Source organism: Pezoporus occidentalis, unplaced genomic scaffold (genome assembly GCF_034315485.1).
Source record: "Pezoporus occidentalis ecotype Australia unplaced genomic scaffold, CSIRO_AGI_Poc_V1 ctg401, whole genome shotgun sequence".
NCBI lineage: Eukaryota > Metazoa > Chordata > Aves > Psittaciformes > Psittacidae > Pezoporus > Pezoporus occidentalis.
The window spans coordinates 1-70,452 of NW_026915727.1; the positions used below are offsets into that span (position 1 = coordinate 1).

The following is a 70,452-nucleotide window of genomic DNA, read 5'->3' on the forward strand; positions in this document are numbered from 1 at the left end:
TTACTTTTTATATGAGCAGCTTTTCTTTAATGAAACTGAAGCGTTTGTGTATCTTTAAAGTATATTTTTGACATTCAAATTCCATATCTCTAGGTTTCAGGGTTAGGGTAAACAGCTCTGTTTGCCAACTGTATAGTTTAAACACCTGCATAAGACATTAATATAAATCCTTATGTATGTAAACAGGTTGCATAGTACTGCAGTGTAGTGTTTAATGATCTGATGAGACATCAAGCAGAATGATGTGATTTGTATGGAGCTGCTAAATTTCAGAGCCTGTGAACACAGAATTCAGTGCTTATCACTGTGTTGTTTATTTTTCTTCCTGTACAGACTTTTAACACAACCAATGTCACTAAACTGTGTCCAGGTGCTCAGTGTACTTTTGCTTTTTATGGAGGAGAAAGCCTGTACCATAAGTACATCTTCATCTTCCAGTTAGCCAATGCCTTTGTCTTTCTCTGGCTGGTGAACTTTGCAATTGCATTGGGTCAGTGTACCCTTGCTGGTGCCTTTGCCTCCTATTACTGGGCCTCTCGAAAACCAGCTGATATTCCACTATGGCCACTCTTCTCTTCATTCGGACGAGCAATACGGTAAGACTGTGGGGCTGGATGTGAGCCCTCTCACATATCGAGCAAGTGCACGTTTTACATGTAGGAAAGCCAGACTTGGAACATCAAAGGAAAATGATGAGTCAGCACTGTGCTTTCCTCTCAGTGGGCAGCCACGTGCCACCTAACCGCTCACTCCCTCCACACAGTGAGACAGGGAAGAGAATCAGAAAGGTGAGAGTGTGAGAATACATGGGCTGAGATACGGAGCATTCAGTAGGTAAAGCAGAGCTGTGTGCCCAAGCAAAGCACAATGTGGAATCCATTCACCACTTTGCACTGGCAGGCAGGTGTTCAGCCATCCCCAGGGCAGCACGGCTCCAACACGTGTTCCAGTGACTTGGAGGACAAGCACCATCACTCCAAATGCGTGTGTCCCCCCCTTCCTTCTTCTTCCCCCAGCTGTTACTGTTGAGCATGCCATATGGTGTGGGATATCCCTTTGGTCAGCTGGGGTCAGCTGTCCTGACTGTGTCATAGAATCATGTAGAATCGCAGAATCATGGAACAGTTTGGGTTGGAAGGGACCTTAAAGCTCATCCAGCTCCACCCCCTGCCACAGGCAGGGACACCTTCCACTAGAGCAGCTTGCTCCAAGATGGCCTGGGGACACCGCCAGGGATGGGACATAGCAGGGGTGAGTTTGGCCCCTCCAAACTCCTCGTGCACCCCCAGTGCGCTTGCTGGGGTGAGGAGCAGGAAAGGCCTTGATACTGTGTAAGCGCTGCTCAGCAGTGGCTAAAGCATCCCTTTGTTATCGACACTTGTTTTCATCACAAGTCCAAAGCATAGTATTGTACAAGCTACTGTGAAGAAATCTAACTCTCTTCCATTCAAACCCAGTCCAGTCAGGAAAATGTAGTTGTTAGGGGGAAGCTGAATCCTGTAGCCCAACAGCAGCAAGGCTGCTGCAGCTCCATGCCCCTGGCTCCAGCCACGTAGAAGGCTGAGCAGGTATTCCCAGTAGGCACACACACCCAAATACATGTATGCAACACATGTATACACAGCTGGTCACACAGACAGACACAGCACTCAAACACCAAAAACACCGATGGCTTCATCCTGTTCCTCTCTCTTGTGGATCAGGGTAATTGTCCATTAGTATGTGTAATTCCCACTAATAGGCCTTCCTCCAGTTATAATTTTATTTCTACGTATACACATACACGCACATACATGTATAACTGTAAATATGTACATATGTGCAATGTAACAGTCATTTATTTTGTTTTAGATACCATACAGGTTCGCTGGCATTTGGAGCCTTAATTCTTGCAATTGTCCAGCTTATTCGAGTAATACTGGAGTACTTGGATCACAAACTGAAAGGTGAGATTTATGAATCTAGCCTAGCTTATCAAGGCCTCCTCTGGTAAATCCCTTCCTTCCTCTCCCAAGATGTTTTTCGTTAATGAAAAGAGAGCTTTAGCTGTTGTGGTTGCATTTGAAGCCAGTGAATATATGCTGATTTACTCAAATTGAGGCTGTGTCCTTGGGAACCTAATGCAAAGTTTGCATGGGGGATGTGGATCTGCTCTAATTGAAAGCTACTGAGTTAAATTTGGTCGAGAAAGAGAGTCCGTACCTAGAAGAAAAGAAGTAATGTTTCTGCTTTTGTCATAATGTAAGATTTTCTTATGAATACCTTTCCATGTTCTGAGAAAGACACTTCAGGAGCTCTGTGTATGAAGTACTCTCCTCTTTTCCAGGTACACAGAACTCCTTCACTAGATTCCTACTCTGCTGCCTCAAATGCTGTTTCTGGTGTTTGGAAAAATTCTTAAAATTTATAAACAGAAATGCCTACATCATGGTATGTGCTGTCTCTGCAGGTGGTCTCCCTGTCTGGGGCACTAAAATACCCTAGCCACTCCTAATGGCTCAGCAGCCAGTGGTACTAGAATCTGCTGGAAAAGTAATGGGATTTATAAGAGTTGTCAGGAATGCATGAGGTCCTACCATGGAAAAGATTTTTTGTTTTCCCTGAGTCTAAACTCAGCTTCTTTTGGTGCGTGTCCTCATCCATCACCCTCACCCCCAAAGTAAGTGGGAGGAGATGGCATATAACTGGTTAACTCCCATCTGAGTCAGCAATTGAAATCCTGATTTGAACAGGAATATGAGCTCATTTCATATGGCATGTTGATGACACTTCTGTTTGGAGGCAGTGTTTGTGTAAGGCATGTGGTATCTGTACTTCCTCCTGGAAGTTAAAAGCACAAATTCTACCAGCAGCAGTAGTGCTATTTCTCTAAAATAACCATTCTTAGCTTCCAGAAGAGAACTTCCAGATTTTCATCTAAATAAATACACACAGATGTCAGCCTAGGATGCTCTGACTGGAAGCAATTTCATTGTTTGAATGCTACAGTCCCGGCTTGTTATCTCAAAAGAGATGGCTGGAATGGGTCCATTATAACCCATGTTCATGCAATTGGTGTTAGAAATTAATGCCATCTGGAAGAGGAAGTATTCTTGTTGACTATCTTGTTTACAGTTGATGAACTGAATGCACTGAGAGCTGTTCTAGTATATCCCACCCTGGCAGATGCTATTCCAGGAAGAAGAAAAGGTTGTGTTCCTGAATAGCTTTAGCTGCTTTACTTTATGCTGATGTAAATCCACTTTGATACTGGTATTTCTGATTCTTATTAAGTGAGAGCAGCATCAGGCCCAAGGAGAGACCTACAAGGGTCGACTCACTTCTGCTCTACAAGTGCCTGTTCTTTCCACTGACTATAATCTAGTGCAGGTAGCAAGCGATGTGAGAATCCCTCAGCAAGTACCTTATTTGCTCGACTTGGCAAACTCAGTACTGTGTCTCCTGCCTGCCAGATCGCTGGGGTAGCACACTCATCACCAGGTCATTTGAAGGGGAAAGATGGATAATACTCTGTCCCAACCTGGTGGGAGCATTGAGAGGTAGTGGGTGACCGGGGGAAGTGCTTTATGTTCACCTGCATCCCAGTGCATGTACCAGAACCGTGCTTTGGAAGATGCTGGCACACGAGGGGGGATCCTCATTATTTGAATACTGAACAGCTGCCGCTTTTTGCAGATTGCCATCTACGGTAAAAACTTCTGCACCTCGGCGAAGGAAGCGTTCTTTCTGCTCATGCGGAACGTGGTGAGGTAAGGGGCCACCCTCCAGGACTTGGAATGTCAGGATTTCCTGCTGTCACGCTCTGAAGACAGACTTCTGTCCTCTCCCATTATTGGAAGATGCTTCTGTCCTCAGACATGGCCAGCAGGCTCTCCAGCACAGCAACCTGTGCAAAGCTGATGGAATCCAACAGTTTTGTTGTGATTTGCTCTTTCAAATTCATAAGCATCCAGTATAGATTCCTCCAAGGAACCAATGGAGCCCTTGATAGGAGACCTGCAGATATACAGGAATGGGGTGCTCATCATCTGCCATATGTGTGTTTCTTGAGCTTTGGCCCACTCACTGTCTGTGAAAAAGGAAAGCAGAATCTTCAGAGTGAACCAGAAAGCTTATGGGGTGTCAGGGAGTGGAAGAAAAGAAGAGAGTACTTTGCTTTCCAGACCAGTATCTGTAACATACCCACATATCCCCTAGTGCTGGGAACTCCCCTGGCCCTTTTCCCTACTGTGAAGACTGCTGCCAAGCTCCCTGTTCTCATCAGTACTTTTCCTCATCGCTCCCGGCTCTTCCTGTACTACTGTGAGATCAGAAAATAGTGGAAGAATAACTTAGGGGCAGGTAGTGTTGATACAATAGCAGGCAGCCTGATTGCCAGGCAAGAGACACAATAAAACTGGTTAGGTGATTCAAATTAAGTGAAGGACTGAGAGGTGGAGATGAATGGAGAGGGAGGCTGAAATAGGAAAATGAAAATGATGCTTAAGAAACTAGGGTGAAGAATTGGAGATGGGAGAATGGAGTGCATTCACTCCATTACCCCACAGTAATAGTGGCACGGGGTGCCCACGCTTGTGCAGTAAGGCAGAGAAGCTGCCTTCATGTGCTTTCCTAACATCACCTCACTCCCGTTTGTGGTTTTGCTCTTAATCATTAAAGCAATAGCTAAAAGCCAGGCATGTACTTTTCATTGTTTCAAACTGAGATGTTTTTGTCTTGTGTATATTGCTAATTCTGAATTCTGACAGGTTAATGATGATTTAATCTCTTTAATATTCCTTAATGTTCATCTTTCATAGTAGTCAGTGCTGTGCATTACCATATCCATAGCCTTCAGGCTGATGATACAAAGCTCATTTTCCATCCCATTATTTACCTGCAGTTTCTGGTAAGACAGGCTTGAAGTATTTCGAGCAGGAGCTCCCTGCTGTTGCTTTCAGTGAGGGCTGCAGATTTACTGTCAGTTCTGCTGTCTACCTTAATTCATCTTTCTGCTTTGAGGCCTCCTGCCTTCAGTGTTGTACCATATCTTAAAATAGTGGATTTGGCATGGTATGGGGTTGTGAAATGTGGCCAGATGGGACAAAGTAAGAAGAAGACCTACAAGCATTGCTCTCTTTTTTCGGTGTCTATTTTGCCTCTTCTAGCCTGGTTTATCTGTGACCCTAGAAGAAAGGCTGAAATAAACATAATTTGATGTTTTGTTTTGTTTTTTATCAAGAGCAGTGAATGGTCTTCAACTGCAGAATCAATATTGCTGTATTAACTCACCAAGAGGCTCAGTGCTGCTTTGCTTCCTAGGATCAGGCTGTGACAAAGCCCATCTCAGTGTTGCATTTCTGCATGGTTGTATTGTCAGCCCATGAAACCAGCAGAAGGCACCTTCTTGGTCATGTTTGTCAATTATCTGTAGATAAACTATAGATTTAAGGAGAAATAATACAAGTGTCTGGATGGTGATTGTGGGTCATTTGTTCTTTGCTGACAGAGTTGCAGTTCTGGACAAAGTTACAGACTTCCTTTTATTCCTGGGGAAAATCCTCGTTGCTGGTGGTGTAGGTAAGCTAATGGTTTCTTTCCAACATTCTGTGTTCTGGTACCTACAAGCACACCATGTTCATATGTGCTTAGTTAACAGCTGGAGGTTCTCATGGGTCTTACCAATTTGGAAGCTTTCCGATGTTTGTGGGGTTTACAGGATTGAACTAAAATGATTCTTTTCTTTTCCCCCCCTCTCCCTCTGCCCCGTGTGCTGTTAGGAGCATCTTTTCCATAACTGGAGGAAGTGGGGCAGGTCTGCAGGAAATGGGCCTGAAGCTCTTCTGTATTCAAACTCATTATAGAATCATAGAACAGTTAGGGTTGGAAGGGACCTTAAGATCATCCAGTTCCAACCCTCCTGCCATGAGCAAGAACACCTCACACTAAACCTTTATAGCTGTAAGCTATAAAGGGATGTCTTAATTATCAGTAAATATAAAAATATGTTATTCATGCTTTTCTGCAACAGAAAAGGGATTTTATTTCTTAAATGGAACACTCTCAGAAATGGGGTTGACATGTTCCCTCACCGCGTTTACAACTGTCACAGCTGCTTCAGTCATTAGTTTACAAATAACCACATTTTGTATTCTGTATACTAAAAAAGAAAAAATACTAACAAAGTCTGTTTTAATCAAAAACTGAAAATTAGTCCAAAGAGCAGGTCTGAGCTACTTTGTCATTGCTCTAGCCTGACTTTCAGCTGGGGTAGCAAATTTGATTTGAAACATGTTCTCCAAAATGTAAGCCATGGGATAGTGAAATTAATTAGTGCCTTTGTCGTCTTCAAGAATAAACTCTTTGGGTGGTCTCTGTTACAGGTACATTGGTCTGTTCTAAACCTCTCGTGCTTATCACTAACACTGCTGTTTCCCCATTTAATCTGAAGTAGCTCAGTATTTCTTCAAGCAGTAAAAGTTAAAGCAGCCAATTTTTCCTCAGTCTTTTTTATTTTACAAAAGATCCACCCATTGGCCCTTGTTATCCCATGTCATCGCCTTGTTTATCATCATGTATTAATTATGCTATTAAATCCAGTAGAATGATAAAACAATTCATTAAAATCTCTCTGGGCCCATGAATATCTTTATGGTAATTGATTCATTTACATATCTCTTCTGTCAGAATGCAGATCCAGGAGATAATTGGTGTTGAGGAATTTACTGGTTGCAAGCTCGTATTTAAACCCACCTTGGTTCTGGTGTCTGTTTTATCTCATCCACTCTTTAGGCTTAGAAAATCAGAGTCAGTACAGGAATCAGTGACCTTTTCTGCTTCTTGCAGGTGTTCTTGCGTTCTTTTTCTTCACACAGAAGATACCAGTCATTGCACAGGAAGCACCAGCGTTAAATTACTACTGGGTACCATTGTTGGTAAGGAAACTACCTACTCTCCCTGACCATTGAGAACAATTTGAAGTGTCCAGACTACTCGGGGAATAGTCTCGTAGTAGCTCCTGTTGTCACCCTCTCAGTGGCATACTGTCCACTGAGGTGAGCATTGAGCTGCAAAGGCTGGTGGTGAGGCACCAATGTCAGTGTGACTTCTAGTGGAAGGGACTTGTGATGCATCTCTTTCTCCTTTTGTAGCCACACTAGGCTCTGGGCCATCTCCAGGATGAGGGTTCTTTAGAATAAACTTGCAGGAGTTCAGAATATTCTTGGCATATATTCTCTTTGGGGATAGCAATGGCTGCAGTTTGGCAGCTGGAAAGCCAGCAGCTACTGCATGTTAGAATATAGTGTCTTGAGCCTGTGATCCCTTTCTGCAGAAGTAGTGACCTTTGGTAGAATTACAGTGGTGCCATTAAATCTTCCTAAATATGCTTAGCAGACTAGGCTTCTGACTTGTGTTACCACTGCCACACTGATGCTAAACTGAATTTGAGGGTTTATTGTGTTGGGTTTTTTTGTAGACAGTCATTATTGGCTCCTACCTAGTTGCACACGGGTTCTTCAGCGTCTATGCAATGTGTGTTGACACGCTTTTCCTCTGCTTTTGTAAGTACCATGGTTTCTTTCACTAATACCTGCAGGTGACAGGAAGAGTAGAAAACCACCTTATCCATTCCTTACAGAATTCTGGTGACATGCTATCAGACTGTGAAAAACAAACTGCTTTTCAGACTGGCTCCTTGATGTGCAGAAGTGTTTCAGTGTTCAGTTTTAATTAGTTTAAGTAATGGAAGGTAGCTGTCTGGCTCTTGGGGATATCTGGCTTTTGTTTTTCAGTCGTTCCGTAACTTTCATTAACGGGTTTTTTCTGGGTGCTTTGTAAAGAGCCCTGTACAGAAATGATTTACTTAAACCTTTTGTCAATAACAAAATTATTCTTTGGTATACATGTTTATAGAATCATAGAATAGTTAGGGTATATATGTTTCTTTTAACTTAACAGCCCTGAACAAAGTATTATGCTAAAATGTCTTCAAATTTGTGTAAAATACCATTTAACAAACTATCTGTCCCTTGGACCCACCAGTGGCAAGCCATCTTGGGCACTCTCAAAGGAACTGCTGCTGTTCAGTGTGTCCAGTCAGATAATACTGAAGTCACAAAAAAAATCTGTCTCAGATTAGGACGTGACTATAAGAAGAGGATGTACTTATTCCAAAATACATTCAATTTCCTAGATTTATAGAATTAAAGAAACAAAGATATAATTTTCCTATAATCAAAGTCATTCTGGTTGAAGTTGCATGGTAGTGATTGCTCTTGCAACTGGTGAATTACTTGATAATGCTAAGGTGATACTGATCCCCTTAGCATTAGTCATAGGCTTGACTATAGTCATAGGCTTAATCTAGCACATGCATAGTGGATCACTGAGGCACGGTAAACATGGCAATACTGATCCTCCTTTTACAATAGCATAAAGTCTTTCTTTCCTTTAAACACTCACCTTCCTAACCTTGCTTCCCAAGGAACTAAGGTTAGCAGTGATTCTGGAAATACTGGGTGACCAAAGAATCACAGGAACAAAATGAGTCAGAAAACGGAATGTTAATGTCTAGTTGAGAGCTATTTATCTTACGGACTTTGGTTCTAAACAAACATAATCACAGGCAGACATAGGACTAATAACACTCCATAAGTAAGTTACTACTGTTATTTAGAGTGAAATGGAAATGGATCAAACTAATTAAATGTATTTTTTGGTGCACTCAAATATTAGGAGTTTTCTTTTTAATTCATTCCAGAGCCGCAGGGTATATACTGCCTTGGAGATACCTGAAGATTTGCTTCCTCTAACCTCTTTGCCCAGCCCTTATATGTAGTGCTCTCTCTCTGGCCCCAGCAGGGTTGCACTTGCAATGACTGTGCTTCCCTGCACACTCCCTCCAGATTGCTCATCAGTGTGAAATAGTTCACTGGTCTGTGACTACTGAGTGGCACAATCACTGGGCTGAACCCAGTTTAGTCATGGCCTTCTTCCTTTCCCTGGGGGAAGAAAAGCAGTATGTCTGCCTCATTATTTAAAATTCATATTCTGGTTTGCTTCCTGTGCAGTAATTCAGTAATGGTAGCCGGAGATCATATAGAATTTTGTGCACTTGTGGCATCAGGTTTTCAGAAGAACTTTATCTTAGGTAGTGAGAAAGGGTCCAGTTTTAAGAAGTGCTTAGATCCTCAGCTCTCGCTGGGGCAAAATTTTAAGCCAGAAATGCCAGGCTTCTGTGGAGGCATAAATGTTTCAGAGAATTCCCACCTATACTGCCAAACCAAAGACTGGGGAATAAACTGCATATATTGCTGTCATTTAAAAATGGCTAGATGCTTGCATCTCTGCTTTGTGTAAAACCTCTTCTGGTTTGAGCAAATAGAAATTTGGTAGTGTCCTTTGTCAACAGTACAGCTGAACTGCCTTGACTGAGACTGGTTTTAATATTGGGTCTTCTTCTGCTCTCTCTTTTCTTCAATTCTGGATGTGTGTGTGGTTGAACTGCTGTCTGCTCTTCTGGCTGCTTTTGCTGTGTAAATTCAGGTGAAGACCTGGAAAGAAATGATGGATCTACAGCAAAGCCCTACTTCATGTCAGCTAGCCTTCACCGAATTCTAGGGAAGAAGGAGCTAAGCCCTAAGAAGGCAGCGGGATAACATACACTAAACTGCAACATCAAAACAGTGTCACTTTTAAGCAAAACTTGTATAAAGTAGGCAAAAGTAAAAACTGTAAATGATGCTTCTGGTTAATGGGTGATTCTTTTTTCCTTTTGCTTATATCTAAAAAAAACGAGCAACCTTGGTAACATTTAACTAGTTTAAGTGCTTAAACTAACATCTGTGAAAACAGGCCACGTTTTAGTTTATAGAGTGCCTATGAGAAGGAAAATGTAAATTTCAAGCTTTTTTAAGTCTATAATGATGTTTTAATAACTTTTGTAACACAAGTTGCTGCCTTAGATGACAGCAGTTTTGATAACGTTTCTTTTTGTAAGTGTATATTTGTAAGAGAAATTCAGGCAATTTTTTGAAAGCACTAACATAACCTAATCAGCCATAAAAGATTGTTTGAGACTCTCTAGTTACCTAGGAGATGGTACTAAATTTGTAAATATGGTGCTATGATTGTATTTTTTTGTACGAGCTGGTTCACAGCTATTTAAACTGTGATTATACATGCATTAATGATTCCCTACACTGAAAAATGTAGTGATATTTTAATCACATCCACATCTGCGTCTTTTATGAAATGGTGGTACCCTGCAGGTCCCAAAGAAGGTGGTCAGAGAAGACTATACCTGGTCCTGCTTAAAGTGAGGTTTTCTGTGAGTTGTGCTTGAAAGACGATTTAATCAAGAGAAGGTCCCACTGCACTCAATTTGTGGTTTCACAAAAGAAGTTTCATCTGGTACAAGATGGTGAATGTATCGTTTTTAGCTGATGCGTGAGAGAGATGCACTTAATATCCCCTATCTCTGATTGTGTTCTGCGTTATAAGGAGCTGAGTTGCACTGAAAGGAAAACCAAATGCAGTCTTTTTTAACTTGGAAGAAAGCCTTGGCTGCAGTTGTGAAAGGAATTCTGTTGCCACTGCCTAGCTCAGAAGGGCTCCTTAATAAGACATTGCAGTGACCGTGCGTGTCCTGAGGGCCAGGCCTGCTCCTTCAGCAGGTCTCCGGGCTCTCAGGTGCTCACACAGAAATGTGTTAAAACATTGAACTCAATTATTCTCATGATGCAGCATGAATTACTTAGATACTGAAACATGCTCCAAAAGATTTAGTTTGCTTTTTGATTATTAAATTTGCCCGGTCATTAGAACAATATCCAGTGGTAGAAAGCACATTAATATTCTGTTCCATTTAATGACCCTCCCATTAGTAGAAGTGTCACTGGGGTTAGTAGCAGCTCTGCTCATGGAAGAAGTCTTACACTGGAGTGCTTCTCAAGTCCTTTATTGCCATGAGCTGAGCTGAAAAGGTTTTCTTTTATTGGTCTCATGGGTGCCCAAGGACCCAGCCACACCGATCCTGCCCCTAGTTTTCATGGATTCCACCACAGTGGGTAAGATATTCCATTACTGTCTGCTTGCTGCAGTGGCATGTGCCATGCCTCTGCCAGACCTCTTACAGAAGTTCAACACTTGACATACTTTCCTAGCCCCAGGAGTCAGTTGGTCTCACAAAGGGAAAGGCAAATTCTTTTCCAGATGATTTGAATGCAAATTTCTGGGGAAACTTTCCTGACAATCCACATCCCAAAGTGATTTTGCTCTCTAACAACTCATGGCTCCAGTTCATGATAACTGTAAGCACTAGAAGCAGAAATACTGCTGATGTGGCCGGTGTGGGGTCCTGCTGATGCATGGTGGGTACCACCCCTGTGCTGCTGGCACGCGCACAGCAGGGTCTCAAAACCTGGTGAGCTGATGCACAAGCACAGGGTACTCACATGCATTCCCTGTGATTGGGTTGGCACTGCAGCACTTTCCCTGGAGCAGAAATGAGGGGTCTGGTTTAGGACTCAAGTAATGTAAAGGTGTACAGTTTCAAATGGAACTGCTGGTTGTGGGCACCTTCAGATTTTGAGAACCCCTCTTAGCCTAGAGTAAACCTGACTTTTGGAAAGGGCTGAAGAACCTGCCTTCAGAAAAACACAGGCTTCCAACTATGAAGTTTTGCATCATCATCATCATCATTCCTTTCTCCTTATGTGCATGGTGTTGAATATCCAACCCACACACACACACACACTTTCTAATCTCTTCTGAGAATGCAGTCAGTAGCTTTCTGGGGTCTGTGTCACCATTCTGTGATCGAAGGAGCGGCTGGTGTGATCACAGCCTGTCTGCTCAACCTTTCTTTTGAATTTTATTTTTTCCATAGCGCTGAGTGGTTAGTTTGCATTAAGGAATCTATATTTCTATTGGACCTGAGTGTCTTACTGGGAGCTCAGCTGAAAAAGCGTGTTTCTGAACACAGTGTGGTTTTTTATCATATGAATGTAACCATAGAGTTTATTAGGAATAAACCATAATAGACATAGTAGACAGTCATTTGACTAGAAGACTTTTGTAACAAGCCTATGCATTTACTAAAAGAATTTCTAAAAGTGAAAGTTTTAAATTGTATTATTATTTATATACAGTAAATATATATATGTATAAATTTGCTTCACTCACTATTTTGTGAAATCATTTAGAATGTGATCATCATTTCTGAGAAAACTTAAAAGCCATTTTCTTAATGATATAATTATGAGAACTGTGACAGTATAAAGCAATACCATGTAGATTTTGTAATCAGTAGATTCAATAAATAAATCAGAATGATTTAATACTAAGATTGGCTTTAAAAAATAAATTGCTGTTAATGAATTAAGTAGAAATTAATGCAAGTAATTACATGGGAAAGAATAACATAAAATATTTTAAGACTAACTTATTATAATGGTTCCTAGCTCATCCTGTGTGCCAGAGTCTGCAGCCTTGCACCACAGAGGAGGTCCTAGTGGTGACATTCATGGATCTGCACATGTCCTTTGTTGCTTTATTTAGTGTAAAATTGAAAATTCCATCCCTCACTTCAGAGAGTGGAATCTGTAGTAGCTGTGTCTGTAACACGGTGAATTATGTCCTGTGTGCTTTGCTCTGAGCCCATGGGAGTTGGTGACAATGTGCCCACCCATCCCATAAGGCACAGCCCTGTGGCACACGTGGCAGATGTGACAGACGTGGCACACGCTGGTGGGCGTCTGGTGCTGACAGTGCAAGAGAGGAGGTGATGCTGGGACCAAATATGTGGCAGAATCCCATTGTGCTGCTGCTGGCAAAGGGCTTGGCAGGTTCTGGTCCTTCCCGGCCCCAGGAGAAGCTTTGGGAAGGCAGAAAGCCCCATTTATGGACCCCATGAGCAAGCAGAACATAGAAACCAAGAGACAGTAGAAAGCACCTGCTATCACATCCCCGTAGTCATGTTTGGTTTAGTTCTGGTTGGGTTCATTGTGCCTCCCTAGGGTATATTAATGGATGGCTTTCATTTACACGTTTTATACCAAAGGTTTAATATCAAGCCTTCAAATTTTGTAAAAAAGGGGAAAAACCAGAAAAAAAAAAAGTAACCCCAGAAACAAAACAAAGAAATGAGAAAGATGACATCGTTTCTTATGCTGAGGTGTTTTTTAACAAGTGGTATGCAGCAGCAGATTCTCGGGTGTCCCAAGGATGCTGAATGGTCTCTTGGACGCTACTGTTTAGAAGGATGAGATACTGTAAAGTTGCATGTTCTGCTGTAGAACAGAAAACAGATTTTGGCAGGTGCAGTGTCAAGCTGGTTCTGGACAGTCAGTAAGTGTTCTTCTGCAAACGGTTGTCAGAGGAGATGGGGAAGAACAGCCTGGCTCTCCTGGGTGACGTGTAATGTCTGTCAGTCTCCTTTGGGCCTCTTGCTCAGCCTGGACAGCTGTGTCGTCTCAAAGTGCCTTACAGGCTGTTACTTCACCTGCCTTCTATTCTGAAGTTTATTCGCACCATGTAGACTACAGAACAGGAAAGGATTGGTAGGGAAAGGCGTGCTCTCCTTATATCCAATTAACTGATACGCAGTGAGCTATGGGAGAGCTGTTGGTTGTGCCTGGCTGCGGGATGCAGCTCCTGCAGTGTGGTGAAGACACGGACTGTGTGGTCCATGAGGAAACCCGTCATGGCCATGGTCAAATAATCCAATGAAACCAATGCAAGGTGTTCCGTTTTCAGTAGTACAGTCGTTTATAGCTTTAATTTATGGCATGGTGAACTCCTGAGCTGGGACCAGCGGTTCTGCTTTGAATTCCAGCGCCCATACCATTGTACCTGTTGCTGCGGGGAGAGCTGGGCTCGAGTACTGAGAGCAGGAGGGGAGAAGCCGATGCATCATCCATCCTCCACATTGCGCCTGACCATTTTCTATTCTAGAAATGTTTATAAATTATGCTAAATTTTTAAACTTTTGATACAGGTGATGATTTTGAGGTGATGTTAATTTGTACTGCGCTGTGATCCAATTGAAAAGAGAACTGTTTATTCATGTTCCAGTAACACTGGTGCTACTGATACTGTCTGTTACTCTGCTGCAGAGCATCCACATGTATTTCTCCCAAACACCGGCTTGTAAAACCACGGAAAAGGCTGTTTAAGGAGCGGGACGGAGGTCACTGTCTCGTTGATGTGGTTGTTAAATTGTCACCTTGACAAAACCAAACTGACAAGAGCACGACAGTTTGAGCTCTAAACGCTGTTGCTTCTGCTGTGGAGAAACGGGCCTGCGCTGCTGCAGTACCTTTGCTGACAGGAGCGTGTCCCTTTGTTGTTCACTGTTCTCAGCTCTTGGGGATTGTTCTAATAAAGGTTTGGATACAAACACGCGTCCCTCTGTGCTGCCGGGGACCCGCGGGCGGGCGCTGCCGGGGACCCGCGGGCGGGCGCTGCCGGGGACCGGGCTGGAGGCGGAGGGGCCGGGGCGGGCGCGGATCAGGTCGGTAGAGCCGGGCCAGGCGGTTCAGTGCCGCTGCCCGTGCCCGCAGCGAAGGCCCCGCTCTGCGGGTGTGGGAACGGGGCTGGCGGGAGGGTTAGGGTTAGGGGGAGGGCTCTGCTCGGTCCGGGTCGTTACGGGGCTGCCGGGGTCTGTTTGAGCCGTGCAGTAACAGAACACGGCGGAGGGCGGGAACCCCTTCTGAGACCTCCTCGCGCCAGAGCAGGGGCGTTTTGAATGAGCCGCAGAGCCCCAGCCTGGTTTGGGTTGAAGGGACCTTGAAGCTCCTCCAGCTCCAAGCCCTGCCGCGGGCAGGGACCCCTTCCACTGGAGCAGCTTGCTCCAAGCCCCTGTGTCCAACCTGGCCATAGAAATCTCTTTTTGGGTTTCGGAAACTCACCCCTTTCCCCCTTGTGTTCGTGTGAGCACAACGGAACTGCTGTTGCAACACCACGGGCTGACCTCACATGCTTCTCTGGCAGGGGACATGCTGCTGGTGGTGTTGCCATCACAGATGGTGCTGTAGAAGGCTGGAGGCCAGGTCCTTCTGTAACAAGTAGGGAAATAAAAGCAGGAGCTACCTGCAGCATGTGGGTCTGGCAGATGGAGAAAACCCACACCGAACCAACAACCCCCAGAACCCCAAAACCAAACAACAGCCACCAACCAAACCCAGTGCAAAAGCTTCTCAGCGGGGAGATCCATCTCTGCAAAGGGAGCCCCAGGGCAGTTATCTGGAGGCAGGACAAAGGCAGTATTTGGGCTGGAGGTCAGCAGCTAAGGCATTCGGTGTAAGTTGTTGAATGTGTGGGAGCCCTGCTTGAGAGGATGCTCCTGGCATCCGGCAGTGGTTGCAGTGAAACCTGCAGGTAATGTTCTTGTCCCAGCACAGAAAGGCTGATGCTGCCGCTGTCAGCTGGGCAAAACGGCTCAGCCTGGAGGGTTTAGATGCGGGCAAGGCTGGTCCAAGCTGAACACTGGAAGGTGAACGGTAATTGGCATCTTCAGAGGGATACTGGCTTTGTTTTACAGTGAGGCTGATGGAGGCCATGCCACCAGGAAGAGGCAGAAGTCTGGCAGAGAGCAGATGCTTGGAAGAGCTAAAAGGTGCTGCAGTTCTACAGCACATTTCATGAAAGCACTTCTTTCTTCTTCCTTTCTTTTCACATTTGATCAGACACAGATTTGGCCCATGCCGCCTGCGTGCTTTTGTTCTGTAGAGCACCACTGGAAAGCTCAGTCCTGACCATGACAATAAGCAACAGTAATAGCAAAGCACTGCTCATGTTAAAGCACAGCATCAGGGGTTGAATTCAGGGGTGATGTGAGGCCTTTCCAAATCTCTCATTGTGTACCCAGATACTGGAAGAGACGTTTGTAATATAGAAGTTATTGTAAGGGGATTTTGGAGCATAGAGAACCTTTACCATGTGTCTCATATGTACATAGTTATTTTAATTAAATGTGGATTATTTTTTTAAGCTACATCAGTATCTGCTCTTAACACACATGGCCTGTTGGAACTGACTGCCGCTATTCATTATATTGTTCTTCAGAACGTCAGGCTTACTAGCAAAATTCCTTTCTTGCCTCCTTTTAAGTATGTTTTCAGACTGATGTGTTTTATATCTCACATGGTTTTCCTGCCATTCCTATTACTTTTAAATCTAACACTTGGCTGCATGCCATAGAACCTTTAATCCAGCCCCAGGTGAGTTCTGGGGAGGAGAGGACACCTTGCATCCCACATGGTGCTGCAGTGGTGCTGGGACAGAGCAGTGGTGTGCCCTGTCTGAAGAAGGAGGCTATGAGGTAACTGATCTGCACTAGTGAAACAGACCCTGGCCGTAAATACAGGATGAAGATGTTTCTGCTTGTGTGTGCGGGTTTGATGTGTACTGCTGGCTGTGTCCTTGCTGCTTCACTTTGCAGATGAACGTTGCTGTCGGTGCATTCTCTCCTGGGACCTGGCATGCTGCTCTGCAGATCCGCACATCTGCAGATGGCTTGGGGAGGGAAAGGAAGGGATTGTTTTATACAGAGCTTCAGAATGCAGTTTCTGGTTGCCATCACTTTCAACACATCTGACCGACTCAATTTCCTGTCTTGAATCAACTTTCATTTCATTAAGTCCCAAGTTTTCATTTCTGTTGGTTGTCTGGGCGAGATATTTTCATTCTGGAGCCTGAAAGAGCCCAAGTTTGGAAAGGAATCAGTGTAGTCTCAGGAGAAGGCTACGTGCTCACATGCTTAATCTGCTCCAAATGATCATGTCAAAAGTGGGGTTTGCAGTTTGGTCTTATTTCTTTTCTGTTTCGTTAGTTTGTGCAGTTCCAGTTCCTTGAGCAATACGAAGTGCTTGAAGAGCACCATCCCACTGGTATGGTTAACTCATGGTTAATCACAGTCTAACACTCAGCTGTAGTGGTTTGGGGTCACTGGAGCTTTAACAAGTCAATGTTATATGTTTGACTTTAATATTTAGTGGCTTTTGTGTCCAGTGGTGGCCACTCTTCCTGAACTGATGTCATGACCAGAAACATGTAACTCAATGTGCAGAATGTTTTAGCATCCTCGCCCACTGCCAAGGTGCCTGTACAAATTCCTGCAGAGACACTGAAGATCAGGATGTGTATTGAATGGTAACACTTCTCTGAGTTAAACTGTGCATAACATACATGCACGTGTTGTTTTGTGTTTTAAAATCGTATTTGGGGTAAGTGCCATGTATCCATGGATCCATGTCACAGGAATTTCTGCTGATTGTTTCTGAAAGTAGTAAAAAAGGTGGTTGTCAGTTGTTCCCGCGTTCAGTGAATTACAGTTCACAGCCTATTTGAATGATACTTTTACAGTTAGCTGTCTCAGATAACCTGCTAGCTCCCATAAAAACCCAAGCATTCCCTTGTGCGATTTTTCTCTGTGGAGTAGCTGTCTTTCAAATGCAATACCTTATTTTTAAGACAAGGAAATGTGTAACTTTTATCTGCCAGTGCCCTGTTACTTGTTCTAAGTTCCCTGTGTTCCAGCAATGAACTTTATTTGCAGGAGGTCCGGATCAGGAGACAGCCTTCTCCCGTGAGGTCAGCTTGGGATGGCCGCTGTTGTAGGATATCACTGGGGGGCAGGAGGGCTTTAAGAGATAATTCCAAATGGGAACCCCGCAGGCCAGGAATGTCGGGGAGAGCTGACGCAGAGCCGTGTGTGCCCAGCAGGGTGAAGCTGGCGGTGAGCGGGGTGTGGAGGGTTGTGCGAGGGGAGGAATGTGCAGTTCTCAGGCAGAGCAGGAAGGTGCGAGGTCTTTTCACAGGATTTCTGTTCATTTGCTGCTTGTTTGTGTGGGGAAAAGAGAAACTCGCGAGAGCAGAAGAGCAAAGATGAGCACTGGAAGGGAGACAAATGATGGATGGAGAGTCAAACGCTTGATTGCGGTGAGGCCACCGGTGCTGCTGCCCCTGGTGATGATGAGATGCTGTAGACCTCATGGGTCTCACATCACACTTCAAGAGTCAGTTCTTACTGCATTGTTCTATTTTTTAACCTAAGGGCTGCACAGCTATGGGGAACAGATGAAGTGAGCACGCTTTAAAGCACAAACCAAATGGAAAGAGAAAACTCACACATATAAAATGCTTTTTAAAGCATTTTTTGAAGAAAGACTGGTCTGAGCTATACCCTGAATTATTTTTTTCCCTGATGATAGATTTTACAATGGTCAATACCTGTTTGCTGGTACATCCTGGTACAGTCCCTTCTGAGGATGTAAATACCCTCTTACAGCAGTGATGTGCTGATTAGCTTTTTGTCATCTTAATGTCTGCATGAATAATTGCTTCCACATAAGAACATTATGTACTGAGATCAGAGCAGTCACCATGGAGCGCAGCTGTGCTGGAGCAGGTAGCACAACACAAAGAGGCAAAGTCTTTGTTCTGTTGGGTGCTTCAAAAGCAAGTTCCCAGAAGTTGCTTTTTTGCACACAGAGAAGTCACCAAAACCTTCTGCACATTTCTATTAATATAAAATGGGAAAGAAAATGAATGGGAGCAGGAAAATGTGCATCTTTATAGAGCAGTGTTTAAAGTGGACTTTGTGGGATTTGGGGGGGAGACCTTTTTCTTGCAGAAGTAGTACTGTCTCCTCATTTGTTTTGTTCTGGTTTGAGCCACTTTATCAAGGTTGCTCTCTACAGATTTTTTTTTCCCACTGCTTGCTTTGCTGAGTTCAGGCCTTTCAAACTGAGAGAGCAGAACACTCGCTGACCAGGATACTTGCAGAGGAAGCCCAGGGGATGTGACTGGTCTGCAGGCTCCCTGACATAGCTTAGGGAGTATTATTTTTCTCCCCTAGCCCTGGTCCTCCTCCTGAAGTAAGCTGCAATTCTCTCATGCTGGAAGTACCTCTCATATCAGTAGACTGACTATGGGTGTCCTCATCAGGTTGATCTAGAGTTTCTAATGAGAAGGGAGGGAGAGACAGTCTGTGATGCTCCAGCAGCCTGGTGAGAGAAAGCTGCTAAAGCTGAGACAACTTCTGTTGTGTCCCCTCATTTGATGACAGTGAGACAGCAGGTCAGGTGTCAGCACTGATTCTAAAATCACTGTCATATCTTTCATCTCAGGGGAGTATATCTGGAAAATAGAGGGCACAGTGCGCAGACTTATGTTGCTAGCAAAAAACCTAACTGCCAGACACTTCATCCCTCAAATCCAGGATGTTCTGAATAGACAAAGAATGGATTTTTGTTCTAGAGCCAGTTTACACTTGAAACCCCCTGACCTTACAACCCTTACTGCTCCTCAGAAGCTGTATGGCTGGGCTGGACTCGCAGGCACGTTAACAAATATGTGGTCTCCTTGGTGCACCTCTGGGGAAGAGCACGTATTGTGCTTCCAGATGATGTCCTTACACACCGAGCTCTGTTTGTAAAATGCTTAGAAACTATATGGACACTATTGGAGCAGCTTAGATCAAAGAATTAAGCCCTTGAGCTTCTAAGCATGAGTTCAGAAAGAGAGTTACTGCCTTTGTTGTGAACACTGGTGTTTTGGATGCCTGTGGTTTTGTAACAATGCCTTAAAAAGCATGAGAGAATTAAGCACGGTCTCAGGAGGGATATCCAACACTTCTCTCAAACAGCGAAGATGTCACATACCTTCTTAATGTCCCCACTGAACTGTCAAAATACCAACTTGGAAAAAACACATCCGGGTAAAGGTGACTGCATCGGCATCCTGACTGGGCTAAGAAACAGCAGAGCAGTGTGGGACCACCTGTGTGCCCATCAACAGAACCGTGCTCTGTTTACCTTACACTTCATTCTGCCTGTGTAGGAGAAGAGGAAAACTTTTTTCTTAGCTGCGCTAGGCATTAGGTATGGAACAGCAATACTCAATGACATCTTCATGCAGGAGAGTTTGGATTTGTAGCCCTGAAAAAGCTGGGATTCGTATGTTCTGTAATCACCTCGTATTCTAGCTTACCATAATAATTTTTTGTCCGTAAGAAGGCTGAATGCTGCAGCAGAGCAGTGTAATGCAAAGTTAGCTTCTTTTTAGCATTGCTAAAGGTCTGGTGTGTGCTGACAGAGCAGGAAGTGTCCCAGTACCTCTGGCTGGTGGCAGTACAGCTCAGTGGGAATTGCTGTCAGCTGGAGAAGCCTCCTGTGTGACTGCAGCAGCCGTGGTGCTTCAGCTTAGTGCATGAGAGCAAATTCTTGGTAGTCCAGAAGCAAGGTATTGAGGCAGCTATGTCATAAACAGCAAATATAGTAAAACCGAGTGTTACATGTAGATAAAACTATTGGAAAAGCCAAATGAAACCACGGAAGAGCCTTTTTGCAAGAGATCAGTCCAGAGGCTAAATGGTTTCACTCTGTGTTGCTGCTGGCATCCATTCACATCGAGAGTCACCAGTGCTGGATTGTCATTACAGCACAACTGTACTGGGTTGCATCCAAATGCTCCTGCCCCTAGAAATATCAAACAGACTGTACATTCTGGGTCAGAGCAGTTTCCTGGACTGCTAGTTGGTTAGAGGACACGCTGATAAACCAGCTCAGTTCCTCTACTTGCCTTGGAAGGATCTCTGAGTCAAACCAGTCATCCAGAAACTGAGAGCAAAGCACCGTATCTCTTTCTACACCTAAAAATGAGCAGGGATATATTTATTTCAGCTGGTTCCTTGGGAATACTTACTTTGCTCTTCTCAGGAAGGAGCTGCAGAAGGGGAACATGAAGGAGAGAACGCCATGGAGGAGGATGCACTTGTACCAGGTAAGTTTGGTGTAGCTGACCAGGGAAGATGTTACACATTGAAAAGGCTGCACTGCTAAGATGTTAATTTTATTTTATGTTTCAATTCCTTGGCATCCATTTCATAAAAGAGCAGATTTTAAACTGTTTGGTTCTGGGAGTTTAAGTTTGCCTAAATCAGGATCAAGGATGGAATATAAAACCGCCAGCCCTAAAGAGAATGAGAAAGACCAAGTGTTGACAATGAGCCAGGTGGGGATAACGCTGGATGCCAGGGTGGAGAACAAATGCAGATCAACATTAAGGTTATTTTTTTCTTTTGGAGACTGCTCATGATGTGTAATTTCTTTAAAACAGAATGCAAAAAACATTTGGTAGGGGGTTATTTTAGCATATATGGAAGAGATAAGAATGACTCAGTAAGTCTTTTCTTTGGACTTCATTTTATAGAGTAAACTCCCACTGGAGAAAAAAACAACTCTCATACATTTGTGTTAAAGTTATTACTTTTTAAAAAAATTTATTTTATTTTTATTTAATTACTATTACCAGACCGACTGGGAAAAAATCTGTAAATAATCTTAAAGCAATGGTCTTGTGAGAAATGGACCTCCAGAGTTTGGGATTGTGTTGTTCTAAGTGACAATCCCAAACACACCCACTTTTCCAGATTTAGGTGGTTGGTGAAAGCACACAGTAAGTACCTGCAGCATTCCTGTTTCTTTTAACCACGAGGGACAGAGAGGCTGCATGAATGGACCTGGCTCCGAACGCGTTCTGGAGTCGGCGTTTCTTAACAGGGTGAGCATTAGTTACATCCTTACCTATAACTGAATCCTCTTACACCTTAAAGGAAAAACTATTCTGCTCAAAACCAGGGCAGCTACATAGAACAACAGGAGGTCACTCTGAAATGGATGTTAGAATTGCATTCCATTACTGTGCATTAAAACCAGGTAAAAAGTACTGCAGTAGGTACCCACTACCGTACCTTATTCTCTCATGTTCTACCCAAGAACACTTGAAAAAGGGTTATCGGATCGGTATGTTTTCATTTTTAAAAGAAACAGGAGAGTTACAGTGTGCAAACATACACTCCAGTGTAATTCGATTGATAAACAGCTTAGAGGCGGCCTGTGCTTTGTTGCTGATCTTGTACTATCTTTTTCTGTCCCTAGATGTCCCTGTGCTGGAGGCTCAGCCGCACAGACCTGAGCTGGGTTTTCTGGATGAACTCCACCGGTTCAGGAGTTTTCTGCTCTTTGTTTAAGCTAATGATAACTTTTGTTCCATTTTTTGAGAGCTCGTGCTTGTCGCGCTGGTAGGGACTCGTGTGGCAAGTCTGAGGGCTTCGGTTTCCATTGTAGAATGAGTCGGAGTTCAGAGTCAGCTGCCAACAACAGCGATGCGCAGAATGCAGTTGGCAGAGGTTAAATATTTGGACTTGCAAATGTTTCTCTGCTGCAGGCGCACACACTTTTCTCAGGAGCTGTCTAGGGAGTACGTGTGGAGGAGCTGCATGTTTGGAGTTCAAATGTGTGTTGCTGTAATGGTGAAAGCTACGGTGAAATCAGTGGTACAGAATCCAGTAAACCATTAGCCAGGGCTGGTTACGGGCGCTTCTGCACAGGGCCAGCAGAGTGGTGGCCTTTGTGGATCTTCTAACTTGGTATTCATGTCACTAGCGAAGAATGGGGGTGACCACCTCAGGGATTACAGCAGGTCACAGGTGGCTGGACAAAAAGCAGGAAGCAGAAGGCTTGCAACTTCCACTTTAATAATACATACATCCATCATAAACCAGCTGCCGTTCTGAACTAAAGAGAATCAAGTTTATCTGTTGGAGACTAGTGCGACTTCTGAATCAGTAATGATTTTAAGTGCAACTTAATTTAAAAGCAAGACAAGAAAAAGGGAGATAAAAGCACAGATTCTTGTGTCAAATATTTCTGGAAATAGCATCTTTTATGAAGAGACCGACCCTTGTATATCTATGTGACTACCCATCCTTTTTACATCACTAACCGTGCATGTCCTAAGGAGTGGTGTATTGCAAGATGGAAACACAGGGTTCAAGAAGGCAATGCCATATATCAGAGCTGAGCTGTAAAATTTCATAGGAGGGGCAGGGGGAAAGACAAGAGTCATCAGTCTCTTCAGAAATGAAAGCTATTCGTGACAGTTATCTATACTTATAAAAAAGAATTAATAAAGGTGGAAGTACAATAAGACCAACTTGCCTAAACTTTAAGCAACTCTTCAACTCTATATGTAGTCATAGAAGGGATGCAGAAAGTAGTTATGGTTACTATAAGGCAAATGTAGAAAACAGCTTCTGGCCAAAAAGCAAACTCATGACATCAGGCAGCATTAGCAAATGTCAGCAAGGGCAATGCGTACATCTATTAATAAATCTAACCAGAAGTGAGGCTAGTGCTGGCCTGTTACTGAGAGTCAGAATTATAGCCAGGGAACACCACAAGTCCAGACCAGACCCTCACCTGTGTCGGTTTTGACCTAAAAAAAAACCCAGATAAACAGAAAAGGAAATCTCTGGTCAGGTCCAATCCGATTGTCTCCTTGGAGAACTGAACCAGGCAGCAACCTCCCCACATCATTAACTCTTATTTCTGAGGGACACCAGGATAGATGCTGTAGGAATAGATTGCTTCTTCACTTTGCAAACTGATGTACTAGCAGCTTCTCATAATAAACAGAGATCCTTTAGAAGCTCTGTGGAGCATGCGCTAGGCAGGACACTTTTCATCTCTGTTTCTACCTCCTCCTCCAGCAGGTTGAATATAATACATTTTAAGTTTTATTTTACAGTGCAATTACTTGTTCCAACACATTACATGAGCCAGTCCCAACTTGCATTGGTTAGGTCAGGGAAGGAAGGGGAAGAGGAGTGGAAGTTGATAGCCAGCTTCCTCACAGGTCTTTTGAGACACAACTGTAACTTTTATAGTGATATTTCTTCCTTTGATAACCTCTTGATGCAAAATATGTTTTGGATCTTTAGTTCCATTATGGATTTCTTAAGATATGTAGCATTGAAACTATTAGCAAGTGTCATATGATCATCCTATAATGTAGGCTAAACACTTTGGCATCAGAGAACGTATTACAAAGTTCTCTGCAAAAGCATCTACAGAGCACTAGGCAGAGCTCCATATATTTCTCTGTACAAGATCCCTTAAGCAAGATGTTAAGATGCATTATTTCATACATCAATTTGAAATTGAACCTGTGCAGTCTAAAAGGCACTGACTGAGCATACTGCATATTCCTGCTGGAACTATAGCTTCATTCTCTTTCTGTGAAGAGAGCCCACTCATTTCCTCAGCACTGCAGTATCCAAGTTAGGCTTTAAACAGCAACAAGACCAGATCCTCCAATGGAGCTTCCCATTTTCTACTCTACACTTACAAATAGCTGCTCAGTCTTTCATAGCAGCAAATGAATTCTCCTGCTTCCTATTTTCATAGGGAAATGGGAAAATTGCTCCCTATTTACCTTAATCCTGCACTGAACAGAAGAGGGTTTCATAAATAAGACCAGACTTACTTTGTTTCAGGCTACTTAAAGCTGCTTAGTCCCCCAGAGTGAATAATCACTTTTCTTTAAAGGGGACTTGACACAAGGCAGGTTGCATTTTAAATTACCCAAATTAGCATTATTTAGCATTTAAGTGGTAAAACCTCAGCAGTAAGGTTGTCCTACTTGTATAACAGACCCAACAAATGGACAAAAACCAGTCTGTCTGCTGATACACATGCAGTTTTGTACCATACAGCTGCACGGAGCTAGCTTAGGTACTGAAAACAGCATACTGGATCCAGCATCCCACACAGAGTATTGCGCTAAGAAGTTGTTATGTACATTAGAATAAAATGCAAAGACAGTCAAGTTCCACAGCACCCTGTCTGTGGTGTTCTGCGAAACAACTGTGGCAGGATAATATCAGCCTAAACAAACCACTGTGTCAGTGCAAATACACTGCTTTTGCTAACTCAGATTAGCTCAGACATCTGCAAGCAGCACTTGAAACAGTGCCAACGTTTAAGTTATGGAACTTAAATAACTGTGAGCTTGAAGTTATGCTCTCAGAAGCCATTATCCTTCCGTGGTGGCAGGGAGACTACTGCCATTTCCACATTGAAATGGTTTCACCAGGACAGTTAAGAAGTTTCACAGAATAGAGACACTAACTCATAGCTCGGAGAGCATAACAGGACATGGACACACACACCTTCAAAGTACGATTTCCTTCTGAAGCAAGTAAACTTTAGGTGTGTAGATTTGATCTACCAGTCTTAAATCCTTGAAGGAAACTAGTCTGTGAAGACAAAAATCAGTGGAATTGCCAGTATGCACTAGCCTTTGTCCATGGAATCAGTGTACCAAAGCATGCTTTGCGATTGAGTCTTAGCACATGAACATTTAAAACACAGTAGACGTTCGTGCGCTTGATTGATTCCAGCCTCTGTTCTATGCAGTTTGACACAGGTCAGTTCAAATACCAAACTAGAATTTACTTTACAAATGCAGACTCTATGTATTGCATATTATGTACACAGGAGAAAAGCACTGAAGAAAGCAGAAGGTGACGTAGTAAAGATTCACTGTTAAAGCAGAGGAGAATTCAGGTTCTCCACTTGCTGCCTTGAATCATAGTTAAATGTCCTATATACATCCATCCTATACATCCACCATTTCCCTCACCGTGCAGCTGCACACCTGCAGGAGCAGCACTGGTTTCTGTATACTTACTTGAAAGATGTGTCTGGGGGTGTTTCAAGACCCATCTAAGCCCATTTAAAAAAAAAGGGATTTTTAAATCCCATTGGCACAGATATGAACACTCCTGAAAATCCAGTGTAGTGCACCTAAAGCGTACCAGGGACCTTCTCTTTAAATGGAAGATTCAAGTTCAGCACTTAGAGAGGGCCCCGGCGAAGCCACGGACACACAGCACCACTCTTGCTTGGCATGCTACAGCAGAAACTTTATTCAGTTCATTTGGAAAATATTTGCAACCAAAATTTATTTTTGTAAACTCACAGAAATAAGCTTTAACATAGAGGCTGTTACAACTCAAATACAGGTAATACTTTCAGCAATAACTTACAGATACAAACTAATGATAAACTACAATTTCACAGAGAATTGTAAACATTTTGCACAATTGTCAGTCCTTTCTTTTAGGCAAGGTGCTCTTTTGATGGCAAATAAATTAACACACACATAACTAGAGTGGACTACTTCCAGACAATACAAAAAGGTGTTGAATAAGGCTTGTAAACAATGTAATAGTTATTTATGCAGAATCCATAAAAGTGTCTTGCAGGCTAAATATACTTACATACCTGGGCAGCAAAACTGATCTTGAAAATGCTTTAGATGTTAAATAAAAAGTGAACATTAATATCTTTCCAATGGTACTTTTAATACTCGATAAATGACTTAAGGTTACACCCTTAATAGTTTATATCCCTGACAGAAAGGAGTTAGGTGTGACTTAGTGGCAGTTGTGTCATTGAGTGGGGTAGTAGAGGCTGGAGTCCAAGAGCTGTCGGAGAGTGAGCTACAAAACCAGAAATATTTACTGGTCAGCTTCAGGGGAGGTACAAAAAGATCACAAGCAAGTAATTCCCATTGGGCACAGACAGTCCTCTGGTCCCAAGCACTGCAGTGTGCTCGCTGTGTCCCAGCCCCGCATCCACGCACAGCCGACCTTACACCCCTGCTCTGGAGGGAAATAAGCTCAGGCGACACGTGCAGCTCGGAGCCCAGTTCCCCCCAGACCTTCACAGTCCTTCCTAATCACAAATACAAGCCAAAGCTGTTGACTTGCTGGACCATAAGGACACGCAACAACTGAAACATACTTTTGACCTCTGGGCTACCGCCTCCCCATGCGTCACTGTGAGGGAAGCCAAAGTTTTTGGTGAAGCTGCTGGATTGAGTGTACCTACAGTCCTTGGGGTAAGAGCCAGGGAGTGGGTGGTCTTAAAATTACCTATTATTAGAAACCTGGCAGGGATGCTTAAGAGAAGTGTTTGGTCTCTTATTACTAATATTCATAGGCTGGAAGAAGCACAAGAAATGGTCTTCACACCCAGATCTTTAGCTCTGCTCTTACAGTGAAGGGCCACGGATCGAAGAGGGACACTTCTTAATGAAGTGTAGATACCAACTAGTAATAACATATAGAATCATAGAATGGTTTGGGCTGGAATACGCCTTAAAGATAATCTGGTTCCCAACCCCTGCCACGGGCAGGGACATACTAGGAATTAAAAATCCTTTAAGTTTCCTTAATCAGTACCTGATAAACTGCTCTTGCTGGAGTCACTAATGATTTTACTTGGGTATGTGACGTTGTTGTACCTACCATCCATATAGCTGTGTAGAGCAGTTAACATCGTTCCATCCTGGGGTACGTATGCGGAATACGCCATTTCCTCTAACATGGGTGGAGACAGCCTGGAGGGCTGAACTGCTGTGACAGGAGCAGTAGATGAATGATTAGGACTAACGTGTTTCTTATGCCGTGCTCTGCAATTTTGAAACCACACCTGAAAAGGGGAAAAAATTTACATCATGTTGACAGATGGCATTCTGTTTCAACATTAGCATAATAAAAACACCAGAGTTCTAACTTCAGCTGAACTCGGTTAGTTAATCGGGTCTTTGGCATAACACTGACAGTCCAAATGAAGAAACATCCAGTCAAAGCCTGCAGGGTGCCTCAAATGAGCATGGTCAAACCAGGGAAGCTCCAGCAGTGACCAGCACCCCCAAAGGGCAGGCACAGTGCAGGGCTGCACGGGGCACAGCCAGCGCTGTCCCTCAGCACATGGCTGACCATGCAGTGGCTGTTCACAGGATGAGCTTTCCTCTTTGCCTTGAAAAGTATACAAAATTCCTTTTTTTGCTGCCAGGTACCTTGTTTTTGGCAGCAAAACTGTCAATCTTCCAGGCCAGAACAAGCCGAGGGAACTGCAAATGTATTTTTATATAAACACATAAATGTTTAATTTATACAATATGAAAATTCATAGCTACGCTGAAAGAGCATGCTTATACTGTTTGCTGACAGGCATCGTCAGCATAGATTCGAGGTTTGTCTTTCCCCCTGTTTTGGATGGCATGGGTGTATACTTCAGCTTTGCTTTCTAGAACAGGTCACTCGATACCCACTTGCTCCCGAGTGCCATTTTCTGGGATTGAAGCTCTTAAGAACAGACTATTAAAGTAAAAAAAAATTAAATATCGGTATTTAGAAGACCTTAGTGCAATTTCTTTATCATTTAGGCTGAGAAGTTTCTTCCTGGAAGATTATTAATCCTCTACACAACATGCAAGAGGAATACAAGAAGTTTTCCAAATTCACGTTTATTCTAGACCTATTCCTGACTAAGGATGTTGTCCGACGTTATGTGAAAACTGCCAGATTAGGTCTTTTTCCATCTCAGAGTAACTACATGGGGAAAGTTGTTATTGAGCATTTCCAAAGAATGAGTACCAGCCTTTGTCATTCAGTGTCTTAGCACGGTTACCTGTATAACACGCCTGCTCAAGCCTGTTCTTTCGGCCAGTTTCTGGAGTGTTTGTGCATCTGGATTGTTGTCCTGAGCAAACTGTGCTTGCATAACCTGAAACAGCAAGATAAGAGATGGCAGGTTCGTGTGCGCAGTACTGAGAGCAGCATTAGGGACTCCTCTAAGACCGAGGTCCTACTCCTTGCCTATAATCACTTCTCCCTGACAGTCCCAAATACATTAAGGAAAAAAAAACAATAGAAAATCCCCCCAGTCCCTTTATTCTGCTCAACTGAGCTGCACCGTTTACCAGGAATGGAGTGAATTCTGCTTGGCAGTAGTGAAACATGCAGGGGGTGCTCAGTGAGGGTGGCATTAAAAGGACTGAGAGAAAATTCACTGCAGAGAAATTTGAACGTCCCTGATAATGTCTATAGCTGCAGACCACAGCGCAAGGAAGGGATTTTGATTCACCTCTCTGAACGTGTCAGTCTCTGCTTGCATCGTGTGTTACACGGAACAGCTTAACCCTCTTTGCAGCTGCACAGAGGGTGGACTTGGAAGTTGCTTGTGCTTCCTTCACCTTTAACCAACCCAAGGAACGCAGTGGATCCCCCTCGCCTGCCCTGCGCTATGCGGCTGTTCGATTACACTTCTCTGTTACAGAAAGCTGCTGTCAACCCTTGGCGTTAGGATATGAATGACTTTTTTCTTAGGCAGTAGATGTCACCTTGGCCTCACCCTGAACAGTTTCAGTGCCTGGGAGAGGTAACTTTGTTTAAGGAAATAAGGCCCCATGGGTTTCTGAAAGTTATCTTCAGCAGCTCAGTAAATGGTAGCTTCTCATTTCTGGATTTTGACCCTTGATAGTCTGCAAATTTCACCTGGCTGCTTCTTTGAAGATTCCAACTACTTCTCTCCATTTAGAAACACCAAAACTATTTACTTCCCTACTGTGCCATACAAAGACATTAAAAAGCATGGACATCCTTTGGTACAAGTACTTCATGAGGTGTGTTACTACATGCTGCCACCCTGACAGTTGCTTATCCTTCCGATGCTTCCCTTGCTGGAAGTCTTATACCAGCATCAAAGTCAGGTACAGAGAGATGCACTGAGCAGACAGCAAGTGTCATTAAACAACAAGAGGCCTTGAGAACTCAAAAGAGCCGATGAAGTAGGTCAGAATCTATTTTAAAAACAGGAAAAGGGAGAGAACATGGAAGTTTGAGTGACTGCAGATGGGAAGAAGCTCTGAAAATGGTTCCTATGCTGATGGCTGTGCCTATCTCGCCTTCAGCAACTGCTGGAAAAGAAAGTTTCCTTTTGCAGAGGTTCAAATTTGATGCCCAGACCCCTCGTCAGGTATTGCCAACATGCTTGCTTGCAATAATTCTGTCTCCAGTCACAGCTGAAATGACAAAGCAAGCTTTGAACAGCCACATGCCATGTACTACAGCACCACTTAAATGCCTCACACCTCAACTTTAGTTTTTCTCAAGTGTTTTCACCACAAACAGAAGGAGGACAGGCAAACAAAACAGAGCTCAAACTGAGACAGTAGAAAACAAATGCCATAGCAGCCACATGTGACCAGAAATTCAGATGTGTTATAAGCTGAAAGCAGGGATGTGTAGCTAGGATTAGGTAGAGAACAGCTTCCTTCCCACTGCAGGCTGAAACCTCTAAATCTGGTCTCACCAGTACCCCTGTCATGGGGAGCTGGCTCTAGTCATGCTGGTTTTCCCTAGAAAGCTCATTTAAGTGAAGCGGTGATCCAGAGGGTGAAATAACTCATGTCTGCAGCAGTCCAGAGCTAACTCCTGCCAAGGGAGCAACAAGACAAGAAGCCTTGAAAGCAGAGCATTACAACAAAATCCAGCCTTCCACCCTGTTAACATCCTGAAGTCATGCACAGAGCCCATCCTCAGTACGGCTTTTTGCATTATAGAATTCTAAAAATATTTTGTCTTTATCATATGCAGCCACGTAAATGCCTGATCAAATAGATTTCATCAAGCAATCAAAACAGAACCACCTTTTTGTTTCCACTCTCCAGAATTACTGGCTGCCCCCAGGCAAATAAAAAGTTTGAAGAGTAACTATTTCATATTAAACTACTGAAGCTAACAAACAATTCCAGAAACATGCTGTGTCTTGATAGTTTATGAAAGAGTTTAAAGCATGCAAGTTCCACACCACACACACACACACACACCCCCCATATGCATCTGATTTCCTATCGGTTCAGCACCTATGTCCTGCAGAAACCTAAGCTACGCAAGCCCTTAGCACTGCCTCTACCTGGAGCTGATCTGCTGTGAAGCTGGTCCGAGCTCTTTTTGCTGGTTTTGGATGATTCACATCTTGTTCTGTTAGTAGTGCTCCTTCCACACTAATCCCATTACCTGGAACGTTAAAAGGAAAACACCACTGTCTGCTAAACGTTCAAAGCAACGTTATTTGCAACTCAGACTGTTCTGCAATGACAGCACTTGGCCAGCTGAACTTCAGCTTTAAAAAAGCCATATTCTGTTCAGAGTTAAATTGGTCTGGCACCATTACCGCCCAAAGCACTCCCTTCCAAGTGAGGAAAGATCCAGCACGATACTTTATCGGGTAGATACACTCTTGCTTTCTTTTCCTTAGGATAGAAAACAAGTTACACAACTAACAAAAAAATAACAAATTTTTAAAAATTAAAACATCAAATAACTTGCACATTATTTTAATTCAAGAACCTGCGCTTCCAGCCTCAGCAAAGGCAGGTAATTACCTCTTCATAAGGAAGATGAAGTGAACCCCAACAGTTTAATTAAAGCTGAACCACAAACACAGTTCTTAACAGAAGCAGCATGTTACCATTTTCGACTTCTCTTTTCAGGTTGTCCAACATGCAGTCGTAATGTACTCTGCACAGGACTTTCTCCTCGACCAAAGCAAACTCCTCTCCTGTAGAAAGCTGCCTCTTGCAGGAGAAGCAGGCGAAGCACGCCAAGTGGTAGACATTCCCTTTAGCCCTGCGGACCCAGTCAGTAGCATGGATGTGCCTCCCGCAGCGGGAGCAGCGGGTCCCGTACCGCCTGGAAAACAGAGGCCACCACAAGGTGAAGGCAAAGACACCGACTGTGCAGGCAGGAAGGATGCTCTGGGAGGACGACCTGGATGTGGCAGCACAGCTGAGACCCACAGCGGGCAGGCTGGCCACGAGGATGGGGGACACTGTAGTTGTGTCTTACCTGGGCAACAAAAGTAAATCCATGAGTTTGATCCGATTGCTTAAGGCAAGACCATACTGAACTACAGAAGTTAATATTTTCATAAGCCAAGAGGAAAACAGAACCATCATAAACTTTTACGTGAATTCACAAGTCTTCACCCTTCCTTTTGTAACTGCTCTTTTAAGAGCTGTGAGTGGGAGATGGAAGCAGCTGACACTGTGTTCAAAAGTCTCCCAATTATTCAAGTACATTTCACATTGCTCTAGTGGTAATCTGAATTGTTATATTTAGCTACACCATCCCTCACTAATCAGCCAGTCCCCTTCAGCGGAAGGGGAAAAACCAGTATCTTCACAGTTATTTCCTTAATTACCACCACATTATTATTTTCAAGGAAATTCAAATATCTGTAAGGATTTACATTACTACAGTAGATTATTTCTCTTTGAAGAGGAAACCATCAGCCAAGGGATGTTGATTATTTAGATAAGAATTTGTCCTTATGAGTCTGCAAAAATTTTCTTTGCCTTTCCAGTCGGCAACATTCAGCCTGCCCCCTCCCTCTCCTTCAGCGGCAAAACTGACAAGATGAACACAGTCCTTTCATCACACAGGTGAGGATCCCATAAACACATTGGTACCACTGATCACACCAAAATCAACAGCACTTTGTTTTGCTTTCTGGACTGAAGATTTTTGTATCACAAGTACTTCCAATGCAACACAAATAAGTACTATCCTCCCTTACAGGATTAGACCTTAATTGTGAAGAACGCCTTATTTTCCAAATCAAATGGATCGCAAAGGTATAACTGCTGAAAGCTCCTGTTAAAGATCATGGGATTTATTCTGGGTTGTTTTTGTAGTTTCAGGGGATACCCTGAGTCTCATACCAGCAAAGTGCTAGTCTAGGCAGAATATCATCTCAACTATGCCTCATATTCTCCGTCAGTATTACCAAAGGATGATTCTTCACACACACAATAACTTTACAATTTACTATGGCTTGAACTCCGATTCCCTGCCCATGACTGTACAAATGCAGTAGCTGTGCGTAACAGTGGATGGGTAGAGGGGGAGACTTCATAGGCCACTGCATTAGACAGACTTGGGGTCTCCCAGGTCCCTCTGCAAGGAATGACAGTTTAACTACTGAGAATAAACCTAAAAGGGACAACCCAAAGGGCCTCAATGTGCGTTTTAGTTGCAGCTTAAGCAAAAAAATAATGAGCAAGCATAATGTGTTACCGAGTAAAATGATAATCCTGTGTGGCATACCTGAAATAGTCGAGTTTGCAGAAGATATCTTTATCTTTGATGTAGCAGCTCGTGTGCCTTCCTAGGGACGTCCTGCAGACGCTGCAGGAGAGGCAGCGCACATGCCAGCAAAGGTCATTCACCTGCAAAACAGAACAATCCCCTCCAGGTCGGTGCTGCCAACCTTGGGTATCAGCGTCACAACCTGGTTTTCCACCTGTACTGACAAGGCCGAAACAGTCACATGTGCCATGAGTCACAGGACATTACTCTTCAATGCAAAGCATCTTCTTCATAGCAGAGTTTGTGCACTGAAGGGTAACTGATGTGATTGGGTATTCCGAATAAGCTTTCATGGTTTTGCAATTAAAAGCGACAGAAGAGAAAGCAAGAGATCAGAGTTCCACGAAGGCATTGTGTACCCAGTACTGCTTTCATAGCATTGGAGTAACAGAGCAACTCTTGGCCTCACATGACCTCAGGAAGGCAGTGAACTCACATACTTCTATTTTCCAGCCTGTCAAAGTCCTGCTGAACAAAGAGCAAACATTGCAGAGGGATCTGAAACTTTAAAATACTAGTATTGAAGGGCAGTGTGTGTTTGGGGGCTAAGTCTGCCAAAGGGAAACGCACCACAGCCACATCTTCATTTGCCAGGTTTCTGTTAAAGCAAAGTGAGTAAACGAAGCCAGTCTCAAAATACCAGCAGATGCTTTAACAGCAAGTTCAACAGTTCTTTATCATCGATATCTACAAAACTGGACACAGCCCTGGGAAGCAGCACGAATCAGCAGATGTGAAAGCTCACATTTATTTTTTTTTGGTAAATAAATTATGTGCATTTACTTTAATTTTTCTTTTCCCATGAAGAGAACTCTTGGTCCTGCAGACGCTGTGCTTCACACATCAGCTAAATAACTTAAATCATTTGAGAATCTGAGACTCCCAGTGACCACAGAAATTAAGTAACAGCCCTCTGGATAATCCCATTCTGCAAATTCTCTAAGCCAAACAATGACTAAGTCAGATTTATTTTTTTTATTTTCTGAGCCAATTTCTGGTCTCACACCAAACAGCCCATAGATTGCCTAGGGCAAAGCAGCAGATTTGAGATAATCCAGGATGTGCCTTTCATCAGACCCTGCCAGACAAATCACAGCGAAAGCTCGGCCCTGACTCCAGCACTTGCGCTGGAGTCGCTCGTTTCAGTCCTTCTCCAGGTTGTAACGTTATGTTTTGCAGTTGCCCAACTCTCTCCCTCACTGGCAACGTCTCCCCGTGTGCTGACAGATTTACACTGCGCTATAATGTGAAGCTGTTGACAGCGGCTCTCACCAAACCCATCCTCCCAGAGGAGCTGCTCCGAGGCTGGCCCCTGGCAGCTTCACCAGCCAGGCCGGGCCTGCTCCCCCTTCGCATGCAGCGGCTCCAACCAGGACCGAGGGCCCATGCCAGGAACCCCAGTGCAGCACAAGACACCCAGGCACAGAGAACTCATCTCACTGCCTCTCCTCCGGAGGTCAGCACTCTTCTACAGAGCAGGACGTCAGCTGTCCCCTCTGCCATCACCATCTACATTCTCCGATTAATTTACAAAGTTGGAAGATGCACTCTGATGGTCAGCAGGAAACCACCAGCACCGACAGCTTTCCTTCTCTGCCCATGGAAGCACTAACAGCTAGTTCAAACTTCAGGCTAAATCCTTCAGGCCTTTTGCTCCAAGCAACGTCTGCAGTTGTTCACTCAGGTGACATCAGACAGACAAACGAGCTCCTGGCATGTCACAGGAATGAAAAGGCTGGAAGGGAGCTGGGGTGAGCTCCACTGCACCACCCCCCCCCCTTGCAGAGGTGGCTGGGATTGACCAAGAGGCACCAAGCAGTACCCCACACCTGCACCCACCGGGTTTTAAATGAGCACCAACCTGCATATGCCTTTCTTTGACCTCCTCACCCTAAGCAAAAGGTCTAATAACAACATCGGGGTGTTTTCAACGGTGATAACGACTTTCATTTTGCAAGATATACAACGGCTTTACTCAAGGCTGCACCTAATAGAACGAAGCGACTTCCAGCAGTTTGCCTGATCTCACTTTTGAAAATGAGATGGCAAAAATCCGATCCAGGATAATTTTAATGGCTGTAGAACAGGAGGAAAATAGCCCCCTCTCATCTACATTGACACAGCTTATTTAAAGTCACATGGTTTTGCTTGGTTTTAAATTATCTTAGTCCCGAATGCTAAAGCTGGCAAAACTACTCTGCAGTCACACAGCTTGCTTCCTTTTCACAGAAATTACTAAACTATCTTTTTACTTCTACGTTTCTCAACGGTCAGTCTGTTGGTCTGAGCTTCAGCACACCACACTGGCGAGTTTATTTTAGCTAATACCAAACAGGTCGCGCGGTCACCGCTTCACCAGGAGCGTTAAGGCACGGCCGAGAAGCTACCCCTGCTCTCACCCACCGCTTTTCTCCCCGCTCTCCCCTACGGCACGTCAAGAAAACACAGTCCCGCACCGAAGAACGTTACCCGAGGGCTGCGCAGAGACCTGGCTCTGCCCCAAGGCCCGAATCCCGCCGGCGAACGTGCGACCGGGCTCGCCGTCAGACCCTCTCCAGTGGAACGGGCCGTCCCAGGAGGGGAGAACAGCGAGGCCCGGCGGCACCGGGGCTCGGACCGCGGGCCGAGAGCAGGCAAACGTCCGCGGGGCTCCCGGGCCGGGCGGCGCCGTGCGAGCGGCAGGGCCGCCGGGTCACGTCGGTGAGGAAACGGTGTCAGAGCCGCCCGCTCAGCGCTTACCTTGAGCAGGTACTTGTCCACGATCTCCAGACCACAGCTGCTGCACACGCACTTGCTGGGGACACAGCCGGAGCCCGAGGCCATAGACTGCGGCGAGGAGGAGGGCGAGAGGGCGGTGGAGGAAGAGCAGGAGTCCTCGTCGGCCACTGCGGGGCTCGCCTGCGGAAAACCGCGGTCAGCGCCCAGGCGAGGCGGGAGCCCCGCGCCGGTACCTGCGGGGCCCCGCCGGGGTGGGAACGCGGTGGGAACCGGAGCTTCTCCGCGGGGCCATGGCCCCATCCCGGGCACCGGCCCCGCGCTCCCCTCGCGCCGCCACCACGCACCTTCTCCGCGGGGCCGCCGAGCGCGGGCAGGTCCTTGTCCTCCAGCCTGCAGACGAACATCGGGTCGCTCTTCCAATACATGGCACGGCCCTACCGCATTCCAGCCCCGCGGCGGCCCCGGGACCCCGCGCCCGGGCTCTGCTCTCAGCGCCTGCCGGAAAAAAAGTTTTGTTTCAAGGGGGAGGGCCCGGCGGCGCGGACCTGCCTGCTCTGGCCTCACCTCCTGCGCTAAACCCGCCTTCAGCGCGGCGGGACCACGCCGGCCTTCGGGCGGGGTGGGGGGCGGCGGCGGCAACGAAAAAACCCAGAGGACACCCCCCCAGTCCCCCTGTTTGTCTTCATCCTCTGCCACCGCTCCCCCCAAACGCAGACTCGCGTTACAGCGCTCTGCTAGCGGAGGAGGCTAACCCGGCGGGGAGCAGAGAGAGCGTCAACGGGAAAAGTTTTTCCATCTTGCAAAGCTCCAAAGCCCGAGCGTTTCCCGGTAGCTTTAAACTCACATCTCCTAAACCTGCCGCCCGCGCCTCTCGGGTCCCTCCATAAAACCTCCCTCGTTACCTCAAACAGGGAGCACCTGAGTTGCAGGAGGCCGGGCTCACGCCCCAGGACCGCGGGTGTTGCTCGCCAACTCCCGCGCCCTCGGTCCCGCCGCGGACAGTAGGTGTCGGCAGCTCCCAGAGCACGGAACCGGCCCGTCGGCGGTCCTGGGCTTTGTACGTGACAAACCTTCCCCGCAGCCCCGCTCAGCCCGAGCACCGCTCCTGCTCTCGGGACATGTCGGGAGAACAAAGCAGCCGCAGCCCTGCCGGGCGCAGGTGAGGTGAATAACGCGGTGTCTGCGTCTCGGCACGTATTTAACCAGCCAGGTGGCTTTAATTAAACTTGTGTTTCCATCTTCCCCCGTCTTTGTTTCAGCTCCGCCTGACGATCTATGGGAGACATGCTGCAGAGCCCCAGTAAGCAGAGAGACTTGCCGTGCGCTGAGATAGGTTTGGTGAAGGGGATTCCGCTGCTGGTAAGCGGTGTGAAAGGAGAAACCCCGTGTTCTTTCTTCCCCCCCCCCCCCCCCCCGGAACTGTCTTTTCAAATCCTAGGGCGCGATCATGTAGGACCGTAACTGAGTGGCGGTCCGGAATGTCCCCGTTTGTCCAGCACTAGAACGGACCTAATCCCGGACAGAATTCCCCTTTAATTTAGCCCTAATGTCCCCAACAGCAGCCGCTACAGCGAGGCGAGCAGCGGTTTGGGGTTTTCGATCGTGACAAGACTCAGAGCAGTGCGACCTGCACGGCCCGGCGGGGGAAGTGGGGCTGCGGCCGAGCACCGAGCGTTTGCGGGACTCCACCGCTCTCGCTCTGGCCCGGAGGCAGCTTTTGGGCTTCTCCACGTCCTGTCCTTTCCCCTTCCCCTCTTCCTCGACGGCAGCGAGGCCGGAGCAGCCCCGTGCCGCGACGTCCCGCAGATCCCCGGCCCGCCCGCCCCGCTGCGCTGCGCCCAGACGTAAACACCCTCCAGGACACTAGCTCCCGGCCCGGTGCCGCGTCCAGCACGGAGCCCGCGGAGCTGCCCCGGCGCGACCGCCCCTCTTTGAGCACCGAGGTACGACGCGGGAGCTACTGCCTGCCCCGGCGGCGGGCGGAAAACGAGCACCTGGGCGGAAGGTAGGGGAGAGGTCCGAAAGGTGCTGCCGAGAAGGGAACGGGCCAGACCCGCCGAGGAGAGCCCACGGTAAGCTCGGGGTGCGACTAGGCTGTTGCAGCAGCGTCGGGTTTCTTGGTCGTCGGCTCTTTTTCCACGCTGTCAGCGAGAAGAGGGTGTCGGTGCGCACTACACGGAGGGGTGCGATTTAGATTCCTGTAAAATATCTCCCTGTCGGTGTGCGAGCATCTTCGGTCTCGAAAAGTGGGAGCCGGCCCTGGCGGTCCACGCGTCGCTCCCCACGGAGGCTGCGAGCAAGTAGCGGTAGCTCATAAGCGGTGATGGGGGCCGGTCCGTGGTGCGCACCCCTTCTGAGACTGGCTCCGAGGCGTGTTCGTCCGGGGGGTGCTCGGAGCTGGTCAGACGACAGAGCCCGGTCACTGAAGCGGCCCAGAGCAGTTTCGCGAGAGGTGAGCAGTTTCGCAGAGCTTGTTGGAGGGAGCCGTTATTCCCTAAACAAGGTCAGAATAGCGATAGTATGTGCAGGGTGGACGTGGAAAGGGCATGGGCTTGGTTATCCGGGCTCATCCCGCGTGTGATTTACCATCTCTCTCCCACGTCCGGTCTGAATTTCATCGTTTCACTTGGACATCCTCGATGTTTGTGTTTTTATTTAGGAGATGAAGACATGCAGGCTTTAGGGAGTTCCCGATTTCTGCGGTCTCTCCTCTCCCCGCGGCTCCGGTGCTGCTCCTGTCCCGCCGCTCCTCGCCTCGCGGTTCTCGGCATAAAGAGAAGGGAGGGGACGGGAACCTGCCGAGGGAGCAGGGAGCTCCCGGACACTTCTGTCGAGGCTGGGAGCGGAGAGAGGGACTCCCGCGGGACCCGCCGACGGTGTAGGGGGGTGGGATAGACTGTACACTGCGGCTGGTTGTGTATCCTCTCCCTCGCAAGTAATGAGGACGTGTGTGTGTGCATGTGGGAGTGCTAATGAGCTGGCACGTAGGAGAGGCAAATATCTGACGGTAAGGCGCGGCACGAAGGAAACGGTGGACTCGGACAGTGAGGGTTGCTTTAACGAGAGGGTGTTGGCCTGTGGACCGCTTCATCAGAGACCGCACCGCGAGTGCGTGCGGCCGATGCCCCTCTCTGGAGCTTGCTCTAATGAAACTGGTTCTCCCGTTAAAACAATCTGCTGTGAAATTAAAAACGGCACCGTGGTAAGCCCACGGAAACGAGCACTGGGCCGTGGTGAGTCGGGCCGCCGTCCCCGGCTGGTACCGTCGGACACGGCTGTAGCCGCCGTTCGCAGCCCCGTGGCCTTCCCTCCGCCGTGCCCTGCCCGGTGAGCCCTCTCCGCGACGCTCCTGGGGCCGTGATTTCGGCGGGACAATCCCCGCTGGTGTCCCAGTGCCCGCCTCGCCTTCCCCAGCCTCACCTCCGGCTCATCGGCCTCCGCGCTCCCCAGCGGGGCTGGGGCGAGGCGGGGTGAGGAAGGCTGCCCCGGCCCCCATCTTCCCCTTTGGGTAGCCGCGGGACCAGCAGCGGTCTGGCAGAAGCCGCGGAGCGGAGAGCAGGGTCCCGCAGCCGCTGCGGGATGGAGCTCGGCTCCCCGCCCCTGGCTCAGCAGCTTCGCCCGCGTACTGTGGTATTCGCACACCTGCCAGCATCCAGAGGTTTTCCAGCTGTGGACCGCAACGTCCCGGACGGGGCTGCGGATGGGTTGCGCTCGGTGCGCTGCGGCAGGCGGGTGAGGAGATCCCGCCAGCTCTCTCTGTGAGTCCGCATCCGCACCGGCTCCAGGGACTGGGGAAAGCGGCAGGGCCTGCGCTAGCCCCGACTCCGAGGTTAGGGGCTGATTTAACGAGTGAACGAACCCGTCTCTTACCAATGACTTGTTTTCCGAATCAGTGCAGCAAACTTTCCGCTGGCCAGGCTGTCTGCCGCCGGTTTAGGGGTCCGGGATCTCCCAAAGCTACGCGCATGTGGCTTCCGTTGGTGGCTGGTCCAGTGAGGAGCTCCGTGTTGTTTAATTGGGGGTGACCGATCACTCAGAGGGAGAAATTTCTATTTCCTAACCGGATTCCCGAGCAGCGGTTCCCTCACCAGCAGCCAGAGCTCGAGGCGATTTGCCGTTTTCTTTTTCCCTTTTTTTTTTTCCCTACAGGAAAACCCCCGGGGCCTGTGGGGGGCGGGGAGCAGAGAACAAGAAGGGGGTTAGTGGGATGTAGCCCTGCATCTTTTTAGAGCACTTTCTCCCTTGCACTGCGGGAGAAAGTTCAGGAGTAATTTCGGCACCCCAGTGTGTAACTGCAATAATTTCTCATCATTTTCTCAGATCCACTTATTTCACCTCTCGGTCCCTGCACTAGGAGCAGACTATCTGGGTGAAGTCTCTGAGTGTTCGGGTTAAGCTGATGTGCTCCTGAGATCGCGGTGAACGCTTTACCTAGAAGTTGACTTTTTAAGACTCCGTGCTGGTTGTGTCTCGCCGTCATTCAGCCAGAGAAAGTGCTGGGGACGGAGGAAATTAAAGCAGCGATCGTATTATAAAAACCAGCATTTTGCCCTTAACGTTCTAGAGAGCAAACCCAAAATGGAAACCATCGTGAGTTGTTTATAAATACAGGGCTACAAAGCTCGCTGCATGTTTTCAGTTGTGAGGATGTTCTGTTCTCCGTGAGCACGGTAAAAGGGCCTGAAAGGTTCCCCTGAGCTATCGTATCTGCCCGCCTAATTCCTTTCACTTCTGTTTATGCGATGAATAAACACTGTTCTGGCAGGAGAATGGGCCTGTCGGATGGAAACGTGTGTGCGGCAGGAGGAGGGGGCCCGATGGGGCCGCGGGAGCTCGGAAGGTTTTCAGCTCCGACGGGGACCGGGATCCCACTGGGGGGAAGTGCCGCGGGACCCACCACCTCCCTCCCGGGGGAAGCAGCCGGGCGGCTCCCCATGGAGCGTTATCTGCACCCCACCCGCAGGCCGCCCGGCTGCCCCGGTCCCGCTCTGCCGGGGCAGGGCATCCCCGGCTGCCGGGCGCTCCGGCTTTTGCTGCGGCTCTCCCCGCAGGACGCGGCGAGGCCCGGAGGCCGCTCCGCTCCGGGACCCTGGGCAGGTGCTGTGGAAACCCTCAACTCTCCCGGCTCCCCGCACAGAGCCTGCTTCGCGGGTATGGCCGCGGTCACCGTGTCCGCGGTGCTGCTCACACCCTCCGCGCCGCGCCGTCTGCCTGGCACCGGGAGCGGTTCGACGGGCGGCTCGGGCATCCACCGCCGGGGGCTGTGCGGGGACCCCCCGCAGGCTCTGCTCCGACCGGCGGGGTCTCTCACCGTTCCGACCGGTGGACGCCCTGCCCCTCGCCTCGCTGGTGATCCCCCCCCACCCCGGAGGGAGCGGGGTCCGAGCTGTCACCCGACCCGGGGCAAATGCAAATGACGGGCAGCAGACGGGGTCACTCCGGGCCGTGCCGCAGCTCCTGGGTTAGGGTCGCGCCTCCGAAAGCCCAGCACAACCCGCCTGGAGCAGGCGCAGGAAGTCACCTCTTCCGACGGATGCAAACTGCCCTCCACCCCCCAGCAGAGCAAATGCTTTCCAGAGAAAAGTCATATTCACTACCTGGAGATCAAATCCCGCCTCTTTCCACCGCCCGAGGCCACGCTCTGGGTGCAGGATCTGCTCCTCGGTCCTGTCTTCTCACACAGAAATCACGCGCTGAGTCCACCTCAGCCTTTGAAACGCGCTTGCTTCTGCTTGAAATGTGTTCAGGGGTTTTTAAGTGGCCGGGTTGCGGGGTTTCAACCTCAGACACGTTCAGGGGACTTAAGTAGTGCTGAGCTCAGTGAAAATTGGGAATCGAGGAGGTGTGCAACCTCTGGCACTTGAATACCTCTGTCTCCCTAAGCACTAGTCACTGGTGAACGTTTTGGCTGTTACAGAGATAGGGATGACTTTGGCTGACACTTCTCAGAGGCAGACTGAGTGCTTCATCACATGCTCAGCGGTGGGACGTTCTTTTGGTGTAGCAGAAAGAGGACTGTTCTTTGCAGTGTGAATTAAAGGGCAGATTCAACCTGGTTTAAGACGTGAGCTTCCAAACACTTCCCCAGCTGATGAATGACTTTGCGTGCTGATGCCATGTTATGTGTATTAAAATGAGAATGTCTGTTAAAACAGTGCTCCCTGCCTGGAGATGTTTTTGTTCATAGGTGGACAAGTTGGGGAAGGGAGCTTATGAGAAAAGGTGATTTGCTCATACCCAGACCTGAAAATGCCAGAAACAGGTCTGCTGCTCACAGGTTACAGTTGCCAAAATGTTTGCATGCGTTTACACGTAAACCAAGACCCAGTTTTGTGAGTGGTGTGTCTGCAGTGCTACTGTAATCCTCTGAAATAAAATATATTCCTTTTGGAAGTGCAGGGGCTGCAGGCGTTCAGTGCAGTGTTTTAAGACAAAGAAAGGAATCATATTCCTCTTTGTGTTTATCATTTTTACACTGATAAGGCTACAGTAACTCTTGACTGACTCATGGGACTGAGTGGGGAAATTTTACCTGGTGCTAGAGTTACGCTGCTCCACAGGAGGATGAAGTGCCCAGATGGCATGTGCTTCTGCCCAGGCACCTGATTTATTGAGGTTGGTGCTTGAAAGCAGCCCAGTACATGTGGGCAGGGGGCAAGGTAGGGTTCCCTTTGTCCACCTGCTTGTCCCAAGGAGCTTCCTGAGATTAACTCATCTGTTCCCATGTGGAAGCACTGGTCAGGATTTAAAATTATCTGCGATCACACTGGGGCATTAGGAAAAATAACCTAGGGTATTTTGGCTGTAACTGTTGGGGATCTGGATCCAGTCCTATTGCTGATATGGTCAGCAGCACCCTTGGCTGTCGCATCTCTGCTTTTGAAGGGCAGCAAGGCAAGAGTTTCACTGAACACAGTTCAAAAAGAGCTGGGCTGGTTCAGCCTGGAGAAGAGAAGGCTCCTGAAGGGGAGACCTGAGAGCAGCTCCAGTGCCTGAAGGGGCTGCAGGAAAGCTGGAGAGGGGCTTGGGACAAGGGATGTAGGGACAGGCCAAGGGGAATGGCTTTAACCTGCCCGAGGGGAGACTGAGATGAGCTCTTAGGCAGAAGCTCTTCCCTGTGAGGGTGCTGAGGTGCTGGCACAGGGTGCCCAGAGAAGCTGTGGCTGCCCCATCCCTGGCAGTGTTCAAGTCCAGGTTGGACACAGGGGCTTGGAGCAAGCTGCTCTAGTGGAAGGGGTCCCTGCCCGTGGCAGGGGTTGGAGCTGGAGGAGCTTTGAGGTCCCTTGCAACACAAACCAGGCTGGGATTCTAAAAGAAAAAAAAAAAGGAAAAGCTGGGTCACACCAGCACATCGAACCGCTGAGCTCTGCTGCCTGCGCACATCGCAGTTGTCTTGTTCACCTCAGTGCTCTGCACAAACCCCTTGTCCCCTCTGTGGGCTCAAGAGCCATCGGACTCTCTCTATGATGCTTTCAATCCTCTTTGTACTCCACAACAGTCTGACAGATGATGATTTTTATTACTGTTGCTCTTACAATAATCATCTGTTTATTGCTTCGGCATGGGATTGCATGAAGGAGGAGAGTGACAGAGGAAAGATTTTAAAGGCAAGTGTTTGTGTTTACTGTCTGATGTTTTGCTGTTCCTTAGTACCATCAACGGTGGTGCTTGACCAGGAGAAAAATTACTTACCTAGCTTTCAGGGACAGATAGCTTAATGGGAGGAAAGAAAACCTAGAGTTCAGTGAAGTGCTGACTTGCCATCAGGTTACACAGCCTGTAATACTGGTGCTGTTCTACTGCTGTGCTACAAATATCCAAGCATGTAGATGTCAGCAGCCAGCCCTGATGGCATCGAGGGGCAGGTTTACCAGCTGAGGAACCTGATGGGCTCAGCACACCGTGCCAGAGAGCCACAAAACTTCATATTGCCCCACTCCGAAGCTCCGAAGGGCTCCAGCATGTGGAGCCTTGTCAGGCTGGAGGCCAGGACTTTGGCAAGCAGAAAGATGACTCGCTGAGAGCCCCTTGGCCTTGTGCGTGCCAAAGGTCTGCTTGGTTTTGCCTCCTATGTGGCTGCAAGCAGTGGGAAACGTGGCCCCTGTCCGTCCTGTCTGACTGTTTGTGCTCTGCAGTGAGTTTTGCTGTTTCCACGTCTACTTTGCACTGCTGTTTTGGGAACCTGTGTTTTTCTGTAAGACAGGATCATAGTGTGCTCAGAAATGGAGACTGTGTTTATCCTGTCTTTGCTGCATTCCATTTGGTGTATCTGCAGTTCATGCCAGTGTTTTGTGGGGGGATTCATACTGGTGGCTGATCATGCCCCATGTTCTCGTGGAGGAACAGGCCAGGACATATGATGCTGCTTTGTGTCTGAATGTTGGTGTTAAATGGGATATGCAGGATCCCATAGCAAGTATTTCAGACAACTAAACTTCTGCAGAGGCACAAGAGGAGAATGTATGAATTTTATTCTCTACTAGAAGCTATGAATGTGCTATTCATCCATGATATGTATGACTAGATGATATATACAAGAAGAATGGAGTCTCACCAGACAGCTGTTACACCGAAAGACCAAAGGTGTTATAAAGAACTCCTTCCCATCATGAAGATACATGAACTGATCAAATGTGAGTGCCCCTCTAACCACAAATAAATCTTTCACAGAAGGCAAAGGCATTCACTAGGACTCATACTAGGACTCAGTGCTGCTTGAGTGGACATGGAGTTACGGACAGACAAGATACCTTCTTCACTGCCTGCTGCTCTGCATAGTTAAGAGCTCTCCCTTCAACCTTTCCTGATTTATGTTGTCATTGGCCATCTGAAGAGTTTGAGGTTGACACTGGCTGCATCTCTGGTGCCTCCCAGTGAGGCAATGTTTGCTCTCTGGTGCTCAGCTAGTTTCTTAGCGACATGGGTTAGTGGTGGCCTTGGCAGTGCTGGGGAATGGTTGGACTTGATCTTAAAGCTCTTTTCCAACCTTGCTGATTCTACAGTTGTAACTGTGCCAAGGCTGACCTGCCCGGTGCTGTTGCATCACCCGCAGCTCCATCAGGACTGTTGCAGTGGGGATGTGGTACCTCTCCCGCATGGCCGATCATGCTGCGGTCCTGTCCATCCCGCACAGTGGCAGTGCCCTGCGGTATGCAGTGAGATCCAGCTCTTCACAGCATGAACCCTTCCCCGCTGCCCCTCTCTGCTGTGCACACAGCAACACTCCCCTTTGTGTCTCCTGGGTGTGTGTTTAAAGACCCTCCTCCATCAGGGTCTGTGGGCCACGTGTATGGTTGTTACCTGGGGGTACACAATGCCTTAGCTGGAAAGGCATGTCTGGGGTTGGAGGGAGGGGGGGCTTACAAGTGAGCAGAGCAGGCTGCTTTGGAGTGAGGTGCCCTGCAGAAGTGTCTGTATCCAACAAGAGGGAGATGTCAGCACAGCTTAACAAACCGTTGCTCTCTTTCTTTAATAAGTGTCAGACCTTCCTTTTCCATAGGCTAATGTCTTTGTGTGAATTGAACATTGTAGCTGAAGTCCCCTTGCACTAATCATTCCAAATAAGAGACCCACTGTGCACAGTCCCAGTACTGCTGGGCAAGTTCCTAACTAGAAACCTTAAGCAGCAGTGAAGGCATTTCCTTTGGAGTCAGTAGGGGCTGTGTGCTCCACACCTTTGGCTCACACCAAAAAAAGGCTTGGGTTTCATAGAGTCACAGAATGCTTTGGGTCAGAAAGGACCTTAAGTTCATCTAGTTCCAACCCCCTGCCATGATTTGTCTCATTTTCATCCATATGTGGCAATTCATGATTAGGACTTAAAGAGAGGACATAAGATTACTTAATTGTGGTTTATGTGCTTCTTATTTGGCATTGCAAGCAAAATAAATTAGAAGGATTCATTCATTTGAAGTTGTTGGTACTTTCAGAGAATAGTTATACACTGGCAACAGAAAGTACATAATTTTGAAGGTCAGTTGAGATCAGATGCTCCCACAGTGTATTGATTAGGGCTTGTACTAGTCCTTAGCAAGGTACGCATTAAGATGCATAAGGAGGTGTCATTCAGCTTGGTCCAGAAGAGAGAAGGGCTCTCCAGAACCATCTGATCCAGCATCCTCCTACAGTGGGGGCCCATGGCTGTATCAGTGCAGGACTTGTCTGTTCATAAAGCTCTTTCTATCACTTTAAATGTGATGGAATATCCAGGCAAAGGCACATGCTCATGGATCTGATGCAAAGTGGTTTAAAGGTCATGATTAGGAACGAAGAAGGAAACAGAATTAGACCAGCTCAGAGTACAGAAGAGATGCTTTGAATACGTCCTACATAGGTATGCTTCCTTCCATTTGAATTCCCAAATCACAAGTTATTTTAGGGAAGCACTGAAAGAGTAATGGATCCAGTTAAGGGGTGCAGTGTCTTCCTCCGCGAATGGGATGCTAGAGGAAGGGCTGTTTTAAGGTTGCATGGGCACAGTTCGCAGTACTAATAAGCAGTTTGGGAGCAGAGGATGTGAACACACACGCCTGTCAGAGCAGCTTGCATATGAGTTCAACAGGCTGTGATGTGCAGCTGACAAAGAGCCCTTCAGACCGCCCAGCCTCACACTGGGCTCACCCTGTTCGGGGTGAAGACAAAGAATGGACTGACTTCGCTGGGGACAGGCCAGGGCATTCGTTAAGCCAGCAGGTCCCTGTAAACAGCTCGCGGTGCCTCCCGCGGTGGTTGCTGCCATCTCAGTCACTTGCCTCATACGTGGGTATTTTGGGGTGGGAGGTTTAGCACAATATCCGGTTCCAGAGCCTGAATGGAGAACGTGCATTAACACCCAAGGTGCGATGTGGTTGTGTTGCCGGAGGAGCTCCGCAGTGTCCCACGGTGCATGGGAGCTGTGCCGGGATGGGCTGGAAGAGGTTCTGGAGGTGCCTGGAGCCGAGGGTGCTGGCTGCTGTGGTGGGGCATGGGCACCCTGTGCTGGGTTTTCCTGTGGTGCCTGTGTGTGTAAGGCAGCAGGGAGCCACAGTGTGGCCCATGGACCTGCTCCTTTCACAAACGGGGTGCATGATACTGCATACAGCTCTGTGTGCTGCTGCTTCTACAGAACGTGAGCGTGCTTGTTTTGCAGAGAAATGATGCCTGCTTTACTCGGCTGGGCAGAACTTAGCCTCTGGGATATTTTGAAGCTCTTTGACTTGCTCTGTACACAGCCAGCTGGTTTTGAGTTAAACCATCGCTCCCAGATCCGAGTCGCAGTGGTACAATTTGCTTCATTTTCAGATAGTTTGTACTCTTAACTTTGTCTTTCATTTCTAAGAAAGGCCACCTTAGGCAAACGGTTCCGTTCACGTAACGTGCTACAGCTTTGGCTACTAAGGCTTCTTGTGTAGTTAGTGATGACAGAGAGGGAAGCTCTGTGTTTAGAAATCAGGTTGCAGCACTGCCTGTGTAACAACGCTGTGATCCTGACCCTGCCACAGTGCCCACTGCTTCAGCCTGAGTAATAGCCACAAGATTGGTCTTCTTTTTGAAGATTCTAAGCTTCTCGTGGATGTATGCAAAGGAATGGTTACGCAATACTTTAGATATGCTGTGTAAAAAAGTATAATCCATAAATACAGGTAAATGCTTCGAAGTGCAGCAGTGCAGCTACAGGACTTGGAATTTTGGGGTGAAATTTATGATTTCAGCCTTTCCTTCTGGAACAGTTTTTGTTCTTATTTTCTTCTACATTCACTGGTACCTCAAATTCTATAAAGAACATAAGAACTGAAGGGTCTGATTTACAAACTCAAACCACTGCATTGAAATGTAGATTCTGCATTTTATGGTTTATTGGACAACATCAGTTTCAAAACTTGGAAAAAAGTAGGTAGAAAGACAAGGTTGTGTTTTACTGGAAATGCTTTCTCTTCAGCTTAATTTTAAAACCAACGTTCCTCAAAAGTGACATATTTTTCCAAAATTTGTTTCTCTTCTGCCAAGTTGGTATTTTCTGAGATACGTGTGCCCCTCAGAAGTGTTCTGACTGGTGCTGGGGTAAAGTCATAGCTGGTTTTTGTTTCAACATGAAGCTCGGTTTCTTTGATGAGTTGGTTGAATGCTCCATCCCTGGCAGCGTTCAAGGCCAGGTTGGACACAGGGGCTTGGAGCAAGCTGCTCCAGTGGAAGGCGTCCCTGCCCGTGGCAGGGGTTGGGGCTGGATGAGCTTTAAGCTCCCTTCCAACCCAAACCATGCCATGATTCTGGGATTCTACAACTCCCACATTTTCTGCAGCTCCGTGACCACGTGCAGGGAAGCAGCTGATCCGCAGCGCCTGGCAGCCAGGGAGCTTGCGTGGGGTGGATCGGTGGGCACTGGGGTGTGTGTGGGTGAGCAGGGATGAGGTGATTGGCAGTGGTCACAGGGCTGGCAGTGCCACGGACTGCTCATCAACCAGCAGCTCCGTGTTCTGGTGCTACAAGGGACTTGCTCCAGACCTTCAGATGAATAAGGAGGGGAAAGCTGGGTGCTAAATCCATGTACATGTCAAGTGCCTTGCCTGGATAACAGTGTTTGGTTTTGGCAAATGGTGCTGCCCTTCGGTGGAGAGCTGTTGAGGATGATTCCACCACTGCCCACAGAGTACTTGGAAAACCTCTACTTTTAGGCATTAGTGGTCTTGATCCAAAGCCAATGGAAATATCTTTAACAGCTTTTGGAAAAAGCACTTATGAAAATAAAATGTCTTATTTATTAACTTTCTTGATACAGTGAAGGGAAGTTGTTCAAATGTCTCCAAACTGTGGGCTCTTGAGCATCAGTCTGCCACATTCTTTGATGTAATTTTGTCGGTTTGTTTTGTTGTTTTCTCCCCAGGGGATGGGGGTGCTTTTGGAAGGACAGATGAGTTTTGCCTTGAAAGTGAGAAGTCAGGCTTTAAGAACTAACATGTACCCTGGGAGCTTTCAGTGTGTGGGCCATGAGAGATGCTCCCCCACTCAGACAAAGTCAGCCTATGGTCCTCCTTCCTGCAGAAAGAGCCCCTCAGGCCATAATGAGTTTAGTCTGCAGGATTTCCTCTTCCGGTGACATTATCAGGAGAAATTACCCTGTGCCATTACCTGTGGCCAATGAAGGTTGACAGGCCTCCCCCTGCGCTCCTCTCCCGACTCCCTGACACAGGGAGGGATTGTCTGGGCTTGGCTCTTTGAAGTTTCCCTCACCTCCACTTCCAGCTCACTGCAATTTCAGCGCCACAGCCCCTGTCCATGGGGTGCTGCCATGGTTATCACATCTGGGTGCCATGGGAGCTGGGGGGGCATGCAGGGCTGCCCATTGGGTGCAGGTCTGCAAGTGGGAGGTAGGCAGTGCGATTATTTCTTAGGTGATGCTTGACTCCAAAGATGTTTGAAGAAAGACTCAGGCAAGCCTAAATGTGTACTAGCTTGTTTGGTGGCAAGAACCAAACCTTGTCCTAACCATGCTGTGTGATGCTGATTTCAGTCTTTGGTCAATGAGGGTTGAAATTGGAAGCAGCTAAGTAAGCCTGGTGTGTGCTGTGCATTGTGTGTTTATTGTGCACAGCTCTTCAATCTTACAGACTTTCACACAACATCAGACAACACCCTTCATAAAAGAACTGGTTTTCCAGTGATCATGAAAAAGAGTTTGTGTGGCATCAAGGTACACAGAACTACAGCCAAACATCACTTTATTACCCAGTCTTTTCCTTTCCCCCTGACTTTACTTTTAAACCTTCTTTGAATGGCTGTATCATTGATCTCGAACATTTTGGACACCTCAGGAGTGTTTTCTGTCCAGGACTCTCCTGGCTTCAGTTTATATCACTCAGTTACATCCACAGCCAGGCATTGCTCAGTGACTCAGAATGGGCTTGGTTTACATCCACTTTATCACTCTGTGTCTCCTATAGAATTACTGTACACAGAAATTCAGCCCTGTCTGTACAACTAGATAAAGAAATACAGGTCTGCACATGAGCTCCAGGGGCACTGTAAATGCCACAGCCTTGGTTAAGACTGCCCACCCAGCAGCAAATGGGGAAGCCTTTTCACAGGATGGGTGTCTCAGTTCCCGTTTGATCATTTTGGGTAGCAAGAGGTGATGTCCTGCGGCATCAGCCCTGGGAGGGTGGAACCAGCTTCATGGCTGGTGGCTTCAATGCTGCATTCACAGAGACTGCAGGGAGGGCTCCTGGGAGAAAGGAGCATTGTTCTGCTTGGAGGGTACCTGGGAGCAACATTGTTCCCTCTGGTCCAAACTGCATGCCCTCTCCTTTCACCCTCCAGGGGCGATGCTCTGCAGGGAACGATTTGCCATGGTTGTCAGCAGCAGTAGGTGCTGGTATTGCCGTCTTCTCCAGACAAAAAGCTGGATTCCTGGGAAACTTTCTGTGGCTGTGTTGGAAAAACACCACCCTCCCCGAGCCCCATCTGCAGGGAGGTGACTTGGCAGAGCTCCCTGGCTTTAACGTGGGTAAGGGAGGATGCAGGGGGGAATTCCTGCTCTTTGTGGAGCATTTCTCTCCATGGATGCTGTCTCTCTAGGGGAACAAAGGGCTGTTCCTGCTCCCAGGTGAGGCAGCAAGCATTAAACCCTGACTGGGGGACCTGCTGCGGATTTGCATTGCTATCACTGCTTCTGATTCTGCAGCTTTTCCGGGGCTTCGTTAACCCGGTTACTTGATTCACAGCTTGGAGAATTGGTTTGGTTTTCTGTAACTGGGAGGCCTCCATGTAAAGCTTGATCTTGGTGTAATTGTCAGTCAGTTTTGTAATTTTATTGGGCCTCAAAGTATTCTGTGGCTGGAGGAAATGCTCTGTGTAAAACTCACAGCTTCATCTGGTAGTGATTTGTCATTTACCATGTTTTGGGCTTGTTGCCAGCTCAGCTGTTGCCAAATGAAATGAAGACAAGGGAATAAAATGATTATCAAGAAAAGGCCTAGAAATGTTGCAAATGAAATAAATGAAGAATAGCTTAAAACTAAGACAAGGATATATATAATCAGTCACAGAAATCATGAGGGCAGGCAGCAAGGGAGTTCAAGTTTCCCCTATATGGGAGTCCTTTTCACACCAAGTTTTGGTGTTATCTGTGATCAAGTGGACCACCAAGACAGGATTTCCTGTGAATAAGACCGTATTTATCTCTGTTTTGTGTAGCTTTGGGTGGGGTATCTATTATTGGAGTTAAAAAGCCTGTTAGTATCACACATTCACTCTGTGGTGGGACAGGGAGGAACACCAGCAGGCAAGAAGGGCCCCCCAGCTCTTCCTGCATTCAGCAGGTACTGGTCTGTTTGCACAGAGCTGGTGCTGTCTGGGGTTCCCTGCTCATTTCAGAAGCAGTGTGTATAGCCTGGGAGCTGTCTGGTGTCCCTTACCTATGGGGCAGGTGGAAGAACATTTCCAAATGGACTGCCCAAATCCATCACCACTCTGAAAAACAGTCCCGTGGTCCAGTTAAGTGGAAGTTTTGAAGGGCTGAGCACTACAGGTGAAAAATGCGTATTCCATGCATGAACTTCCAATGGTCATATTTAGTTTGCGTAAGGAGTTGCATGAGTTTGCTTTTAGTTTGTGTAAGGAGTTGCTTCTTTACTCTTCCAGTACTGGCTTTTGGTTTAATATGCACATTAGGCAGAAGTTGTGACTTTATGTTCTGGAAAAATAAAAGGTGAAAACATAAGGGCGATTCAACAAATACTTTATCCAAATACCAGGCACTTCTGGGGCTTGTCAAGTGTTTTGGAGACAGTTCCACAGCTCTGTCAGCAGCCAACAGTGAAGGGAATTTCCCACAACTTTTAATATGCTCCTGATTCAGTGATTTTTGTTCTCAGCTACACGAGGCAAGTCAGTAACATTTAATGGAGGCAGAAACAGAGGTGCAGGGAGATGAATGACTTGCATAAGGCCCTACAGGTCACCCAGCAGCATGTCCTGCTGTGGGTGCACATGGGTGTGTGCTGTGAGGATACTCCCTTGTTAGCTCGATCACGAGAGGATCACTCTGAGCCCTGCCCAGGCAAGAAGGGGCATTGCAATACAGAGGGGCCATGCCAGCACCGGCTCGGGAAGGCAGTGGGACATCCTTCAGCTGCTCACTGGGCTGGGCTGGGGGTCAGGCAAGCTGGGGCAGAGCAGCTCCCACCTTCATTCATGCTGGTGCAGTAGTCAGAGGTGAGTGATGGGGTCTGTCTCACAGCAAGAGAAGCAGCACTGTGATCCTACTCATGGCACATAGCATGCAGATGTGAGCCCCTTACAGCCATTTTAACCTTTTGGTAGAAAGAAGTTGAACCAAGCAGCAGCTGTTTGGTAAACTTGCACTTCTTCAGGCTCCAGCTCTGCTTATGATGTCCCAGTTTTCTCAGTCCAGATATCTTCTCCATTAATAAACTGCAAGGACTGCATTTGCTCTTCTTTATCCACTGTCCTTAGCATGGTTATCCTTCCCATGGTTACTACTGCCACTTTCATCCCTTACTCTCCCTTCCAAATCCACTCTTCCTCCTCTTGCCTTTAATTTTAATCCTGCTTTGAGATGCATATTGCCTTAGCTACTTTTCTCCTGCTGTGCTAAATTGGTCCTTGAGGAAGGCAATGCCTTCCATCATCACATATCATTGCTGATTTCCCCTTACAGAAAGGAATGGCTTCTGTCGAGGGGGTCCTGGCCTTGATGGCAGGTGGCTTGATGACTGTTATGGTTGTAGTCTTCAAGTACATGAGCAAGAGAAATTCTCTTGTCTTGTGGTCTTTTTATTCTTTCCTGAAGATGCACTGGTACACTAAGGAAAAGGAACTTAAATTGACCTGGCAGTGGCTTCTTTGTGATACCAGCGTGCTGGAACACAGCTCTGTCTTATTCAGAGGGCAGGACACTTGCTCTTGATGTGAGATGCACCCCTACACCACCAGCCGTTCTCCCCACCCAGAGCCTTAGCTGACGTCGAATACGCGTGTGCTTTTAATGGCGGTGAGAAAGTGAGGCTCTATCTTTTTTAACTGAAGAAGCTATTAAATAGTGAGCCTAATGGAGGACTAAGATCAAGGAAATGGGAAGTTTTATTCCAGTCTTTGAGGCCAGCTTCCTTGGGAGTAATGTATACAGTGCTGTGTACAAACCTAAGCTGGGAAGTGTTAATGTGAACTGGAACCTGTAGGGACAGCATACACTTAAAGAAATGGCCATTTATTGTGCTTAAACTTTTGGTTAGTGAAAGACAGGATCCATTTAGAAAAGGAGATGGGGAAAGGAAGACTGCTGAGATGCTAAATAGGCACAGGAAGGCAATGATAATTTAGAAGTGGATTTGTATTCCGTGTCTGTAGAGCAGTGATGTATATGCTTTTTTGATATTTGGGAAATGTGAATTTCTTTTCTATGCTGTGCTTTAACGCAAGTGTGGCTCCAGCTTTCCTAACCATGAAAATAGAGATGGTCAGCACACCGAAAACTCTTTCCCATTTTGGTCACTTATTGTCTTATTTCCAATCATTTGAGGTCATTTACGTTGGGTGAAGCCTGGAAATGTGATGCGCTTATGGCAGCTGTTCGAGCAATTTAGAAGACCTCTGGAGTTCAGGCTTTGAAATTAATTTTAGTGTGTCTTGGTGCATTACCTGAGGCTGTGTAAGCCCAGTTTGCTCTACACTGGGATCCATCACGGTTGCTGCTGTTTAATCCCAGTGGGCACACCATGGGACACATGGTGGGACAAGCGGAGTGTGAAAATGCATGGTCTGAGATACAGAGCATTTAATAGGTAAAGCAGAGCTGTGTGCACAAGCAAAGCACAATGAGGAATCCATTCACCACTTCCCATAGGGCAGGTGCTCAGCCATCCTCAGGGCAGCACAGCTCCATCACCAAGGAAAAGGAATTTAAATTGAGCTGGCAGTGGCTTTTTTGTGATATCAGTATGCTGGCGTAATGGTGACTTGGGAGGACAAACACCATCACTCCAAACGTCCCCCTTTTCCTCCTCCATCCTCCAGCTGTTACTGCTGAGCATGACACTGTATGATGTGGAATATCCCTTGGGTCAGTTGGCATCCCCTGTCCTGGCTGTGTCCCTCCACCAGCTCCTTGTACACCCCCAGTCTGCTCGCTGGTGGGGTGATGTGAGGAGCAGAACAGGCCTTGATGCTATGCAAGCATTGCTCAATGATAACTAACACATCCTTGTGTGATCAATGCTGTTTTCATCATAAATCCATAACACAGTCCCATACAAGCTCCTATGAAGAAAAGTAACTCCAGCCCATCCAAAGCCAGTAGAATGATGGCTCAAAAGTCAAAGTTAAAAAGAAGAGTTAATGGGAAGTGAAGATGCTGGAAGGAAAAAGATGTGTAATGATCTGATCCAAAAGTACCAGTTGCACCTTACTGAGAGACTGAAGTGTTCTCAGTTTGCACCCTGGTTCCCTCAAATAGGGTCTGGCCAGTTAACAGCAAATACACAGTTTCTAATGAGAAGGTGCATTTGCCTTTTTCTTTGTTTGTTACTGATATTTAATGTACATGTCAGCTACTGAGGTTCTTGTTGTAGCGTTGCTGGAAAGCTTCAGAAGTGAAAGTAAATGGTGTAGGGGTTGGCTAGCCTTCATCTGCTGTCCTAGGAGATGTTCAAACCTGCTCTGCTTTCAAAGTGTCTCTGCTTTGAGCAAAGGTTGCCAGATTGCCTTCTAGGGCTCCTTCCAACCAGAACAATTCTATGGTTTGTGATAAGAAGTTCATAAACAAGCCTGACTCATTAATTTACCCTCTCCAGGTATTTCTCCAGCGCACCCTTGCTTGCTACTGCGTTGCTGGGAGAATACCCCATTTTGATTAACTGCCTGGAAAGATTCTGATTATTTAATGATATGCTTATGACTAATTCATGCTCTCTCCAGATGAGTGAGTCAGGCTCCAGGCTCGCCAGCTATGAGTTACGCAGCCAATCTGAAAAGTCATTTTCATTTATTTTCTTAATCTGAACTGCCGGATTAATCGCATATTTTTGTCTTCTCAAGACCAGTGAGAATGCCGTTTCCAGCCTCTCATAGCAGAATGGTGGAAACGTGCTCTGGAAACAGGAAAAACAGAAAGAAAACATTTACATTTCTAAACAAACTATCCATCCAAGCAGGTAATCGCTTTGGGAAGGGCAGAGGGAATGTCCTGAGCTCACAGCAGCCCATCAAGTCACACAAGCAGTAGGAATATGGCACAAGGTTTTTCACTGCACTGTAAGCAGTTAATAGAGCAAGTGAAATGGGCTCCCAGGAACACTTTTTTGGCACTGCAGAGGTTTTTCATGCTAACAAACCATCTCATTGCTATTTTCACAGGATCATGTGTTTGGGAGGGGCCCCTGGATATTGCCCAGTGCAACCCCACCAGTCAGCAGGGTCAGCTACCCTGGCTGAGCTGTGCATATCTCCACAGATGGAGGGTCCACAGCCTCTCTGTCCCGCATCTGACAGTGTTTGACCACCCTCAGGGTGAAAAAGCTCCATCATCATGTTCAGATAGAACTTAGAATCATGGAATTCCAGACTGGTTTGTGTTGAAGGAGCCTTAAAGCTCATCCAACCCCCTGCCATGGGCAGGGACACCTTCCACTAGCTTCCCATGTTTCTGCTTGTGCGTGTTGCTTCTTGTCCTGTCAATGGCTGCCTCTTCTTCCTCCCCTTCCATCAGGTGTTTATACGCATGGAGAAGACCCTCCAAGCCCTCTCTTCTCTATACTGAAAAGTCCCACCTATCTCAGGTGTCCTCATTTTCCAGCCTAGGAAACCAGTTCCCAATGCTTCTCCCCCAGTGCTGCCAGCAGCAGTCACCCAGCTCGCCTGCCTTGGGTGTATTCAGGACATGGCTAAGCTGTTCCAGACTGAATCCAGGATGTGATCCAGTTGGTGTTCTGTTGTAGTGAGCTGGGAGGCAGAGGGCTGAGATCAATCAGTACACGGAGGGACATTCTCTTTACGTATAAAACCAGTTGTGAATTAAAACTGGTTAGAAAAAAAGAAGAGCCACAAAAATGAGGTTCTTTCTGATGACAGGATCAACTTCTATTAAACCATCCCCAGTTTAGAGTTTGCTGCCTTCAGAGGCAAAAAGCAGTCTTGATTTAAAACAAACCAATAAATCTCCCTTTTTTCCTGTTTGCTTATGCCACTATTCCCACTATGTAATCTGAGCATAAAGGAAAGCGCGCTGCTAAACTTTCTGAAGCCTTCATTTAGCATTTGCATGAAGAACTTTAAAAGAAATAATACAAACAAGTTGGATGTATATAAGGAGTCTTGGAAGATTATATCGCAGATAAGGAAAATGCTTAGGATTTTCTTTTTGTATGTGTAATGCCTTTGCAACCTACTTGCAACATTATTCCCTGCATGAGGGCCCCCTAATTATTTCATCATGCAGCAGGAAATTCTGGTAGGTCATATATAAACAGCCCGAGGCAGAGACCTCTTCATCAGATAGAGCGTGACATCTGACATCTGTGCAGCCTGCCGTTCGCATGCCACAATTAGCCAGGCAGCCCAAACACTAACGAACGCAGGAGCAACTGGGAGCATGGGACTAACTGGTGATGGCAAAGGTCTCCCCTAATCCAAAGCTACAACTCGGCATCCTTTCCTTTTCCAGATGGCCACGTCCCACCCCTCGTACGGGGAGCCCGCAGCAGGCTCGGTCACGGTGAGGTGCTGGCCGGTGGGGTGGGATCCTCACCCTGCTGTGCACAGAGGTTCTTCCTGAGGATGGGCCTCTTGGTTCACATGTGCCTCCTGGGCAGAGCCGGGCCCCCTGCATGGTCCGTGACTGCTCAGGTTTTCTCACTGTACTGCTGTGGTCCCTCCACAAACAGGCAGATATTTTTCCCTAAATGAGCAATGGTCAGTGGCGTTTCCTTGCTGTAAAAAAATGGCTTCTTGGGGAAATTGTTGCAAGCAGCAGTCTGGGGAAGAGTTTGGGAAGTGTATGGAAAGGATGTGCCAGCCGTCACCACTGCCCCTTGGAACTTCCTACCTGGTATTCCCTACACCTCCACATGCCCCCTCCTGTGCTGGCTGGCCCGAGCCATGCTGCGTGTGCAGGAGAGGTGCAACAGCGTTGCTAGCTCTGACACTTGGTTTGTTCATCTGCCTTTCCTGGATGAAAGTGATAGACTGCATGAAAAACAAAGGAAAATTCTGTGAAGGAATGTTGTAAGGAAACAGCAGTTCCCTCGTGTGACATGTATTGTTCTCCCCAGTGTATATTTTCACTGTCTTCAAATATACAACTCCATTTCATTATTACTGTTATTGTTCAGACTATTGGATTCTCTTTTTGTGTGTCTTGGCTGTTTTGAATCAAATAAGAAAGTTTTTTCAACATATTTTTTTGACTTCAGCTTTAACCTTAAGCCCAGTCCTAGAAAAAAATCTGTTCAGCATTTTTCTGCACTCTGTCCAAACCTACTCGCACAGGAAAATGTTCTTTCCATTACTGCGTTTAAGAGCATGATAAATCCCAGCAGTTTTAAGAAATTGAGGATAGCAGCAGTATTTAAGGACAGACTTTCAGTGTTAATACTGGACTACTGAGGCTTAAGCTCTGCAGCACCTCTCACTGCAAAATCTTCTTCAGATAAACAATTCATAATCAGCCTGTGCTCACATTTCAGTCATTCAGTAATGCCAAGGATTTCCTGGGAAATCAGCGCTTTTCTTCCCCTTGGGTAAGTGACTGAAAGGGGTGAAGTTTGTTTGCTGAAATCAGCGATGTTAAAATCAAAGCGTGTCACTGGCTGACAGAGTTCCCAGCTTTCCCGTGCTGTACTCTGCTGCCCTTCTTACGTTAGTTACATTTGTAATTCCTCGTTAACCCTTTTATCTGCTCTAACCTCCAGCCGTTCATCACATCCGCAGGGTCTGCAGCACGCAGGCTGTGGGAAGGCGCTCCTCTTCTGTTCCCTGTGATCTGCCCGGCTGAAGGCAGCCCGCGCCCGCGGCTGCAGCAGTCACCTTGGCGTTCCCTGCTGGTTCTGCAGGCTTTATTTTTAGAAGCTACTCGAGGGTTATTTTATGGTTCCCCCTGGCTTGCGGTGTCTGACAGCTCATGAGAGGCAATGGGGAAGCTTCTGCATAACCCCCCCATAGCCTTAGAGCAATTATTGCTGATCCTGTGAGGTGACTCCCCTGCTCCTGGCCGGAAGGGTAAAAGGGCTTCTTGGTTTGGGGGTGCAACGTTACCCTCACAGCCCCTTTCACAGACCTGCTCATGATTCAGGCAGGGATGTAATTTGGGGTCTGCCCAAGTAAGGCTGCGATAAACACATTTACAATGTAAGAAGCACAGGTTAGGTTGGGATAACTGCTCCTTCTGCTTCCCCTTTGTACTGATCGATACATTCCAGACACAGTGCATCATAAAATACCATCATATCATGCACATGGAGGAGAATATTTGTCTCTGAAGTCCTGCAATATGTAGTGGTTTTAGGTGAACTGCAGCTATTCTGGCAGTAATTCTCCATCAGTTTTCTCTTACAGCAGTTTTCTGTAACTCTCCAGTAATTTCTTTCGGCTGCTGGTCCCGCTCTGGGTCCCTGAAGCCTCCTCCTGAGGTCCTGCCTGCCCCTGGAAGCACTAAGTTAGCCACCGGCCACTTCACAAGGGGTTTTCATTGCTGGGCCTGGTCTTTGCTTGCTTACAAGTGCAAGAGCATGGGAGAGCCCTGCTCTTGCCAACTCTGCCCTGTGCCTGCTTCTCCTTGTGCTGCGGCTGAGAAGCCGGCCTGGAGAGAGGGGAAGGCAGACAGGGGACGGCTGCGGTGACCACATCTGGAGACATCGCAGAATCCCAGCCTGGTTTGTGTTGGAAGGGACCTTGAAGCTCATCCAGCTCCAACCCCTGCCACAGGCAGGGACCCCTTCCACTGGAGCAGCTTGCTCCAAGCCCCTGTGTCCAACCTGGCCTTGAACACTGCCAGGGATGGGGCAGCCACAGCTTCTCTGGGCACCCTGTGCCAGCACCTCAGCACCCTCACAGGGAAGAGCTTCTGCCTCAGAGCTCATCTCAGTCTCCCCTCTGGCAGGTTAAAGCCATTCCCCTTGGCCTGTCCCTACATCCCTTGTCCCAAGCCCCTCCCCAGCTTTCCTGCAGCCCCTTCAGGCACTGGAGCTGCTCTCAGGTCTCCCCTTCAGGAGCCTTCTCTTCTCCAGGCTGCCCCAGCCCAGGTCTCCCAGCCTGGCTCCAGAGCAGAGCTGCTCCAGCCCTCACAGCATCTCCATGGCCTCCTCTGGCCTCGCTCCAACAGCTCCACGTCCCTCTTGTGCTGCTGCTCCGGAGCTGGATCAGGGCTGCAGGGGGGGTGCAGCACTGGGAATCGGTGACCACGCTCCTGATGCAGCCCGGGTCACGGCTGGTTTCTGGGAAGCACAGACCGAACAAGTGACTGTGGGAGACCCGGGCTTCCCTCGGCAGAGCCACGAGCGCCCGACGGGCCGTGGGGCCGGGCAGGGTGAGCTGAGCTCTCTGCCTGAGGACGTGAGGAGAAGCTGAGCAATGCAGGGCTCAGAGCGGCCACCTCAGGAGGCAGGGCCAAGGGTGGAACAGCCGGGGAAAACGGCAGCCCAAGGCAGCGCTGACATCCGGAAACGGCTGCGGGCTGCGTCGGGGCGCTGGGGACGGGTGAGAGAGCGCTGGAGCGCAGCAGGGACCGGGACCGGGTGGCCTGGGGCTGGTGTGACTCATGGGGACCGGAGCTGAAGCATCCTCGGCGCTGCTCGTGCGAGGGTGTGAAGCTGCATCCATCGTGGCTGGATGTCGGGTGCTGGGCAGAGGAGGTGCAGCGGGACCTGGTGCCACCTGGGGAAGGCGCAAGAAATTGTCCGAACCCCTAATTTCTGATGTGGTGCATCCATCTGTAGTATCATTACCACAGTTACAGTGAGAGTTCAACACGTAAGGGATCCCAGAGGCTCTCCATAGGAGTGAGTTTCCCTGGACGTGGTGCTGACTCGTGCTTTAGCTGGGTACAGGCTTTCACTGATGCTCCGTGATCTCTCCCCAATGTGAAGCCTCAGGTGCTGGAGGCAGGCTCCTGTTGCACTTTCTCACCAGTAAGAATATCAGTAAGACCCTTCTGCTATTCAGCCACCAGTTTTCATCAAGAACTTGGGAGAAGGCTCTTTATTCCTCTGTCAGAGCCAGCTGAGATTGGTGGAGGGTCACAGGCTGACCCGGGGGGGACTCGCAGAGACCGTGCATGCATGAAGACACAGCTGTACTTTGCCAGTTGGCCTGATGTGTTGGGGAGCCGAGCTGAAGAGCCGGTTCATTTTCCTGGGTAACTCAGGAGCAGAGGGAAGACTTTCCATTTCCTGGAGCAGGAGAGACTCAGGAGACATGGCCAGTGCTAGAGCTGTTGCTCCCTGCCTGGTGTTTCAGGTCCTGCTGGGTGCCTTCCAACAAACAGGTCACACATCGGGGGGTGTTTTAGGGGCGGCTTCTGCTGCTGCTCGTGCTTGGTGCCCAAGGGACCTTCCCCCACAAGGGAAAAGGCTTTTGGTGGGCTTGAGGAAGAAATGTGGCTCTGGCTAAAGCTAAGCAAACAGCACACAGCTTTTTGCAAGGGAAATAACAGACCTGGGCTAGGTGTGGACACAGAAAGCTTTGAGAGGGTGAGGGCTCATCTATGGTACCGATGGAGAAGAGAGGGATTGATACAGATGGGAGAACTGCTGCTGAGGCCTCCTGAGCTGGGTGATGTGTTTGAGAAACAGAGGAGAGCATCATCGTGTCTGAATTGACACTCCCAGGAGAGCACTGGTGCAGCAGTGAAAAGCAGCTCCATGTAACTATGCAGGGTACCCTCTCAGGCCTTTGGGACTGTCCTTAGCTGCTGTTTGCAGGTAGGTTACATGTTCTTGCAGTTCTGTCACGGTGATTGACTGATAATTGTTTCTATTCTTAATTTTGCTGGGAAATGCTGGGCTGGGAAATCAGAATGAATTAACTGGAAACATGGTCGTTGCTCATGGTGGGCTCTATAAACCACTTAGAATTGAAACACTGAATGTAACAGGCCGGTGGTAACAGTACAAGGTGATTACTTAAAGAACTCCATGGGGCTCGGTAGCCTGTGCAAGTGGCTTCTCAGGCATCTACTGGGACTGAGCCAGACTGTGCTGGGGGCAGAAAACCAGGCAGAGGTGTCTGTGGATGGGGATTGCTAAGGGAGGAGCAGCCTGGAGCTGTGGCGGTCTCCATGCAGCCTGGGGCACAAGAAGCGTGACACCACACCTGGCGAGGCAGAAGGGCCCTGGACTGTCCATGCTAAGAACTGATTTCTCAGGCACAGAGTGCTTCCCGTGAGCTGCCCAGGAGGTCAGAAGGTGTGTGCTCTGGGGCAGGTGTTGTAGGTTGCTGGGAGGCAGAAAGCATGGAAGTGCTACAGCAAATTCAGTACTGCAGGATTTGAGCCTGAGCTGGGGAATTTTGGGCTGTTTGGGTTGGGTTTTTTTTTTTTTGATCGTGCAGTGCTTGTGCCCCTTTTCTGTCCTCAGCTCTGAGAGCACAAGCACACCGATATATCCTTTAGTACATTGGGCTGAACTGGTGACTGTGGGAGAGCTTTGCTTTTCCCATCACAAAACCTCAATTGGTTCTTTGGTGCATGGGCTCCTGTCAACTTCCTGACAAGTGGACACCAGTGCTCAGGAACCCTCTACGAGTTTTCTAGCTCCATCGCTCTTTCACCCTGTGGAGCTGTGCTGCTCGGTGCCCCAGGTCCTTCCCTGCCAACACGGATTGCTAATGGCTGTGAAGCCCCTGCATCCCAGAGGAACATCTGGATCTCTGATACTGCGGCCACAAATGGTGGGCTTGTGAGCAAGCTGGTGTCACTGCATCTTTAGAGGCTGTGAGATTGTCTGTTAGTCAACTTGGCTTATATCAGCAAGAAGAAGTTGAGCTCTGAGATAATTATATGGATATATGAGAGTCATCACACATCCCATTCCAGATAAGCTGAATAAACAGACTATAACTGATCCCTGCCCCTTTTGCTCTGCTGCTCCTGCAGCTCACCTGACAGCACTGGATGTGACATGTGGTCTGGTGGGAATGCACCCACACTGTGGTGCTGGGCATTGCTCTATCTCGTAGCTCCTTTCTACGAGGCAGGAATGTGGAAATCTGATGAAACTGAGACAGGCCTGTCCAGCTCAATGAGCGTTACAGCCCGATTCCAGTTTGGAAAGCCTTTCAGAAAGGTTCTTGCATGCATATTTCAGTAACACTGAAGCCTATGGGATTCAAGCTCCCATTATTAAGTCCTGGCCTGATTACTGTTCCCTTCAGCACATGCTTGGGGTATTTCAGAGCTGGCAATCGGGCCACATGTTTGACACATGTGGTTATTTATCAAGAAAGCCAAACTTACTCTCATGTGGGGCTTCTGCCTATTCCATTGTGGGCTCAGGGAGAGTTCTCCTTCACAAGGCAGCACGAACTTTAACGAAACGTCACTGGTTTTTAAAGCACACAGGCAATTGGCTGTCTGAGGCACAGTTCTGAGCAAACTGTTGGGTTTCTGGGGAAAGCAAAGATGTTCCCCTCGTGTCCGACCGGTGCTTTTGCGGCAGACCTGTGACTCTAGCAGCCAGCTGGTCTGTGCCCTTTCCCTAAGCAGAACCTTTCTGCGTGTTGTCACCTTCCTTCGCATCCCTTGCTACGCAGATTTGTTTCCGAAATCAGCTGTGTGAGTCTCTTGTATCCATTTCCTGCAAGTGTGGAAGTGTCAGGCAGAGGTGGCCTGATCTCCTTGGTTCCCTGCCAGTAGCACGTGTTATTATTGGTTGTAAGAGTGAAACATTTGGCTTACATGAAGCCTTAGTTCATGTTATAGCAGATGTGGATGGTACCTTTTTAGGCAGTGACACAATAGAGCAGAAAAGGATGATCAGTTGTCACTGTAATGTCTATAAACCTCTCAAATCCAGCATCCTATGAAGCCCATGGCACCCTGTGGGGATGTGGTAGGTAACGCTCCAGACTGCAGCAGTCTGCATGGGAGCAGACTTTTGTCCAGCGTCCTTGTGGAGCCTCCTGGGAATGCTGAAGGCAAGCAGTGGAGAGCGTGGGGGAGAAATCCGGTGTCATGGCCCCTGGGAAGCCCTGGCTACGATCTCAGCCTGGGCCTGATGCTGCTTACCTGTGCCTTTAAACTGCCCTTTAATAAAAGTTGAAGTGTAATCACTGGCAATTATGTCATCAGCACCATCTGTTGGAAAGAGTTGAGACTCAAGATGCTGAAGATTTTTGAGTGATTTTGCCGTTCTGCACCAGAAAGTGTGTGCAGCGAATACCTCCTGTGGTTGTCTCAAAGACCTTTATCTTCTCCTCATATTTCTTCTCTAAATCTGAACCCAAGTCCTATAATTATTGCTGAAGAGGAATGAGAAATATCTAGTCTTTAATAGGCATTACATACATTTATGCATAGAGAGAATTATTACTGGAGATGGCACAGGAGGAGAACAGCATTCCTATTTAAAAGCTCTAAAGGTACATACGTTTCAGGTAAAACCTAAAATAAAAATCCTTGATACGGATGGGAATTTCATGAATGAATTTCTTTTCCTTTTTGCCTCTTTAATGAAGAACACAAGCAGAATTGCAGATTCAAACACCTTGGAGTACTGGGGCAGGCAGGGGGTTGATTAGAGTTGTCTAATTATAACTAATGACAGAAATAACATAGGCTCCTGTTTTGCCTCGATGATGTAGGAATTGAGCCACCTGATACAAATACAGCATGCCTCTCCTTGTTTTCTTGTGGCAGGTGATACAAAACTAACTTAGTAAAACTGCGCTGCTGTTCAGGTTCTCAAGAGCTGGACACCTCAGTCTGTCTCCCAGCTCCTGGTCCTGTTCACCAGCTTCCTGGGAATGTGCAATGGTATCTGGCAGTGAGGTAGCAGCCGGTATTCGGGATTAAAGCTGTTCCTGGTGTACTTGCTCTCACTGCAGCTGCAGCCTGCTGCTTGGCTGAGACCGACATCTTGCTTAGGAGTCTGTTTAACTCCAGTTGCTCTGACATGGGCATTTTGATGCTTCCATATGCTGTGTGGCATTAGCAGTTATAAGTAGACAGAATTCCTCCAACTGGAATTGGGAATGATGCTTCTGTGGTGCTGTTCTGAGAATCCTTGTGTGTATTTTTGTAACTACACAAAGTTCAGTGTGTATTTTTCCCCAGAGAAGCTCAGGCCAGGAAAACCTGCTTAAACATAGTCAGAACAAGACACTTTGAAGTGCTTCATTACCCCGCACCTTCCCTGCTAGGTATTCTCTCCAAGCTCCAGTCGATCATAGAATCACAGAATCGCAGAATAGTCAGGGTTGGAAAGGACCTTAAGATCATCCAGTTCCAACCCCCCTGCCGTGGGCAGGGACACCTCACACTAAACCATCTCACCCAAGGCCTCATCCAACCTGGCTTTGAACACTGCCAGGGATGGAGCATTCACAGCTTCCCTGGGCAACCCATTCCAGTGCCTCAGCACCCTCACAGGAAAGAATTTCCTCCTTATATCCAATCTAAACTTCCCCTGTTTCAGTTTGAACCCGTTACCCCTTGTCCTGTCACTACAGTCCCTAATGAAGAGTCCCTCCCCAGCATCCCTATAGGCCCCCTTCAGATAAGCGGAGCTGTCAGGTCTTCTAGTGATGGAGGGACAGGAGCCAGGGCTCTGCTCCCAGCTCACCCCTGGCTGGTACCCCGTTCTGCTCAGTGACTCCTTGTGTGTGGTGTCCATGTGGTTTGGGGACTGCTTTCACACAAGGGCTTGGATCACAACTGCTGTTTAAAAACCTACCTTTTAATGCTGTTTGTTGTCTGCTAATGAGCATATTCACTGAAACAAGGACCTTGTGCCCTGAAGCAAGATTCTAATGCTGAGGGAAACAAAAATGGCAAATATTTCTGTTAGGTATAATTCTCCAGCAATATTTCTATAACTCAAATCCCCAGGTACCTGTCGGTGCAAGTAGAGAGGAGAAAAAGAGTCCTTGAACCTATGCCTGGCTCCAGGGGAGGCCAGCCACTGTGCATATGTACCAGGCTAAGGATGAAGCATAGCACAAGCTGTGAGGTGAGGAAGAGCCGTGGATGGAGCAGAGCTCTGGCTTCATGTCTCAGTGGCTGTTCCAGCACCATTATCCAAATCCCTCCTGCCACAGAGGGGTTGCAGAGGCAGACCCTGCACTGCCACCATGCCCTTGGCTTTCCTGAGCAGGATGTGGGGCATGGCTGTCCCCACCAAGCAACGGCTGGTGTTCCCCCAGCTTGCCTTCATGGCCAGTGGTCACCAAGGGATTGATTGCTGAGGCTGCCTGGAGCCACGGCATTACAAACACAGAGAGCTGAGGAGGAGGTGTGGGTTGGTTTATTTTGCAGACCTTATGGCTGTTTGGAGACTGGAGAGCAGCTCCAGTGCCTAAAAGGGGCTGCAGGAAAGCTGGAGAGGGGCTTGGGACAAGGGCCTGTAGGGACAGGCCAAGGGGAATGGCTTTAACCTGCCCGAGGGGAGACTGAGATGAGCTCTTAGGCAGAAGCTCTTCCCTGTGAGGGTGCTGAGGCGCTGGCACAGGGTGCCCAGAGAAGCTGTGGCTGCCCCATCCCTGGCAGTGTTCAAGGCCAGGTTGGACACAGGGGCTTGGAGCAAGCTGCTCCAGTGGAAGGGGTCCCTGCCTGTGGCAGGGGTTGGAGCTGGAGGAGCTTTAAGGTCCCTTGAACCCAAACCAGGCTGTGGTTATATGGTTCTGTGATTCTGTCTCAGTAGCCATTGCAAGAACAGCAAGTTGGAATAGCAGGGCAGAAGAAAAGAAACAATCTGGCACACAGACCACAACTGGTTGATATCTCTTTTAATTTCTAAATTCCCCAGAGAATCACTTGTTTATTAAGATGTTAAAATCTATTGTCTCACACTTCTGCTGGGCTAATCCAGGAATCTGCTAGAAAAATCCCTTCTTGCAGACTATCCTTTTCAAATCCTACTTTGTTTAAATAGGGTTCAGGTTTGAACTTGGTCAAATTCAACATTTAAGCTTTGCATTTGCGGGTCTGTGTGAATAGCATAGCTTCACTCAAAATGAGAGTATCCATGCACACAAGCAGCATATTCCTTAAACCTCAGGAGAAAATGAGTATGTGCAATACATGTGGTTAAGTGTAACTGTGGAAGCAGCCCAAAAAACTCCTTTGTAAGACACTTCTTTACGCTTTACTCCAGGACAAAGCAGCAGTCAGTGGGTTTCCTGACATTGCATGCGGAACAGGAATAACTTCAGGTTGCTGCACAAGAACAACCAGAACGTCCCAAGTTAATGAAGTGTCTGCCTTGTGAGTGATTTCCTTGGTTTAGCCATGTGCACGTTAGGGTCCGTTCTAATCTCCCCTGGCTGTGGAGCTCAGGAGCTCGGAACAGGCACAGGGCCCCTCACCATGGTGCTCCCCAGGGCTCGGCTCCTCCAGGCAGGGAAGCACACAAGCTCCTGGGCTGTGCTCCCGTGAGCAGGGGACAAGGAAAGCAGAATATGGGAGGATGAAGGGAAATGAGTGATGGAGAACCAACACAGAAATGCAGTCTTTCAGCAGCTGATGATCTTGTCTCTGTATTGTCTTGCTGCTGCTTGCAGGCTGAGTTAAGAAGAGCTGATTATCACACCAAACACAAGGAGCAGCCCTATAGTGACTGTACTGGAGGAAACACAACTTTGTGTCACCTCTGGGGTATCACTGCAAGTTCTCATGCATTTCCAGGCGCTGGTCATGTCTGCAGATGTGTCTGATTTGTGGGTCATATGCTGCGTGACTTTTCCAGCAGTAATTGTGTGTACCTCCCCTTCTAGGACAGCGGCTGCTACTTCATCTTGCTGTCTGGCAGGGTGAATTCCAGGGTGTGGAAGTGCTGGTGCGGCCTGATGGCTGGCTGAAGGTGAAAGTTATCTGAATGGTCTCATTAGCTACAATTAGTGGGTATCTTGCAAATGAAGGTGACAGTGAGGGCAGGCCAGTAGAGCAGGGGAGACACTGACAGCAGAGAAGGCATCTAAACTTGAGAGGAGTCTGATTCTCGCAGGAAACTTCAAACATGAAAGGTGCCTTTAATGTAATTCTTCAGTCTCTTTCACATTAAGACAATACAACGTGCAGCTCACTTCTTACAGTCGGTAATGCCCTTGCCTATCCCTCACATCCATATGATTTAGATAATAAGGGGTGTGGATGACTCTTGATTTCAGGGAAATAGTTGTTTGGCTGTGTTTTGGTGTTTTTATAAAGTCCCCTGGATAGAGCCTCACAATGGGATAGATTACATTTCTGCTTCAGTGGTCAGAGGAACTTCCATTACTTTCATTAAAAATGATGCGTTTAGTAAGTTTCTACCAAATAGACATCTATTAATGTGTAACTTGTTTCAGAATTTATTTTCGTAATTTATATTTATTTATATTCTAAAATTTATATTCATTCGTATTACATTTGTAATTTATATTTATTTAAACCAGCCCAACCTATCTGATAGACTGGTGCGCCTTTGGGTCTTCTTGTAATGTAAAATATACATCAGTGATCTTGGGACAGGACCTGTTTCACTCCTGGAGCGAGCCCTGCAATCTAAATAAACGACACAACGGATGCATCTGGCCCAAGCTATTTCTGTTTGCCCCCCCCTGAATCAGTGCATATCTGCAGCGCTTCCCCTGTCCGCGTGTCCTTCCCTGCCTGTCTTACAACCCTTTCGTGGCGAGGTCTGCGTGCACCAAAACGCAATGAGGTGTTTCCTCAATAGGGGAACCCTGCAAACAGAAGTAACCCTGCCAGCAAGCAGCTCCCTGGACCCGCGTCCTGTGTGCGCCCTGCTTCTGCTCTCGGCGCGGCGTCAGCGCTGGCTGGCGGAGGCACCGGCCCGGGCAGTGACACCCCGCGCTCTCCCACCCACTGCCGCCTCTCCTAGAGCCTGGTCTCAGGCCGGTGGTTCCCAGCGGGTTCACAGCAGGAGCCTGGGAGCCGCGGGCTTGGACTGGTGCGGCAGCAAATCCGCATCCCCTGGGGATGCGGTGTGCGTGTGTTCATCGGCACACCAAGGACCCGGTAACTAGAGAGAACAAAGGAGGGTAATGTGTGTAGAAACCACACCGTGAGACAGAGCAGTTTTGGGAAGGGGTGATAAAAGGCTTTGCTGCGGTAGTGCGGTGTCTGCTGTATGCCCTCAGGGCTGGGTTTGGAAATGCAGAGAGATCTCTGCAATGTTATTAGAGAGGTAAGTACAACCAGTGATTGTATCATGATGGGAGGCTCTTAACCTTCCAGATACAGATTTGAGAGCAGATGCGACAGGGTGCAGATATTTCTGCTTGTGTTGGTCTCCAGGTTTCTTTGCATGTGGAAGAGCTTTGGCCTTTGTTTGAACCTAAGGTGTGAAACCCGTCCAGAATCTGCATGGCAGACAGAGGCAAAATGCTGTGGGGAATGACTCCAGACTGAACTGGATAAATGCCTCAAAAGGGCACAATGAATGGGTAAAGATCCCATAATGTAAAGAAAAAGTGTTAAGTGAACAGAAAAGCTGTGCCTTAGACATAAGAAGTGCAAAATAAAGTGGAGATTCCCAAGGACTGTATGAGCTATATTTTTATAAAACAAAGTCAAAGTTTCTTCAATCAAGTTTGGACTTAGGCTGGAAAAAGAAGTAAAAGGTAATTTATAATATTAATCATGTATATTTATATATATTATATAATATTTTATATTTTAAATATATTGATCATAAACTGATCCCATCATAAACTAACACTGTGTCCAAGGTTCCCATAAATATTCTTTTTCAGCCTCATGGGGACATGCTGTGTGGCTAATGAGACAAAAGGATAGGGAAAAAGATCTGCATTAGGAACAGACTGTGGTGGGCTGACCCCAGCCAGGAACTAAGCAACTCCCTGCTTCTTGCTTACTCCTCATCCCGCAGTGGGATGGAGGGAGAATCAGGAGGGCGAAAGCCACTAAAACCAGAGGGTGTAGGTAAGTGAAGGGAGGAAAAAAATATCCAAACAAAAAGAAAGATGAAGTGATGCAAAGGCAATCGCTCACTGACCGCCTCCTCCAGCTGACTGGTGCCATGTGCTTTAGTGAAGCTGCTTGGTCAGGGCTGTACTGTGCGGCCATGGCAGAAAGAGGAGCAGTACAGAAGAGGTGGTCAGTGGTTGCTGGCTTCTCAACCAGATCAACAGAGCAGATAGAATCATAGAATAGAATCACAGAATAGTTTGGGTTGGAAAGGACCTTAAGATCATCCAGTTCCAAACCCCCTGCCATGGGCAGGGACACCTCACACTAAACCATCTCACCCAAGGCTCTGTCCAACCTGGCCTTGAACACTGCCAGGGATGGAGCATCCACAGCTTCCCTGGGCAACCCATTCCAGTGCCTCACCACTTTCTTCACAGTAAAGAACTTCTTCCTTATATCCAATCTAAACTTCCCCTGTTTAAGTTTGAACCCGTTACCCCTTGTCCTGTCACTACAGTCCCTAATGAAGAGTCCCTCCCCAGCATCCCTATAGCCCCCCTTCAGATACTGGAAGGCTGCTGTGAGGTCTATAGGTCTAAGATGTCACTTTGCTGTGGGTAGGGTGATGAAAGGTGTGGAGGTAAATGACCAATGGGATAAAATACCGCATGAATTTAGCAGAGTCAGGCCATCCCAGACTGACCATCTCCTGCTTAAAGAATTCGGCTTCCTCTTTGTGGAGTCTGCATCCTTGGAGACATTAAAAGACCAACTGGTCATGGGGCTGAGCAACCAGCTGTGGGTGGCCCTGCTTGAGGAGGGGGTGGGACCAGATGGTCTCCAGAGGACCCCTCCAACCTCAGCCAGTCTGTGGTTCTGTGAGAGGAGTATGCTCAGGGCAAGAGAGCAATTGGGCTGGATGTGCTGACCACATCCGAGGTGCATTCATATCCCAAGTCTGTATTGGGGCACTTCCGTGAAAGTGGAGCAAAGAATTAGCTAAAATCATTTGAAATTATTTGTTAAAAATATTATTTTAGAGGGGCGAGCATCTTTCTTCCAACTCTTAACTCTGCTAAAGTGCAAGTTTACCCAGGGAATAGACACAGTTCAGATCTGGGGGTGTTACCACTGGATGGAAAATGAATTCTCAAGTGTTTGAAAAATGAGACATCTTCTCCGTGGGTTTTTCATAGAAAACCCTGGAACTATTGAAGAAAAATGTCCAAAGAAAACGAAAACTTTGTCACTTTTGTCGTTTCCCTGTGCCAGGAAGGGAAAGGAGCCTTGGCCAGCTCAGGGCTCTGCTGCTGCCTGCCTGGCACAGGGCTGCCACACTCTGCCCTGAGCAGCGACGGTTACAGGATTGTCCAGAACCAGATGGTGGCATTGGAGCCTAAATGACTCACAAGTGAAATGCTTTAGTCTTAAATTCCTCCCTGATGTTACTCCATCAAAGCCAATTAATTTGGCCTCCTGAGCCAGCATCCTCCTAAACTTTGCCAAACCTCTTTGGCTTGTTACTGTTGTTTGCAAATGGTTTTAGAACAAGCCCTCTTCCCGTCCCCTCCAGACGTGTGCTCAGCAAGCATGGCCTCCAGGCAGAGGCTTGTTAGTAGTGAAAGAGCTGTCCCCACCTAGAAATCTGCACTCAACCTGAAGGTATTTATTGTTCTGTTTTACCAGTGGGTCTGGTAACGCTGGAAGGTTTCTAGAGACATATACCAAGTTTTACCAATTTGACTTTGCTCCTTTGTGCCTGTATCAAGTTCTGCCAGCTGCCCCGAATGCTTTCTTTGGGGATGGGGAAGTGATGCTGACACCACTG

General features: G+C 47.4%; 2 protein-coding genes and 1 long non-coding RNA gene across 9 annotated transcripts; 2 read left to right on the forward strand and 1 right to left on the reverse strand.

Moving 5' to 3' along the window:
• Positions 1-288: 288 nt before the first annotated feature.
• Positions 289-12,326, forward strand: LOC134171491 (choline transporter-like protein 5; the record flags this gene model as incomplete). The annotated part of the gene is made up of 8 exons (XM_062633759.1): positions 289-596; positions 1,852-1,946; positions 2,327-2,430; positions 3,676-3,749; positions 5,489-5,559; positions 6,826-6,914; positions 7,457-7,541; positions 9,526-12,326. Coding segments are annotated over 8 exons (939 nt in total), but the record flags the coding sequence as incomplete, so codon positions are not given.
• A 3,044-nt stretch (positions 12,327-15,370) lies between these two features.
• On the forward strand, positions 15,371-22,200 carry LOC134171493 (uncharacterized). Of its 2 annotated transcripts, XR_009967653.1 has the most exons (4): positions 15,371-17,133; positions 20,703-20,766; positions 21,481-21,546; positions 21,924-22,200. It is a non-coding gene; the product is annotated as an uncharacterized LOC134171493 (long non-coding RNA). The 2 variants fall into 2 exon arrangements; XR_009967652.1 differs by lacking the exon at positions 15,371-17,133 and having other exon boundaries at positions 20,317-20,766.
• A 3,532-nt stretch (positions 22,201-25,732) lies between these two features.
• On the reverse strand, positions 25,733-41,440 carry LHX8 (LIM homeobox 8). Of its 6 annotated transcripts, none has more exons than XM_062633765.1 (9): positions 41,149-41,440; positions 35,896-36,046; positions 35,573-35,731; positions 32,792-32,913; positions 31,155-31,375; positions 30,597-30,700; positions 28,311-28,406; positions 27,143-27,326; positions 25,733-26,332 (listed from the first exon to the last, which is right to left on the reverse strand). In XM_062633765.1, exons 2-9 carry the CDS (start codon positions 35,974-35,976, stop codon positions 26,256-26,258), a joined length of 1,044 nt encoding a protein of 347 aa, XP_062489749.1. In that variant the 5' UTR covers positions 35,977-36,046; positions 41,149-41,440; the 3' UTR covers positions 25,733-26,255. The 6 variants fall into 6 exon arrangements, with proteins under 6 accessions (XP_062489749.1, XP_062489748.1, XP_062489746.1 ...); XM_062633764.1 differs by lacking the exon at positions 41,149-41,440 and adding an exon at positions 36,622-36,853; XM_062633762.1 differs by lacking the exon at positions 41,149-41,440 and adding an exon at positions 36,470-36,853.
• Between the last annotated feature and the right edge of the window lie 29,012 nt (positions 41,441-70,452).

Excerpts from the sequence above, each read along its gene's own strand:
- LHX8 (XM_062633765.1), bottom strand. The coding sequence starts at position 35,976 with ATGTATTGGAAGAGCGACCCGATGTTCGTCTGCAGGCTGGAGGACAAG. Across the intron at positions 35,732-35,895 it reads TCGGCGGCCCCGCGGAGAAG|GCGAGCCCCGCAGTGGCCGA; the intron begins GTGCGTGGTGGC and ends GGTTTTCCGCAG. Across the intron at positions 28,407-30,596 it reads TCACAGCAGATCAGCTCCAG|GTTATGCAAGCACAGTTTGC; the intron begins GTAGAGGCAGTG and ends TTGCTGTTTCAG.